Source organism: Pseudorca crassidens, chromosome X (assembly GCF_039906515.1).
Source record: "Pseudorca crassidens isolate mPseCra1 chromosome X, mPseCra1.hap1, whole genome shotgun sequence".
NCBI classification, from domain to species: Eukaryota; Metazoa; Chordata; class Mammalia; order Artiodactyla; family Delphinidae; genus Pseudorca; species Pseudorca crassidens.
The window spans coordinates 133,841,967-133,902,914 of record NC_090317.1 but is presented as its reverse complement, the minus strand read 5'-3'; the positions used below and the strand labels follow the sequence as shown (position 1 = coordinate 133,902,914).

General features: G+C 54.9%; 2 protein-coding genes and 2 long non-coding RNA genes across 4 annotated transcripts; all 4 read right to left on the bottom strand.

Moving 5' to 3' along the window:
- Positions 1-1,319: 1,319 nt before the first annotated feature.
- LOC137217399 (probable bifunctional dTTP/UTP pyrophosphatase/methyltransferase protein) lies at positions 1,320-27,992 on the bottom strand. Its single transcript, XM_067724185.1, has 13 exons — positions 27,792-27,992; positions 26,123-26,254; positions 24,887-24,934; positions 22,733-22,797; positions 21,959-22,020; positions 20,394-20,502; positions 18,124-18,511; positions 15,046-15,208; positions 10,937-11,124; positions 9,176-9,293; positions 8,239-8,382; positions 5,263-5,385; positions 1,320-1,615 (listed from the first exon to the last, which is right to left on the bottom strand). The coding sequence occupies exons 1-13, from the start codon at positions 27,882-27,884 to the stop codon at positions 1,413-1,415; spliced, it is 1,836 nt and encodes a 611-aa protein (XP_067580286.1). The 5' UTR covers positions 27,885-27,992; the 3' UTR covers positions 1,320-1,412.
- On the bottom strand, positions 11,764-14,993 carry LOC137217401 (uncharacterized). The gene is made up of 2 exons (XR_010940088.1): positions 14,189-14,993; positions 11,764-14,081 (listed from the first exon to the last, which is right to left on the bottom strand). It is a non-coding gene; the product is annotated as an uncharacterized lncRNA (long non-coding RNA).
- On the bottom strand, positions 15,246-17,469 carry LOC137217400 (uncharacterized). Its single transcript, XR_010940087.1, has 2 exons — positions 15,707-17,469; positions 15,246-15,415 (listed from the first exon to the last, which is right to left on the bottom strand). It is a non-coding gene; the product is annotated as an uncharacterized lncRNA (long non-coding RNA).
- Positions 27,993-33,682: 5,690 nt separating the features above from the next.
- On the bottom strand, positions 33,683-35,095 carry LOC137217038 (P2Y purinoceptor 8-like). The gene has a single exon (XM_067723258.1). The coding sequence runs from the start codon at positions 35,072-35,074 to the stop codon at positions 34,013-34,015; it is 1,062 nt and encodes a 353-aa protein (XP_067579359.1). The 5' UTR covers positions 35,075-35,095; the 3' UTR covers positions 33,683-34,012.
- Between the last annotated feature and the right edge of the window lie 25,853 nt (positions 35,096-60,948).

Sequence of the window (60,948 nt, the reverse complement as noted above, 5' to 3'; positions counted from 1 at the left end):
TGCAGTTTCACTGAGGCTGCAGGTCCACCCCGGGGCCAGACGGATGGAGGGGCCGTGGCCCCTCTCCTTTGTCCCTCTCACTCAGGAGAGCTGCCGGCGCTCCATCGGGATGGCACAGCTCCCTTTATAGCCAGTGTCTCATTTCCTCCCTCCTCTGTCTGTGTCTCACATGGAGACACAATCTGTGATTTTTTAAAACTTGGAGTCCGTCCAAAATTACATACTAGTGTGTGTGTATATATTATACGTTACAAATATATACTTATCCATTTATATATGACATACATAGTTTATATGCTCTAAATATATAAAATATATTCTTTTTATAAGGGATTTTTAAAAAATTATTTATTTTTGGCTGTTGGGTCTCCGTTGCTGAGCGCAGGCTTTCTGTAGTTGCGGCGAGCGGGGGCTACTCTTCATTGCGGTGCACAGGCTTCTCACTGCGGTGGCTTCTCTTGTTGTGGAGCACAGGCTCTAGGTGCATGGGCTTCAGTACTTGTGGCACACGGGCTCAGTGGTTGTGGCTCACAGGCTCAGTGGTTGTGGCTCACGGGCTCTAGAGCGCAGGCTCAGTATCTGCGGCCTACGGGCTTAGTTGCTCCATGGCATGTGGGATCTTCCCGGACCAGGGCTCGAACCCGTGTCCCCTGTGTTGGCAGGCGGATTCTTAACCACTGCGCCACCAGGGAAGCCCCTAAAATATATCCTTACACCTAGAAAATTATACATACGTCTCTCTTCTTGGAAGTTATGTATCTAAGAGTCTGTGGTGGTTTTAGCTGGAAAGCACAGGTGAATGTCAACACTCACAGGGGGCCTGTTTGAAAGGACCCCATCTGACATTCGGGGCATTTTTTCCTAACAATAATGGTGTACACGTAACAGACAACGTATACATTGCTATGCAGTCACCACTGTACTCGCCTAGTCATTAAGAGAAGAGACACAGCCTCACCCAGGTACCTGGAGAACGTTTGCAGTAAACAAGCATCTTGACCCCATAAACCTCCCACCGCGTGAGCTCCTGTACGCGGTTTCACCATGGACGGGGGCAGAGGTAGGTTCCGCCGCCCTGAAGGTAAGAGAAGGTGCACGCGGCCGGGAGGGCAGAGGACAAATGCACTGAAAATAGGAGTGAAACACTGGGAAGTAGGGTCTAGGTCCGCCAAGATCTAGTCACCAGCTAAGAGGGAGCGAGGGAGATGCTGACATCACCTGGGGACCTGGCCTGGCCTGCGCATCCCTCGCCGGCCCCGGGGTCCCCCCGCCCACGCATCCCACCACCCGGGCGCGTCACAGATGCGCGGAGACAGCCGTGCTTTCCGCCTCCTTTAATGTGTCCGGTGACACCTGCTCTCCAGGAACCCTTCACTTCCGGGTGCTGGGCCCCGCCGGGTTCCCGGTGACCCTCAGGGCGCAGCTCGGGTGCCCAGGACCACGCACAGCAGGTCCCCCGCGCGCGCCACCCGCACGTCCTGGAAGCCGTGTCGCTGCAGAAGGCGCCGGTGCTCGTCGGGGCTCCGGGGCTGCCCGGCGCTCAGGGTCCGCAGCCGGGGGCTCTGCGACGCCCCCTCCTCCTCTGCCGCCGCTTCAGCCACCAGGAGGCCACCGCCTGGGGAGCCAGAGACACAGAGACAGAGAGAGACGGGGTGGGGAAAGAGTCTCAGGACCCAGGCTGCGGGTGCCCCGAGCTCCCCACTGAAGGGATTCGCTGCAGGAAGACACGGACGGCAGGGATTCTGAATGTAGGGACACAGCTGCAGCCTCCCTGATGCCATAATGAACCGCACCAGGACTTCCCTGGCAGCAGTGTCCCTGGCGGACCTGCGTGGCACAGGGATAGCACCGGCCACGACGGTGCCAGGAGCACGGTTTGTTTTTTTCTGACGTTTAATTGGTTCAGCGAGATTATCTTTTTTTTTTTTTTTTGAATTGATTTGCAACGTTGTGTTAGTTTTAGGTGTACAGACAAGTGATTCCGTTATACATTATGTATATAAATATATATTCTTTATATTCTCTTCAATTATAGGTTATTCCAACGTACTGGAGCAGAGTTCCCTGTGCTGTACAGTAGGTCCTTGTTGGTTCTCTGTTTCATATAGACTGGTGTTTATATGTGGACCTGCACTGTTGGTGGGAACAACCTACATGAGAGCCTTGAGAAGTAGAAAGTGCATGTGTGCGTGTGTACACACACCTGTATCTGTCCAGCTCTCTGTGTATGTATTTTCAGAAGTGCTTGTGAAGAAGGGGGAACCAAGCCGGGAGAAGACAAGCCTTGGGACAGAAAGCAGAGGGGCAGGAGGTAGCTCGCGCTTGCTTCTTCCTTTTGTTTGGGTTACGGGGGAGACCCCGAGAAGAGACACAAAGCAGGTGGTGGCACACGAGCCCCAGCTCTGCCTGCCGGTGACGGTAACTGGGAGAATTTTGGTGCAAAATCTCATTGGGGTTCTAGGCATTTAAGTAAACGTGAAGTTAGCAAAACTGGGGTCATAGCCCCACACTATTAGGCATAACGTCAGCTGCAAGGGTGTATGGCGCAGCACAGGGGGCAGAGTCCATATTTTATAGTAACTATAAATGGACTGTAACCTTTGACCATGGCGAATTACTATACTGTACACCTGTAGCGTGTAACATTGGCAGCAGCTATACTTCAATAAAAAGAATTGGGATCGGGCTTCCCTGGTGGCGCAGTGGTTGAGAGTCCGCCTGCCGATGCAGGGGACGCGGCTTCGTGCCCCGGTCCGGGAGGATCCCACGTGCCGCGGAGCGGCTGGGCCCGTGAGCCATGGCCGCTGAGCCTGCGCGTCCGGAGCCTGTGCTCCGCAACGGGAGAGGCCACAGCAGTGAGAGGCCCGCGTACCGCAAAAAAAAAAAAAAAAAAAAAAAAAGAAGCGGGATCATATGGTGCGCTCGTTCTGTCAGTTTTTATGTTTTTCAGACTCGTGGATACACGGGTTTATTAACTCAGCGGCTCCAAAAGCCCTATATTGAGGGTTTGTTTTTTTTTTTTTTTGGCCTTGCCGTGCAGCTGGCAGGATCTTAGTTCCCTGACCAGCGGTTGAACCCGCGCCCTCGGCACTGAAAGCGCAGACTCCTAACCACTAGACCGCCAGGGAATTCCCAGGAGGTCACGCTCAGTTCTTATCTGTGACCCCCACTGTCCCCAGGGTGCAGGCAACCTTTGCAATCCCAGCTACGGGGGTGGAGGGAAGGCCTGGTTCCCCGTGCCTGCCAATTTCTGAGCTCTAAGGATTTCCTCCACTGCCAATTTCACGCTGACAGCTTGGTATGAGCTGGCTGGCAGGAGTGCTGAACATTTAACAAGCGGTTCTAGCCAGCAGGTCTAAGCTCCAACACACCCATGCCCACCCCCCCACCCCCGCCCCCCAAAACCCTTCGCAGCATAAAGGCAACTTGGAACTGACTGTCCCCAGGTTCAGTGCCTGTCTCTGAGGCGGGTGAGAATCCAGCTCTCACATCTCCTGGCCCTTCCTCGCCCCCGGGGGCACCCCTGTTTCGTGATTCCTTCCTTCTCAACTGTGTTCCATCCATTATGTGGGGACTCTGTTCTCGGGCTGGGGCACAGCAGGGAGCAAACAGGAACCGGCCCTCCTGGGGCCACATTCTTGGACAGGGTACCCCGAATGTCCGTGTGATGCTCCTGTGACCACACGAAAACCTGCATCTCACAGGCTGCGTGGGTGTCCTGGGGCGGCCGGAACAAACTACTTAAAACCACAGACCTCCATCCTCCCCCAGTCCTGGAGACCAGACGTCTGAGGTCAAGGTGTCCCAGGGCCGCGCTCCCTCCAGAGGCTCCAGGGGAGGGTCCTTCCCGCCTCTTCCAGCTTCTGGGGGCTCCAGGCGTCCCTGGGCTTGTGGCCGCGTCCCTCCCGTCTCTGCCTCTGTCTTCCTGGGGCTTCTCCTCTGTGTCTGTGTCTCTCCTCTTCTGTCTCTTGGAAGGACCCTGTCATTGGATTTAGGGCCACCCTCATCCAGGAGGACCTCATGTCAGACCCTTCACTTCATCACATCAGCAAAGACCCTGCTTCCAAGTAATATTCTAGGTGGACGTGAATTTGGGGGGGGACCCTCTTCATTGTGCTACAGGGACCAACAAGAATGCCTTAACTACACTGTTGTTTGGGGGACTAAAACTGGCTCATTTAAAAAATTTACTTAGCCTTCCACGCTTTTATTAATATTTTCCTAGGCATTTCCCTGGCGGTCCAGTGGTTAGGACTCCACGCTTCCAATGCAGGGGGTGCGGGTTTGATCCCTGGATGGGGAGCTAGGATCCCGCATGCCGCGTGATGCAGCCAAAAAGTGTATATAAAATTAAATAAAATAAAAGAGGGGATATATGTATACATACAACTGATTCACTTTGCTATACAGCAGAAACTAACAAAGCATTGTAAAGCAACTACAGTCTAAAAAAAGAATAAATAAATCTAACTAAAAAAAAAAAAGAAACGGCCCTTTGGGTACCCCGGATGGAGATGCTCGTCACAGCTTGCAGGGCTCAGACCCCAGGGGAGGGGCTGCAGTCGTACTGAACCGCACGGGTCCTGGGAACAGGTCACGGCTATAGGAGACGGGGCCCGAGGACGGCTGCCACGTGGTTACTTCCTGTAGACACCGCCTGCATGGACTCGACCCTCGCTCTGGTTTTTGTCCCAAATAAAAGATCGGGAATGGGGGTCGTTTTCCTGGGAGTTGAAGATGACCCCGGATTGTTGAATATTTTGTTTCATAACCGCACAGAAGAGGCAGTGGAGGTGCCCCGGGAGACGCCAGGGTCGCAGGATGTGGAAAGAGAGCTCGTCTTGCGCCGCTGGACGTGGGGACCCAGGGAGGGGCCCGGGCGGCTTGCTGCCCTCGACTCCACGAGCCCGATGACCCACGTTGGCCCCGAGCGCCGTGGGGAGAGGCTGGGTACCACAGAGCAGCCCGGAAAATCATCATCATCGGAGGAGGGAGACCCTGAGCCCGGTGGGGCCTGGGGAGGGACACGGCTAGGGTGGGGGGGGGGGTGTCCATGAGCCCAAGCCCCAGACGCTGGCACCATAAAGTTCCGAAACGCATCACTGACACCCGAGAATCGGGTACGTCCTCAGGGAGCCGGTAAACTGAGCACCAGACGGCGGGCTGGAGGACGGGGAGCTTCCTCTATAAAATGTACGCTTTTTTTAACATTGGAAACTGTCTTTACGTGTTGAAAAAGGCAAGTACACGATGTGGTCTCACCTGGTTTGCAGCTGCTTGAGATCCGGCTCAGTAGCTTGTGGAGTTTGTCATCCGGCCAGTCCTGCAGGATTCTGGAAAGGACGTACAGCTCTGCTTCCGGGAGGCTGTCTTTGAAAAAGTCACCTGGTTTAAAAACAAATGGCATTGAACCGTTAGGGCCACAGGAACTGGTCCTGCACCCGACAGAAAGGAGTTGCACCACGTTCTACAAGGGATGAAACCGAAAGAGACGCTGCCTGCAGTGGGGAGATCTGTGTTCTCCAAAGAAGAGACGTTCAAGGGCTGACCTGGGGACGGGCCCTCTGGAAATAGGGTCTTTGCAGATGAAATGAAGGGAAGGGTCTGAGATGAGGTCCTCCTGGATGAGGGTGGGCCTACATCCAATGTCCTTCTAAGACACAGAAGAGGAGAGTCACAGACACAGAGGAGAAGCCCCGTGAAGACGGAGGCAGAGACGGGAACTAGGCAGCCACAAGCCCAGGGACGCCTGGAGCCCCCAGAAGCTGGAAGAGGCGGGAAGGACCCTCCCCTGGAGCCTCTGGAGGGAGCGTGGCCCTGGGACACCTCGACCTCAGACGTCTGGTCTCCAGAACTGAAGGAGGATGGATTCGGGTCATTTTAAGCCCCCAGTTTGGGGTCATTTGTCCCTGCCATCTACCAAATGTGTATCTGTAACTGTGGACACAGCACCTTTGCTATTTGTGACTCCTAACCCTGCCTCGTTCCACAAAGGGTTAGATGCAGCTCACATTTACACACACAAAACAAAACAAGAAAGAAAGCAAACACTTCGAATTGGCATGAGGGGAGAGTAAACACGGGGGTGCAGACAAGTCTACACGGGGCGGCCCCAGACAGCTGCACAGAGGTGGGCAATATGCACTTCCTTTTCTTTTGCTTTCGTGGTTCCCCTTCCTATACGTGGTGAAGCAGCAGCACAGCTCCCATCGTGCTGCTCCTGGATCTGAAGCTCTAGGGTGTGTCTCTGTCAGCTCAGGCAGAAGCAACAAAGTCCCACCGACAGGGGCTTCAACGACACACGCTGGTTTCTCATGGTCTGGAGGCTGGACATCCGAGATCAAGGTGTTGGCAGGGTCAGTTCCTGCGGAGGACCCTCTGCTGGGCTTGTAGGTAGTGGCCTACTCGCTGTGTCCTCACAGTGGGGAGAGATGGATGATAGATACATACATACATACATACATAGAAAGAACAGGTAAGTGATAGGTGAATGGATGGACGGAGAGATGGATGATAAACAATAGAGAGGTAGACAGATGATAGATGTGTGATTGATATAAAGACAGAGGGGTAGACAAATGATTGATAGATTGATGAATATTGAACAGATACAGATAATAGATAAAGGACGGACACACAGATGGTACGCAGATTGATAATAGGTACGATGGATGGAGAGATAGACACAGACATGTGACAGATAGATGATAGATATGATGGACACGCACATGATATAGACAGATAATAGACACTAGAGAAACAGGACAGGACAGACATGATAGGTGGATGGATGCATAGAGGATAAATAATAGATGATACATAGATAAATGATAGATGAGTGATATAAAGACAGATAAAAGATAGACATGACAGACGGATAGATAGCTACATTGATAGTCACATAGATGATAGATGAATAAATGGATGAATGGATGGAGAGACAGCTAGATGGTAGATATAATGCACGGACAGACAGACAGATGATAGATGGATGGATAGATAGATATGGATGGACAGATAGATACACTGATAGATGACTAAGTGGATGGATGGATAGATGATAGATAAATAAACGATATACAGATAGATGATGGATGGACAGATGACAGACAAACGCTACATACATAGATAGATAGATGATGGATAAACGATAGATAGATAGATGTTCCTGGTGTCCCTTCTAAGGACGCAGTCTTGCGGGATTAGGACTCCACCCTTGTGACCTCCTTCACCTTAATTACCTTCAGATAAGAGTCATGCTGGGGGTGGGGCTTCAACATAGGCACTTGGGGACACAATTCAGTCCACAGCAGGGTGACTGGCTCTTTTTTTTTTAAGTAGGAAAGTATCAGGTGGTCGTGGGGCACAGGCCCGTCTAGCACATCCACCCTCAGGCCGGCCGCAGTGTGGATGAGTAACCAGATGCCAAGAGTTTCCTTTCAATCCGGCCCCGCCGGGAAGTCCTTCCTCACATCCACCCCAAGGCCCTCCTGCTGTAGCCCCCGTGTCACTTCCCTGTGAGGCCTGGGTCGCTGGTCGACATCTGCAGACGCTGATCTTGGCCCGTGCCCATCCCCACCTGCCCTCCCGCCCGGCTACTCCCCTCGCTGAGAACTTCAAACTCCTGTTCTCGGGGTTTGCAGATGCGCCCCTGTGTGCAGATGTGCAAACACGCACCAAGATACACGTACACACACAGACACATACGCATATACAAACACATCGACACACAGATACATACATGTATAGAGACAGACACACAGAGACACTGAGACACACACAGACACACAGACACACCAGTATATATACACACACAGACACAGAAACACACAGAAACATGGATATAAGACACATACAGACACACAGAGAATACACACAGATATACAGATACACAGATACAAACATATTCAGACACAGGAACATGGATACAGACACACAAAGACAGAGCTACACACAGACACACAGATACATACATATACATGTACATAGACACAGAAACACACAGAAATGTGCATATATACACATACATACACACAGACACAGATACATACCCACAAACCCAGAAACACACAAACAGAAATGTACACACTCAGACATACAGAAACACAGAGGAAGATGGATACACACACACACACACACACACACGTATACCGACACACACACACACACCCGCTCTGCATACGAGATAAATAAGGTCACCCAAATGCTGACGCCCGGCGGACACGAAGCCACGCTAACCTGGCACAAAGTGGATCCGCTCTGTCTGTCGTCCGCCACGCTGAAAGCCCCCAGAGAGCTCAGTGACCTCTGGGAGGTCAAACACCGTCACCTGCAGACGCGGGTACTCCTGGGCGAGCTCGCGGGCCAGGATGCCCGTGCAGCCTGCGGGAAGCAAAGGCAGACTCTGGACCCTCCTGGCATGTGTGAAGCCCTTGGAGTGTCTCCAGAGTTCAGCTCTGGCAAAACCAAAACGATGCTCTCAGATGCGGCCTGAGCTTGTGCCCTGAAATGAGGTCAGCCAGTGGGGAGATCACTGGTGTCTCAAAGTCAGGGCCTCGTGGGCGGGTGCTGGCCCAGAGCAGGTGAGTGGGGTGGGCACAGACTCGTGGGGAATCCTGGCAGCAAAGCTCTAGGGAGCCGTACTCTTCCCTGCCCCTTTCTGCTGCGGGAATGCCGACGCAATGGCTGGTGCCACAGCAGCCACTCTGGACCACCAGGAGGACAGGAGAGCAGAGGGTGGGGAAACGCAAGCTGGCAGCTCAGGAGCCCTCCTGGACACCAATCCCACTACACCCCTTGGGCAGGGCAACTACTCCTCCTCCGTCCACTGTCCTGGGGAAAGGATTGGTTGCGATGGGGTGGAGGGTGTGTGTGGCATAATTAGACCTGACGCAATGGCAGCAGACGGGCTCCACAGGCCCTCCCCTACTTGGCAGCCACCAGGAAGGGTCCCATAACCTCTACGGGGGTCCTGGGCCATCCCCGGGACCTCCCAGCACTTGGGAATATCAGCTCAAGCCCCCGCACCCACCCTGGATATATTTAGGTCCTCAGATGGTTTGTAGAGATAAACCCATTCTGCAAGTCTCATTAGCAGGTAAGGTGTCCTAGATTTAATACAAAAGAAAAGCACGTAGCCCTCTGCACCCGACTCCTGGGGGGGGGGTGAGTGTACCTCCCAGGTCGCAGGCAGAGGCGAATCGGGACAGGTCGAAGGCCGTGGCCACGTGGTGGGCGGTCAGTTTGCTGAGGCTGTGCTTGGCCCTCATGAACTGCAGCGTCAGCTCCCTGCTCTGGTGGTGGAAGCAGGTCTGAGGAGACCCACCCGGAGCGCAGGCCGTCCTGCACCCGGGATGAGGTTCCACCCTGCATTCGTGTGGGTGGGGAGCTCAGCAGGGATCATGGAGAGGGGTCTGGGGTAGAGGAGGGTGGGAGGGGCCTGGGTAGAGCAGGGTGGGAGGGGTCTGGGTAGAGGAGGGTGGGAGGGGCCTGGGGTAGAGCAGGGTGGGAGGGGTCTGGGATAGAGGAGGGTGGGAGGGGCCTGGGTAGAGCAGGGTGGGAGGGGTCTGGGTAGAGGAGGGTGGGAGGGGCCTGGGTAGAGCAGGGTGGGAGGGGTCTGGGTAGAGGAGGGTGGGAGGGGTCTGGGGTAGAGCAGGGTGGGAGGGGTCTGGGTAGAGCAGGGTGGGAGGGGTCCGGGATAGAGGAGGGTGGGAGGGGCCTGGGGTAGAGGAGGGGTGGTTTGGGTCTGGGGTAGAGGGGGGTGGGAGGGGTCCGGGGTAGAGGAGGGTGGGAGGGGCCTGGGGTAGAGGAGGGCGGGGAGGGTCCGGCGTAGAGGAGACGAGGGCGAGAGGGGTCTGGGTAGAGCAGGGTGGGAGGGGCCTGGGTAGAGGAGGGTGGGAGGGGGCACTGGGTCTGAACTGTGTCCACCTAGGCGGTGAGGCTGGAGCGTTGCCAGGAGGGCAGCTCCACTGCACCCTGACACTCTCTGGGTCTGATTTCCAGTTTGCAGGGGGTCTCCTCCTGGGAGACTGCCGACTCCCCACTCGGGTCTCACTGGACCAAACCAGGAGGACTTAGGGGGTAACGACCCCCTGCCCCCTCAGCTGTCACCTCACTGAGGATGATCTGATCTGACCGTTTACAGAGACCAGGGCTCCCCGCCCAGCTCCCCGATGGGGTCCACGTGTGCTCGGGCCCCACCCGGGTGGGAGGGAATGAGTCCCTGGGGCAGAGAAGGAGGCCGGCAGGACAGCGTGCAGGGGACCCGCCTGGGCCTGACACTCTTAGGGCTCCTGAGGGTGGTCAGGAGGCGAGGGATGGGCAGGGAGTCAGCTGAAATCCCAAGGGGCGGGGGGTGCAGACCGGGGCCCGAGGGGGCCGGACTCGTTGCCTGAGGCCACGATGGTGCTGCTGCCATTTCACCCAGATTTCGGGCCTGGGGACCTCAGCATCTCCCAGGACACTGTCCTCTATGACCCCTCGAGGCCCTCCAAGACCACCCAAGATCTTCCAAGACCCCCCGAGACCCTCCAAGACCCTCCGAGACCCCCCAGACCACCCAAGACCCTCAGATTATCACCCAAGACCCTCCAAGACCCTCTGAGACTCCTTCCCTCCCACACAACGGTGAACAGGGGTCGTGGGTGCCAGGGGGCGGGGGAAGGGCTGGGAAGCCCTTTGCACACCCTGCGCTGAGCTAAGAACCAGGAGTCTGTGCAATGCAACTCCACGTAGGAAACACGGTGCCTTGAGTCAAGGCAGCCCCTTCTTAGAAAAGCCCTCTTTTCAGGAGCTGTGACCAGCCAGCCGCACCCTCCCTGCCACGGCGGCCTCCCGCAGGGATTCCCACGTCGGCCAGAATCTGAGATGTTTCCGCGCCCACTGGTCCTTTCGCAGCACAGACGGGGCGTGAAAAGGAACACGGGGGTTACAGTACCTGGGACAGGTGTTCCTCCTCCATCGCCCCCAGAGCCCCGCGGGTCTGGTCTGCCCCCTCCCGCACGGCCAGGCCCAGGCGTGTGAAGACGCCCCAGACGTGGGCGTCATGGTACTCGGCCACGCCCTGGAGAGAGTGTTCGCCGTCTGACACTAGGTGCAGGGTCGCCACCTCCGTGTTGCTGTAACCTGAAAGGACGGGGCGTCGTGTGACGGCTCAGCTGACCGCGGGGCGAGCCACCGCCCAGCGTCATCGGGATGTCTATCTGACTAAGTGCCAAGCGCACGGACGCCCAGAGGCGGCCCAGAGAACGACGCAAGGGTGTTGCTCTTCCTCGAGGTGACCCTCCAAGCCCCTGGGATGGTCACTTGGCCGGGCTACAGTCCCCAGTGAGACGTCCCCGTCGGGGAGAGGGCGCGGTTTGGTCATGTGCTTCGCACCTGCACGTCAGCAGACTTCGGGTAAAGGAGGTGACCCTATGTAACGTGGGTGGGTCTCATCCCATCAGCTGACGGCCTTGAGAGCAGAGAAGCACCGAGCGGCCAGCCGCAGGGGTTCAGACGCGCCGGAGCCCAAAGGCACGGACCCATCTGTCCATATCCCGCGGGGTCTGCCTCTCCGGAGCCCTGAGGGGTACGGGGCGGCCCGCTCTCTTCCCACTTCCTGGCGGGCTGTCCATCCGGCCCGGCCCCCAAGGGCCCTTCCGGGACACCCCTACCTGCAGAATTGGAGGCTGCAGGCAGAGGGGACGGTGGCTGAGACCCCCTGTACCTCCACAGCCCCACGTAACACCGTCTGTCGTCGGACGGACAGAACAGCATGGTGTCTACGGTTTTCCTTTTCTGAACTTTTAAAAAGTTTATTGAAAATAACTGTCCATTTGACATTTTCTTTTTTAATTAATTAATTAATTATATTTACGTTTGGCTGCGTTGGGTCTTCGTTGCTGCACGCAGGCTTTCTCTAGTTGTGGCGAGCGGGGGCTGCTCTTCATTGTGGTGCGCAGGCTTCTCATTGCGGTGGCTTCTCTTGTTGCGGAGCACGGGCTCTAGGCGCACGGGCTTCAGTAGTTGTGGCTCGCGGGCTCTAGAGCGCAGGCTCAGTAGCTGTGGCACATGGGCTTAGTTGCTCCGCGGCATGTGGGATCTTCCCGGACCAGGGCTCGAACCCGTGTCCCCTGCATCGGCAGGCGGATTCTTAACCACTGCGCCACCAGGGAAGCCCCATTTGGCACTTTACATGTTGTCTTTGTTTGTTTGTTTTAGAAACTGGATTTTTACTGCTGCTTAATTTTCTTTTTTTCCTTTTTGTGGCGGTACCACACGGCACGCGGGATCTTAGTTAGCGGTGGAACCCAGGCCCCCTGCAGTGGAAGCGTGGAGCCTTAACCACTGAACCGCCAGGGAAGTCCTCACACGTTTTTTTTTAAAGACTATTATCTTTAATTATATAAATATATATTTAAAAAAAACTTTTTATTTTATATTGGAGTATAGTTGGTGAGCGATGTTGTGTTGGTTTGAGGTGCACTCAGAGTGATTCAGTTGCACGTAGACACGTATCTGTGCTTTTTCAAATTCTTTTCCCATTTAGGTTGTCACAGACGCTGAGCAGTGTTCCCTAATGACCGAGAGCTCTGAGTTCTGAGGCCTGGGGTCCTCTGACGGGCAGCACCCACCCCGCCCGCCCCACCCCAGGCCCCGTGCAGAGGCACAGGAGTGGCTGGCAGGGCTCAGCTGAGGACCCTGCAGGGCGTCTGCCAGGTAGCAGGGACTGGAAGTCCGGACCTTGGACCCTTTCTCCACATTTGGTCATTATTTTCAGTTGAGGAGAGGGGATTCCCTGGTGGCACAGAGGTTAAGAATCTGCCTGCCAATGCAGAGGACACGGGTTCAAGCCCTGGTCTGGGAAGATCCCACATGCCGCAGAGCAACTAAGCCCGTGCGCCACAACTGCTGAGCCCACGTGCCACAATTACTGAGCCTGTGCTCTAGAGCCCGCGAGCCACTACTGAGCCCGTGAACCACAACTACTGAAGCCCGTGCGCCTAGAGCCTGTGCTCCACACCAAGAGAAGCCACCGCAATGAGAAGCCCGCGCACCACAATGAAGAGCAGCCCCCGCTCGCCACAACTAGAGAAAGCCCGCATGCAGCAACAAAGACCCAACGCAGCCAAACGTAATAAATAAATATATATTTTTAAAAATGGAGGAGAACATTACTAAGATGCTCTGGCTGGGGGGATGTTCGGCATCCTGCGACCCAAATCTTTAGCGTGTACTTGTCCGCCTCTCGTATGAGGGGTGGCTCTGGGGGGCTTCCGCCAGCACCCTGCTTCCCTGCTCACCACAGAAGGGATGCTGTGTCTCCTGCTCTGGGGTCTTCTGAGCCCCTGCCTCTCTCCATCTGCTCAAGGACCATCCGTAGCACCCTCTGCTCTGAGAACACCCTCGAGAGCTCTGTGCACCCAGCAAACCCACACTGTCACCCTTCATCCGTCCAATTACCACATATGCCGTCTACTTCGTTTACCTGTCTTTCTATCTATGTATCTACCTATCCATCCATTACCTACCAGTCACCTACATGTATCTCTCTCATCTAGTAATCATCTGTCTTCAACATCACCTATCCGTCCATCTGCCACCCACCTATTCATTTATCATCTATCACCTGTGCATGTATACATGATCTATATACTGATCATTTATCTTTTTATCATCTCTCTGTTCATCTATCATTTATCCATCCACCCATCGATTATCTATTCACCCATCCCTCCATCTATCATGTATTTTCTATCATCTATCTCTATCATCTATCTCTCATTGATCTATGCATCCATCATATCTATTCTGTTATCTATCTAATCCATCATATCTATTCTGTTATCTTTCTATCATCTACCTGTTCATCCATCTACTTATCTATTTACATACCTAAGTATCCACCTATCAAACTATCTATCTACCTACGCATCTATGACCTATCAATCATCTACATGTATCTCTCCCACCTATTAATCATCTATATCCATCATCATGTATCCATCTATGTATCTATTTATTTACTTATCATCTAGCATTTGTGTATGTATCTATGTATCTATATCTATTATCTATCTTTTTATCATCTGTCTATTCATCTATTATTTATCCATCCACCCATCTATTTATCTATCATTTGTCTATCCACCCATCTATTATCTATCATCTCTATTATCAATTTATATCTATTGATCTATCAATCTACTACCTATTTATCCACCCACCCATCCATCCATCATCTATTTATCTATCATCTATCCATCTACTTATCCTATTATCTACCCATCCATCCATTTATTTATCCATCCACCTGTCATCTATTTATGTATCACCTATCAACCTAGCTATCTTTCTATCCTCTACCTCTTCATCCATCTATCTGCTTATCTATCTACATACCTATGTACCCACCTATCAACCAAACAATCATCTATCCGTCATTTATCCACCCACCCATCTATTACCTCCTTGTCCATTCACCCATCCACGTATCATCTGTTCATCTATCATCTAGCTATCCATCCACGTACCTATCTATCATCTCTATTATCAATCGATATCTATCTATCCATCCATCCACCTCATCTGTCTGCCTATCTAAACAAATAAGTAAGAATAAACTGCTATCTATGCTGTGCACACATGCAAACCCTATGGGCTGCTTCTCTCGAGAACCCTGGCTGATACAGGCCCTCTGAGCCCATAAAGAAGCCTGTCTCCTAACACACCACACAAGCACACGCACACACGCACACGCGCGCACACCACACACGCACACGCACGCACGCGCACACACATGCGCACACGCACGCGCACACCACACACGCACACGCGCGCGCACACACGCACATGCGCGCGCGCACACATGCACACGCACGCACACACGCGCGCGCGCGCGTTTCCTCCTTCCATCCATCCTCCGCTCCTGACCCTCTGGGGCATTCTTGGGGCACAGGGATGACGCATGGTCTGTCCTCCCTGCCTCGGCTCAGAAGCCACTGCCACCTGGTGACTTGGTCTCGCAGGCACAGTTGCTAGAAAGACACCCAGGAAGCCCCTCACCTCTGCGCGTCTTCTCCAGTAAACCCAGGGCCGCGCACACATCCAGCAGCTGCTCAGTCCTCCCCGCGCAGGTGCGGAGTTTGCGGGCGACATCCACGGCCTGCAGGGGGCCTTGGTCTTTTAACACATCGAACAGTTTGAGCTTGCAAGCCGTGAACAGAACCTGTCCGTGAAGAACAGTTACAGTTAGACGTACAACGTGACTTATCAATTGCTCTTTATTCCCAGGGATTCCAAAGAGGGACGGCAGGATGGTCAAAAACATCGAGCTCATCAAGGGAAACTTCTGCAGAGGCGAGTGGGTTTAGGCTCCAGGTTGTACAAGGTTTGCTCCAGGTAAGACCAAGTCGATGAACACCAAGCAGAGAAACTGTCTCAGCGGAGAAAGACCAAAGCGCTGCTGTCAGGGGCTGTGTGGTGTCCCCCCAAGGTTCCTATGTCGATGCCCCAAGTCCCAGGACCTCAGGATGAGACCACGTGGAGACGGGGCCTCTGCGCAGGGCACGGACGCTCCACGCTGCTCAGGACACACCCTCACGTGACACCGTAAACCTCCCTGGAGCTCTCACCTCGTCGTAACGCGAACACCTCCAGGGACGAGTAAAGGGGCACTTCGGGAAAGGGCCCTACCTGAGCTGCGTCCAGAACTACCATGACTGACCTTGGGCGGGGGTGGGTGACACTTGCTCCAAGACCCGCAGCAGACCCCGGCTTGGTCAGCCATTGGGAGACCTTTGTAAGGAGACCCGTGTCACACGAGGGTGGATGGACAGATGGGGAGGTATGTAGATAGGTGACAGATACAGACAGGTGATAGATAGGTAAATGGGTGGATGGAGGGATAGACAGGTAGGCAGGTGATAATAATAGACATGTAGATGATATATACAGATAGCCAGAGATGATAAATAAATGGGTGGATACATAGATAGGAATAAAAATAGACACAGAAGATAGATACAGATAGACGTGACAGATAAGCAGGTGGATAGACAGATGACAGATAAATAGATAAACAGAGATAGAGACACAGACGATAGATACAGATAGACATGACAGATAAGCAGGTGGATAGACAGATGACAGATAAATAGATAAACAGATAGAGACACAGACGATAGATACAGATAGATGTGACAGATAAGCAGGTGGAGAGACAGGTGACAGATAAATAGATAAACAGATAGAGACAGACAAATGATAGGAAAATGGATGGATGAACAATGGAGAGAAGACAGATGATAACAGATATAGAGAGACAATAGATATAAATTATACACAGATAAGTAGAGGGATGGATAGACAGATGATAGTTATATAGATAGATAACCACAGGTATGCATACATTGATGATGTAGATAGATAAATATAGATAACAGATAGAAACAGATAGGTAAATGATAGATTAATGGTGGATACAGAGAAGACAGATAATGATATATATATATAATGATGTGTATAGATAGATGATAGATATAAACACAGATACATAGCTGGAGAGATGATTGATAGATTGGTGGAGAGATAAATGATAGGTAGGGAGACAGATGTATGAATGGATGGACAGAAGGTAGACAGATGATAGTAACAACAGACACAGGTAAACAATAGACATACATAGACGACGGATATAGATTACACCTAGATCAGAGGGTGGAGGGACAGATGACAGGTACACAGACAGACGATAATGACAGTATATATAGCCTGATGATATAGACGACAGACAAATGAAATGGATAGACGGATGGATGGACAGATGCTAGAGCGACAGACCGTGGAAGCACAGCACAGCTCCACCGAGCGCCAGCCTGACGGGCTGCAGCAGCGCTGTCTGCACCAGCATCTCCAGGTGGATCAGAGAATCTGACCTATAACGCAGCATAACCACCTTCTGTCCTAGGCACACAGGTCCCCTCTCCTGAGGAGGAGGTGACAGGAAGGTGGCCGGGGTGGAGGGGGGGAAGGTCAGGCCCCCAGTCCTTCCCCAGCCAGTGTCCTGTCTCTCCACGAGCCACTGAGGCTACCCCTGAGGGGCCCTAGCGCGAGCAAGGCCGCCCCCTGCTCCAACCCCCAGGAGCCCAGAGCTGCAGGAGAGGGTCTGGTGGGGAAGGGGGTGGGCCGGGCAACGTGTCACAGCTGGGCGGGTGCACAAGTGCGTCCGCAAGAGCCAGAGAGGTGGTGGAGGCCAGCTGGATGGGCCGCTGCCCAGCCCACTTCCCATCGGGCCCCGGGCCTGGGGCTTCCCTGAAGCACCTGCACACAGCTGCCTTGCACGTGGGCACAGGGCAACCTGTGGTCAAAGGTACCTGGTGGTTCCAGGAAGCATCGAGCTGGCCCAGCACTGCCCCCTCCCCTGCCCAGGACACCCTCTGGCTGGGACGGCTGCCCAGGATCCCGAGGCCACAGGACGATGAGGACACACACACTGACCTGGCCTGCCCTGCAGGCAGCTGGTGTCCTGGGGGCCACCATCCACCTGCTGCCCGGCCAGCAGGGCTGCAGGGTCCCAGAGGCGGCCGCACGGCCGGCATTCCAGCCCCACCTCCCTGGACTGGGGACATAATGTGGCCCCTCGCTGGGGTCACGTGAGGCCTGCTTACCTTCAAACACCCGCACAGACCCCGCCCTGCCCCCTCCAGGCACAGACCACAGTTATGGGCTCAACGGTGGCCCCAAAAGGATATGTGCATGCCCTGACCCCCAAAATATGGGAATGAGGCCTTATGTGGAAACAGGGTCTCTGCAGATGTGAGGAAGTGAAAGGTCTGAGATGAGGTCCTCCTGGAGGAGGGTGGCCCTACATCCAATGGCAGACACAGAAGGGGAGAGACACAGACACAGAGGAGAAGCCCCAGGAAGACAGAGGCAGAGACGGGAGGGACGCGGCCACAAGCCCAGGGACGCCTGGAGCCCCCAGAAGCTGGAAGAGGAGGGAAGGACCCTCCCCTGGAGCCTCTGGAGGGAGCGCAGCCCTGGGACACCTTGAGCTGTGGTCCCCGGCATGGGCGAGGATGGATGCCTGCGGTTTTGGGCTCCCCTGTGTTGGGGTCATGTGGTCATGAACCACACAAGTACCTTGGATGCTTTGAAGCCGTCCATCAGCTCCAGGAGGCCTGTGGGGAACGGGGGCCGGCTGTCCGCCCCGTAAAGGGCTGCATCCAGCGCGCGCGGAACCTGTGACCGGTCTCCATCCGCCTGCTCGCCACCACGGCCGCCCTTGGCGCTCTGACCTGGGTCTGAGCCACCTGCCTCCGAGTCACTCAGGTTCTCGAAGGTGTCGACGGCGGGGATGGAGTCGCGCCTGACCCGCCGCAGGTCCTCGGGGCGGGGCGGGTAGTACAGCCGTGCCAGCTCCTTGCAGAAGTGGTTCAGGGGGAAGCCCACGACGTTGAGGAAGTCCCCATGCACGTACTCCACCAGCATCCCACCCAGCGCCTGGATCCCGTAGCCGCCAGCCTTGTCCCTGGGGCAGGGAACCACAGCGGGGAGGGAAGGAAGGTAGAGAAGATGGCAGCGACGTTGACCTTCCTGGGGTCAGCAGACCTGCAGCCAGGACCCCTGCAGGGGAACCCACCAACCTTGGACCCGGGTGGCTGTGCACTGGGGCGTCCGGGCCCAGATCCCAGTGACCCCTCGGTCCCGCCCCTGGGACGTGACGAGGGGCACCTGGCGGCCACTCAGGAAGCTGCCCCCCACCCCAGGCCTGGCGCATGGCCACCAGCAGGCTCTCTGAGGGGAGGGGGATTGCTGTCAAGGACCCAGGCCCCCGGCCGTACTCTCCTGCCACCTGCATCCCCGTCCCTCGGATGTCCATTCATGTGGGTCCTCGGCCCAGGTCTTCCCCGGGCGCCACTGCTGAGACCTCCTTACGGGGGAAGAGGGGCCCGTGAAGCCCCTCCCTCCGCCCTGACTCCCCCGCCTCTCCCGCTGTGCCAGGCACGGGTCCATAAAGCGACAGGGGCAGTGATCTGGGCGCCCCCCCGGCAGTGAACCCACCCCCACGGTCCTCAGGCCTGCGCTCACCCCCCAACCCTCGCCCGGGCCCTTTCCTGGGGGAGAGGGGACGGGGGAGCTGGCATGCCCTCTGGTTCGGCCTCTTGGTCCCGCTGCAGCTGCAGCGGTGAACGGCCTGACCCTGCCTCTCGTTTTGGTGTGTTGTCCTGATCAGACACCCCGATACCCAGCAGCTCCGCTCTTGACAGCCGTCACCACCCAGAGCCCGGCGCCCTGCGGACTCCTAACCCACAACGCGACGGTGTCAGGAGGTGGGACCTCGGGGAGGTGATGAGGTCATGAGAGTGCAGTGCCCGTGGATGGGATTAGTGTCCTCCTAAAAGAGACCCCAGGGAGCTCCCTGGCCCCTTCCTCCAGGCGAGGACACAGCGAGGAGTCACCATCTATGAACCAGGAAGCAGCCTCACCAGACGCTAAATCTGGCCCCGCCAGGATCTCAGACCTGCAGCCTCCAGGACGGTGAGAAATAAGTCTCTTGTTTACAAGCTCCCTGCCTGTAGCGCTTTCTTAGGACCGCAAGCAGACTAGGATGCCCCACATCTGAGGCTCCTGTGAGGACTCATCACAGAAGATGGTGAGAACAGGGCTGGGCGCACAGCACTCCCTTACTACCCTGCAAAGGGGGCTCCCACGCCCGCCAGAAGGACAGGCCGGTCGGGGAGTTCCTTTGCTGGGGCTGCTTCCACAAGATCAATACCCCAGGGAGACTCTTCTCCCCTGCCTTTACCTTGAGCAGGCCTGAGACCGGCTTTAACCAGCAGAACACACGCTCGGACCCTCGGTTTCAGGAGCCCAGGGCTTCTGCGCTCACCTCCCCACGGCTGTCGGTGCCCGGCCCCTCGCAAGCACCCTGAGTGAGCCGCTTCCTGAAGATACATGGGGAGGCTGGTCCCCGGGGCACCGTCAGACCCGTGGCGAGGCCACCAGCCACCAGCTGGCGCCGAGCCCAGCCCCGGCGGGGGTGGGGAGTGAAGCCAGCGAGGCTGCAGGACGAGCTGAGCCTCCGTGACCTTGAGAAGACAGCTGCCCGGACCCGGCGCGCTTTGGGGCGGTCAGTGACATTGGGGTCATGGTGACCTCTGCCCTCCAGGGACCAGCCCCGGCTGCCCAACCATCATGGGAGCGGGCGTGGCGCCCTGGGAGGGCCGGCTGCGCTGTAGGAGCATCCACGGGACGGGGACCCCTAGGAAGGCATGCTTCCAGCACCTTCCAGGCACCGGGGCACTGGGCTCGTCAGGAGCCCTGGCCCCCAACACAGGCTGAGCCGCGCGCCCAGTGTATCCGCCGCCCACAGTGGGGACTCGGCACCGCAGCTCCCAATAGAGACTCACATGGGCTCTCCGCTGTTGATGTACTCCCACAGCAGCTCCTCTGACAGCTCTGAGAACTTCACCGTGGTCTCCTCGTAGAACTCCGAGACCTCCGTGTCCAGCCGGCCGTCTGCAAGGAAGGACCCCGCAGTGAGGGTATGTGGCCGGCGCCAGGCCCCCGCGCCCCCAGGTTCTAGCCGCTGCCTTTGGGGGAAGTTGGCCTGAGCTTTGCGTGGGATTCACACACGGTCGTTAACGGTTCCTTTTAGGCAAGGGCAAAGAGAAAGAATAAAACAGAAAAGAGGGCAACAGAATTGGCAAAAGCAGGAGAAAAAGCTGCAGCCTGCAGAGCCGGATGACACGGGCCTCTGGTGTCTGTGCTAAGTCGTGGGCAGAGTTACCACAGGGTGATGCTGCAGTCTACACGAGGCTTTCGGCTCTGGGGCTGCAAAAGCCCCAGGCACACAGTACAGTGGCTGTGCATGGCAGCCAGTTGTGAGGGCTCTCCACACCAGCCGTCCTGGCGTGAACGGTGCCCCCCAAACGTCACACCCTCTGAAAACCTCAGAACCGGACCTTATTAGGAAACAGGGTCTCTGCAGATGTGATGGAACAAAGGGTCTGAGATGAGGTCCTCCTGGAGGAGGGTGGCCCTATATCCAATGACAGCGTCCTTCTAAGAGACAGAAGAGGAGAGACACAGACACAGAGAAGAAGACCCGTGAAGACGGAGGCAGAGATGGGAGGGAGGCGGCCACGAGTCCAGGGATGCCTGGAGCCCCCAGAAGCTGGAAGAGGCAGGAAGGACCCTCCCCTGGAGCCTCTGGAGGGAGCGCGGCCCTGGGACACCTTGACCTCAGGCGTCTGGTGTCCAGGATGGGGGAGGATGGATGCCTGTGGTCTCAAGCCCCAGGTAAAGGAACCACACTGTCCAGCAAGTGCTTTCTCCCCAAAGAGCACAGGTTAAAGTCCAGGACAGACCAAGACGGTAAGAGTAACCCAATCACTAATTAGCAGACAGGTGCGTGGTCACCCACCTGTGGGATGTGCTCGGGGAGCCCAAGAGCTCAAAGTCAGCCTCAGGGTCCTTCCTGGACCTAAAATATCTTTTAAGCAGCTTTAAAAATTGTGCATTAAAAAAAAAAAAAAAAAAGCCCGTTGGGACTTCGCTGGCGGTCCAGTGGTTAGGACTCTGCGCCTCCACTGCAGTGGGTACGGGTTTGATCCCCGGTCGGAGAACTAAGACCCCACAAGCCACAGGGCTCGGCCAAAACACACACAGAGAAAACCCTCGCCAACAGGGGACGAACTCCTCCACCTTCCAGACCAAAAACCTCAGAGAAAGCGTCTGGGCCGGTCGCATGGGACGGGCTTTTAGGACGGCCCCCGCCCCCCAGCACCGTCTCCATCGGGCGCTCAGGGTGCACCCCAGGATTTCCCCGTGGGACCCTGACGTTCCCAGGCAGGACGGGAAGGCAGGGTCACGGGGAGCAAAGACAGAGCCGCCCCCGCGGACCCCAGGCTCTCTTCACGACGCCCGACTCCGGGGGTGGGGGTGGGGACGGGGACGGAAGTGGCCGTGGTACCTTTGCTGCAGCAGTGGACGATGGCCACGCCCGTGAACACACTGTGCTCCTTCCCGTTCAGCCTGCAAGACACGACGGGGCCCAGCAGGCGACCGTGTGGGGTGTCCGAGACAGGGCCATCCCTGCCACCACCGGGCGCGAGCCCCTGGTCCACCTGCCGGCCCTGGCCACGCGGCCTCCAGGGAAACCTTCCCGCAGCAAGCGCGCAGGTCCAGGCGAGAGGGCGCTCGGTGCCCTCGGAGTGGGGGCTGGGGGATGGCCGGGCCGTCTCACGGGATGCGAGGACGGAGCACCTGGGCCACGCCGGGAGGACCCGGGTCCTGGCAGCTCTCAGTGGCTCTTTCTCGGGTCCCTTCACTCTCTTGGGCGCAGACACGCGGGGGTGCTGAGCCAGGAAGACACCCTGAAGGTGGGCAGTGGTGTGGCCCCCGCTCCCGCCCGGGGGCAGGGTTCCGGGACGCTGAGAGGGACAGGGCCTGCTTCCCATGGCGGGAGCTCGGGGGCACTGGGCTCCAGGGGGAGTCAGGATGAGGAAAGTGAGGAGGGGCAGACACGGGGCTCCCGGACGAGCCCGTTAGGGCGAAGCCAGCGCAGCGGACGTTCGAGGCACCGGCCCATCCTCGGACCTGGACCTGGAGGGGCTGCCGGTGGGAGACGGGGGAGGTGATGCACGGACACCCACAGCCCACCCCGAGGAAGCCCGGCCCCTCCACCGGGCCCAGGCTCTGTCGGATGCAGGGCTACTTCCCCGTAGGACGGCCAAGGCCCACCCACCTTGACAGCATGCGGTAGGCGTCCTGCTTGTCCACAGGCTTCTCCAAGATCATCGCTCCCACCGCCTGCAAGAGAAACGGGAGGGAAAGCGTCCTTTTCCGCTCCCTGGGCTGGTCTGTGCAAGCGGCACTGTCCACTGTTTAGATTCACATATATTTTTTTTTTAAAGCAGGAGAGATGTGTATAACATGAATTTCACCATTTTGAACTCAAGTGTGTGGTACATTTCCAGGGCTGGGCGAGGACCACTGTTGAGTTCCAGAACTTTTTCATCATCTGGAACACTCGATCCCCGTGAGCTGTCACTCCCCACCTCCCTCCCCAGCCCCTGACACCCCAACCCGCTCTCTGTCTCTGGGGATTTGCCTGTTCTGGACGTTTCCTATCAATGGCATCACACACTGTGTGTCCTTCTGTGTCTGCTTCTCTCACTGAGCATCGTGTGTTCAAGGTCCATCCACGCTGTAGCCTGTGTCAGGGCTTCACTCCTTTTCACGGCTGAGTCATATTCTACTGTGTGGATGGACCCCATCCGTCCATCAAAGGGGGGATGTCTGGGCTGTTCACACCTTTTGGCTGTTGCGAATAATGCTATGAACATTCACGTACAAATATTTGTCTGGACACCTGTTTTCAATTCTTTGGGGCATGTACCTAAGCGTAGATGTCTTAGCTGGGGCTGCCCGAGAGCAGTACAGACGGGGCAGCTTAAACAGCAGACATTATTTCTCCTAGTCCTGGAGGCTGGAATCTGAGATCCAGGTGTCAGCAGGGCTGGTTCCTCTTGAGGCCTCTCTCCTGGGCGTGTAGACGTCAGTCTCCTCCCTGTGTCCTCAAAGGGTCATCCCTCTGTGTGTGTCTGTGTCCTGATCTCCCCTTCTTATAAGGACCCCAGTCCTGTGGGATCAGAACCCACCCTAGTGACCTCATTTTACCTTCATCCCCTCTTTAAAGACCCCATCTCCAAATCCAGTCATGTTCTGAGGTCCTGGGCACTAGGACTTCAATATAGGAATCGGGTTGGGGGACACAGTTCAGCCCATAACACAACTGCTGGGTCATATTGTAATTCTTCGACTAACATTTTGAAGAACCTGCACCGTTCACTCTTTTACTTCCATGCAGCCTTAACGATGAACCAGAAACGATGTCTGATTCTCACCTGCACACAGGTAGGTCCCATCCACCTGGGCTGCACAGAAACAAATGCCACGTTGAGGGCAAGGCAGACCCTGGGATCACCCCATCTGGCATTTTCCAACCCTGGACTCTTTACAGTTGATTTGCAATATTGTGTAAGTTTCAGGTATACAGCAAAGGGGTTCAGTCATACGTACACATATATATATATATATGTACATACATGTATTTCAGATCCGTTTCCATTACAGGTTGCTACAAGATATTGAGTACAGTTCCCTGCTCTACACAGTAACTCCAGACTCTTTCAAACAGGTGGTCCCTCGCCTGGAGACCTCATTGGTCTGGGCCAATGAGGCCCTGGAAATGTACCACACACTTGAGTTCAAAATGGTGAAATTCATGTTATACACATCTCTCCTGCTTTAAAAAAAAAATATATGTGAATCTAAACAGCATCCCTGGGAGATGCCTGTCATCAGGCCAGCGAGGGTCCCAGACGGAGGGCTGTCACCAGCATGGCAGAGCTACTGTACCAATCACTGTGACCTCCCACCAAAAAGTCCAACCCTCAGTGGCCAAAACCCCTATCTTAGCGAGAACCATTTCCCTCCAAAACATATGCCGGGGTCCTGGTGCCCGGCCCTGTGAACAGGACATTATTTGGTAATAGGGTCTTTACAGATGTAAGAAAATTTAAGATGAGGTCGTACTGCAGTAGGTGGGCCCTAATCCATGATGACTGGTGTCCTTATAAGAAGAAGGAAACTGGGACACAGAGGAGAAGGCACGTGAAGACGGAGGCAGAGATGGGAGGGATGCGGCCACAAGCCCAGGGACACCTGGGATTTCAGGCAAACCACCAGAAGCCGGTGGGGAGGGGGGGAGAGAGAGAGAGAGAGGCCTGGGACGGATCCTCCCTTAGGTCTTCCAGAAAGAACCAGCCTTGCCGAGGCCTTGATTTCGGTTACCAAGGACATGCCCGCCACACGGAGAGCCAGAAAGCAGACTCACCACGATGGTGTCTGCTCCGATGACAACGTCAGGGGCCCGCAGGTCCTTCTGCAAGAAATCCAGACTCAGCTTTAGAAAGGAGGACTCTGCACGTCTTACACGTTGTCATGCCATGACGCACATGACACGGCGTCGCTGCTTACTTGCGAATCCAGTCTCACTTTGGAAAGCAAGATTTCAGTGTCCTCGACACAACAAGCAAGGAAGACGTGACCCCAAGACACTCACTGGAAACCTGCACACAACCTTCTGCTCTGGCTGCACTTAAATTCTAACCTTTCCACGGCCGGAAATCAGTCCATCAATGTTCATTTATTTATACCAATACTTCTTACAGCATTAACTTGAATATATGGGTCCTATATGTTAACTGCGATTAGGTATTATTATAACACATAGTAACAGGTAAGCTACTCTGCTTCTGTATCATAAATGACACTATTATATTAATTAGTATATTAGATAGTAACACACAGCAATAGAGAAGCTACATTAATTCCATATCATAAATGATACCATTACATTAATTACAAGAGTATATTATATAATAAAACCTAGTAATAGATAAGGTACATTAATTCTATAGTTAGTTCTATATCGTAAGTCATACTGTTATGTTAATTGCAACGATATATTCTATAGTAACACTCATAGTAATGCAGAGGCTGTATTGTTTCTATATCATAAATGACGTTGTTATATTAAATACCATAGTATATTATATGGTAACAGTAATAGATAAGCTACATTGTTTCTATATCGTAAATGATGCTGACGTACTAAATACCATAGTATATTATATAGGAACAGCAGTAGATAAGCTAGGTTATTTCTGTACCATAAATGATGCTGTTATATTAAACATCACAATATATTATACAGTAACACTTAGTAACAGATAAACTACATTAATTCTATATCATAAACGATGCTATTATATTAGTTACAATAGCATATGACATGGTAACACCTAGTAATAGATCAGGTAGATCAATTCTTTATCGTAAATGATACTATGATGGGAATTGCAATAGTATGTTACATCCTAGCAAAGTAGGAGGTAAGCTATGTTCTCTAAGTGATACTATCACATAAATTAACAGCAGCGCACAACACGAGGACCCTCAGCCGCAGAGACGCTAGACTAACGGCACTTATTGATAACACGTATGTTTAAAACCTGAAGATGCCCTCCTAGCAGGAGACCCAGGAAGAAGCAGAAGCAGGAGCCCTCGCCTGGTGCATCCTGCCGGCCACCTCCAGGGCCTTCTGCTTGGCTGTTTCCACCGCGTATGCGTACGGAGTAGCGAATGAGGCCTTATGCAGCTTCTCCTTGAACCTGGAAGGGACCACCTCGAACCTGAGGCCCTGCAACAGGACAGAAGGGGTCAGGAGGGTTTATGGGAGGAACCTGAGGATGCTGACGGATGTGCAGGCTCTGCAGGAACTGGCCTTTCCCCGCGCAGCCCACCTTCCCTGACTATCTGGTCTAGACACTGGGTGCTGACCCAGCGCCAGCCCCCGGCCGCAGGGGGTGCGGGACTTGCAGAGGACCCGGGGGCGCTGGCGGGAAGACCTCTGCACATGCAGAGGCCAGCAGGGCTGTATTGATTGCGATGCTGGGGCCCGCAGCCCCGAGGGGTCAAAGGGCTCCCAGAGAGTCCCAAAGGCTTTGCCTCCACAGAGGTCAAACTACTGAAATGACACCGCCTGCAGGAAATGCCACAAAAATGCCACTAACGAGGGCTGCGCGAGGGTGAACATGGCTGCTTTAACTTGGTCCCCTAACACGTGTGACCAGGCAGCCCTTGTGGAAGACAGGTCATGGACACAGCGACATCCAGAGTGGGATGGGGGACAGGACTGCGGGTCTTACCCACAGAGGATAAAACTCCCATCCCCACGGGGAACCCCGTGGAGCACCCAGCTGGCTCTTACCTTCCCTGCATCCCAGCGCTCTCCCCTCCATCACGGGCCTCCCGCACCCCCAGGTCCCCCTGGACCACACTGTGAGCCCCCCTTGGCTCTGTACAACCCCAGCCGGCACCCCTCACTCTGCACCTACCGCTCCTCTCCCCGCCCATGTCCTGCCAGGGCCCCCTCCACTCCCCTCTCCCCTACCCTCCCACGCCACACAGCACAGCACCCGCCCGTCCTCCCCCGGAGGTACAGGCAGCACCCCTTACCCGGCACCTACCCCTACCCCAGCCCACTCCCCCCCCCCAGGCAGGGCCTCCCCACCAAGACCAAGCCTCCGCTGGAGCCTCTGTCCGCTCCCTCCCGGCTCCTGGACAGACACGGCTCAGGCCCACAGACCTGGCCTTGGCCTGAAGGCCCACAGACCCCGGCCGGCAGGGCACCAGGTCTCCAGGCCCTGGCTGGAAGACGCTGGCCCCCAGACCAGGTAGACTCCTCCTTCCCCCCGGCCCACAGGCCTGGACCACGGTCACTAGGGTCCTGCCCCCTGGTTCCCTCAAGGCCCCAGCCTTGCAGAGACCCCAGACCCCCAGTCACTAGGCCCCAGCCCTGCAGACTCTGGACCTCAGACCCTGTCATGAGGCCCCAGCATGAAGCCCCGGCCTGCACACACCCCCACACACTAGGCCCCCCCAGTCACTAGGCCCCGGCCCTGCAGACCAACCGACCCCCGTGCCTCCGCCCCCCACTAAGCCCAGGTCACTAGGACCCTCGGTCACCTGTCTCCAGCCACTAGACCCTGCCCCCCCCATCACTGGACACTCCCAGTTACTAGGCCCCGGCCCTGCAGACACCATCCCGCCCCCAGCTAAGTCCTGGTCACTAGCCCCCGGGCCACTAGGCCCCTGGTGACTAGGCCCGGGTCACTAGGCCCGCCCCAGACCCCGGCCCTGCAGACCCCGGCCCAGGCCAGGCGCAGGCCGCTCACCGCGTTGCTGAGGATCTCCTGGCGGCGCGGGGAGGCGCTGGCCAACACCACGCGCTTGTGCTGCAGCTTCCCGATCACCGGGCACAGCACCATGGTGCCGCCGCGACCCGACCCAAGCTCGACTCCGCGCCTAGAACCGCACGCCCCAGGCCGCGCACCCAGCGACAGGCGCCTACCACCGCGGCCCAGGCCCCGCCCCGGCTCCGCCCCAACCAAGCCCCGCCCCGGCCACTGGAGCTCCGCCCAGGCCTCACCCCCCCCCCCCCCGCCCCGCCACGAAGCCCCACCCAGGGCCCGCCCCCCCCCACCACCACGGAGGAAGAGGCTCCGGACCGCTTCCGTGCCGGCCCCGAACGAAGCCCCGCCCCACCCACGAAGCCCCGCCCCCACGCTTGCCCCGTCCCCGCCCTGCGGCCGGCGACGCGAGCTGGGGGCGGGCTGGGGGCCTGGGGCGAGGGCGGTCGCCAGGTCCTCAGAACCCGGAGACCAAGGGGCACCTTGGGAGCACTAAGAGGGCGATGGGGGAAAATAAAGGAGTGTCCGTGTGAATCGGTGGAGGCGTCCCCGCGGGTCCTGTGGGGGACGGAGATGAGGGGTCCCCGGGGCGCGGTGGGGGGCGGAGATGGGGTCGACGGGGCGCAGTGGGCGTGCGGCACTTCTCAGCCTCAGCGCTAGTGCTGTTTGGGGGCAGGTCATTCATTTTTGTGGGGCAGCCCTGGGCGATTGCAGGGTATTTAGCAGTATGTCTGGTTTCTGTCCACTAGATGGCAGTAGCTGCCCTCCAAGTTGGGGACAACCGACCGTCTGCGCATGTCCTAGCCACTGGGGGACCGAATCGCCCCTCGTTGTGTGCCAGGGCTATAGATAGATAGATGATACATAGATAGAGTAGTTAGATAGATAGATAGATAGATAGATAGATAGATAGATAGATAGATAGATAGATAGATAGATAGATAGATAGATGATGGATAGATGGATGGATGGCCACAGATACATACATCGTAGATAGATAAATAGATGTTAGATAAATGCTAGATGGATAAATGCTAGAGATAGATTATTTATTAATATAGAGACAAATAGATATGACGGATGGATGGGTGGATGGATGGATACGTAGATAGATACACAGATAATTAATAGATAGATGACAGAGTCATTCTAGTCAGAATTCTCAGCCTCACACTACTGACATTGGGGGCTGGTGACTCTCTGATACGGGGCGTCCTATGCACTGTGGGCTGTGGAGCAGCATCCCTGGTGTCCCCCCACCAGGTGCCAGGAGCACCCCTCGCCACCACGGTGACAACCAAAATGACCCCTGACTAATACATCGCACATATATATAAACTAATACATACCTATGTGTACGTAGATGTACATGTGCCTGTATATATATATGGTATATCATGGTATGTGGTATATATCAACATGACATCCTAATGTATGTTTTTTTTTTAATTTTATTTATTTATTTGGCTGTGTTGGGTCTTCGTTTCCATGCGAGGGCTTTCTCTAGTTGCGGCGAGCGGGGGCCACTCTTCATCGCGGTGCACGGGCCTCTCACTGCTGTGGCCTCTCCCGTTGCGGAGCACAGGCTCCAGACGCACAGGCTCAGTAGTTCTGGCTCACAGGCCTAGTTGCTCCACGGCATGTGGGATCCTCCCAGACCAGGGCTCGAACCCGCCTCCCCTGCATTGGCAGGCAGATTCTCAACCACTGCGCCACCAGGGAAGCCCCCTAATGTATGTTTTGATAGCATCGTAATGTCCTATTTTTTCCCCCTTAACCTTCTGTGCTGGCTGATCCAGGACAAGGCATCAGATGGTCGTGCAAACCAGGTCCCTGTGCACCAAGCCCCCCAGGTCCCCACCCTAACACCCTCTTGGTTAACCCATCAGAGGCTGACCACCCACCAGGAAGCCCCTCCACAGTGAGTTCTGATTCACCGTGTGGACTCACCCTGCCCCAAACTTTACCCATTTGGGGGGAGTCATTTCCTGATTGGTTGAACTTTACGTTTCCCTCCAATGTCTGGAGTTAGAAATCATTCTTCTTTTTCTTCTTCTTCTTTCTAATTCTAGGCATTTCAAGGAAATGTACAAGTTCAACCAGTCAGGAAGCATCTTTATCACTGAGTCATCTTTCCCCCCGACAGTGACAATGAATATTTAGCTCGAAAGGTCAGGGTGGAGGCATAAATACTTGTTTTCAAATTGCACAGCAGAAAAGGTGTCAAACTGCTCGCCCTCCAGCCGAGCTTGAGGCCCCCTTACTGGTTCTCCTCTGTCGATGCTGGTGTCACTGAGTTTTATCTGGATGAAGACATCAGAGAAGGTATTGCAAAGGCAAACTGGAAAAACATTTAATGAAGGATCACTGTCCGATGGGGTCAATCCCCCCCGAACCTCCAGAACCAGCCCCGAAGGCTCCCGTTCAGTTCACTGCACAAGCCGAACATCTTGCTTACAAAAATAGACGGTTTATTCTGAGGAAGTTCGAGGTGTACAGGGCGCTTGTCAGTATAGTACTGAGGTTCCTCAGCCACCTCCCCCATCCTTCCCCGTCACGTTAACCCCCAACATCCCCGCCATAACGAAGAACCGACACTGGTCCGTTTCCGAGGAGGGATCAGGGTTGGAATCTCGCCCGTGTTCCCCGTGCTCTTCTGGGATCCAGTCTGCGATCCTCTCATTTTCCTTAGATGTTCCAGCTTCCATCTTTCTCAGGACTGTGGACAAGGAGGGGAGCAGGCTGACGGATGTCTTGATGGTTTTGACTTACGCTGTAGGAAGGTCTTGGTGACAGACAAAATCAACAAGGTGACGAGGAAGGCAAGAAAGGAACGGTGGTTGGCACGGGACACACTGTAAACTAGGGATTTAGCCAGGGATGTCCGGCAGGGGTTACCAGCCAAAGCTGGGTCCCCACGGGTGTGGGATGGGACTCTGAGGCAGGTGCTGGGTTCGACTCCCTGCTGGCTAACTCACCAGCTCCGGGCCACCGTTGTGGCCTTTATCGGTGAGTCCCACAGCAGTAATCTCATCCCACTTAGGAACCCGCCCTGCACGTTTATTTACATCCACTCCTACCCTAGAGGTATTTTAACAACACTAAGGAATCTCATTGGCATTACAGAACCGTATAGGTTTCCAAAGACAGATCAGACGCTGGAAGAAAAAATAAATCAACGTCTCCGTGCGAGAGTTTCCAACAAACCACCTGTTTTGAGCATGGATATTTTAAAACAGGCTCAAGTAAAGAGACTGACATAATGAAACCCCGTGTTCCCTTCACCCAGGCTCAAGCATTATGAGCTATCGGCATTCTGGCAGCTTTCGTTCATCCAGTCCCCAAATACGCGGCACAAATGCACACACGCGCGTGCACACACAGAGACGTGGGTGCATGCACGTGTACACGTGTGTGTGAAGTGTGCATATATGGGTGTGCACGCAGGTGTATATATGCATGCTTGTATCTGCTGTCATATTTTAGAGCAAGCATCAACCATCGTAGCACTCTGCCCAGGACCATTTTCATTTACACCTTCAGCATTTTAGGATCTCCTTCAACAAAGCCAAAGCCCCATCATCCCCCCCAACCAATCCTGGGTTCCACCCGTGCCCCGTTCGTGTTCTGCTGGCCCGGTTCACGCCAGGAGCCCAGAACACCATGATTCTGCCATCCTTGAAATTCCAGGGAGCCTGGTGGGAGGGTCATGGGACGGCTCGGCCGTGAGATGGGAGGGTCTTGGTCAGGCAGGGGTCTCAGGAGTCCGAGGGAGAAACCTGTCCGCCCAGCACACGGGGAGAAGTCAGGGATATGGGTCTCTGCGTTTTTCCTCCCACACCCTCCCAAGAGCTGAATCACAGAATCACATCTTGTTTTTTGCTCATGTCTATGTACATGCGAATGTGTTATCCTCTTACGGGAGGCTTAAGAGGGCAACAGATTGAAGGAGTGTGTGGGGAGAACACACACACACACATACACCATTATTAAAAGGCCGAAAGAGGGGCAAATCCCGCCCTGGGATTTCAGGTGATCTGATGGACCTCTCGGACAGGCTGACGGTCACCTGAAGTTCTGGATGGAAATTCCCAGCAGTTCAAAAGACCCTGTCGGACCTCCTGAACTTCGGTGGAACTGGGGGCCCCTAGAAGGCAGAAGTCATGGGGGCGTCGACAGCCCTGGATGGCGGAGTGGCCGCCAACCAAATAAGGGCTCGCACAGCCCTCTGTGACCCAAAGGCTGGAGGGACGTGACAGCCACTGGGGGAGGGTATTACTACCTAGACTGGCTTCCTCTGAATTCAAACTGTGACGCCTAATCACAAAGCAGCAGAAGAACGTCCTGTGAGGGTGGTTTGAGGTTTTTCACACTTTTGTAGCATCAGACGCTGGAGGCCCACGCCCAGACGTGGGTGCCACTGTCTCTCCGGCTCAGGGTTTCCGCCCCCAGACTGTTGCTCCCTTGACCTGCCTTTCTAGGGTTCGCCTTTGGGACAGTGGGGAAGAGTGGGGGGACAGCACGCCATGCACGGACCATCCAGGTCCCGGACACGTGCCCTTTTCTCGTCCCTTGCACCCATGGGCTCAAGTCCTTCCCCAGGGGCACGTCCGGCTGTCCCTCTGAGGCTCCCGAGGGTGGCTCGCAGCTCCCTGTAAACACAGACGCTGGCTCGGACACCGTCCTCTGTGGAGATGCCCCAGCTGCGTGGCCTGGGGCGGAGGATGGTGAAGGGGCCCTCCAGCCTGCACCTCCAAGCCGAGGGACTGGATTCCACAAAGCAGGTCCCACCCTGGGAGCCAGCACCAGGCATGGGCCCTCCTGCAGCCACCCAAGCAGAAGCCAGAGGCTCAGCCTCAGAATTTCAGAGTGTGTGCGTCTCCTGGGGCAGCCGTGACAAGTTCCCGTAAACTGCAGGCTAAAACCCCGGACAGACTGCACCCTCCCCCAGCCCGGAGACCAGACGGCTGAGGTCAGGGCGTCCCAGGGCCGCGCCCCCTCCAGAGGCTCCAGGGGAGGGTCCTTCCTGCCTCTTCCAGCTTCTGGGGGCTCTGGGCTTCCCTGGGCTTGTGGCCGCGTCCCTCCCGTCTCTGCCTCTGTCTTCCCGGTTCTTCTCCTGTGTGTCTGGGTCTCTCCTCTTCTGCCCCTTAGAAGGACCCTGTCATTGGATGTAGGGCCACCCTGATCCCATAGGTCACACTTTGCGGTTCCTAGCGGACATGGACTTTGGCGAGACACCGTTCACCCCAGCGTGCATATGTCTGCTTCTCTTCCAATGTGACCAGGTGCTTCCAGAACATCAGCTCACAACCCCCATCCGCATCTCTGACCCACGGAGGGGACGTCACCTGCCCCACAGCCAAGCCACCCTGGAGGTCCCTGAGCCCCCGCCTGCCAGCCCCTCCAAGGTCTCACCTTATAGGCTGCAGGGCTGTTTTCCTTTCCCAAGAGGGCCCTGAGCTCAGTCCTGTGCATCTCCTCGTGATGTGCAAAGCACCCCAAAGTTTGTTCTTTCAGGCAAATCCCGGCCTCCCGGGAACCTGCTGGTTTAGCATCCTGGGCAGTCCGGGGACTGGGCCCCTTATCTTCCCAAAGCAGCCCAGGTAGTGGGGCTGGCACAGGTGTGTCCCAGGTGCTGAGCAGACCTGCTACAGGCTCGTGTGGTCAGTGCTCTCCCCTGGTCCTCCAAGGATCCCACGGGTCAGGCCAGGAGCCTCTCCAGACCCCCAGGACGACTTGCCGTGGCCCGGGGTTCTCAGCTCGGAGGCGGAGCCAGAGAACGGGCCGGAGGGGCCCCCTGAGGCAAGTTGAACCCCGAGGCGGGTCAGGGAGGTGCAGCTGTAGCTGCGAACACTCAGAAACTTGTCATCCGCCCAGAGACCCTCGGTCCACACCTCCGGGACGGACGACCTTCCGGTCTGGGGGCTGTGGCTTGGGAATATTTAAGGAGAACCTGATCCCTGCCGGGGAGCCCCCGTGTTTGCTTGGCTCCGGGGGGTGGGGGGAACCAGGTGATGTCGGGGGAACCAGGTGATGTCGCAGGGACCCATGGGCCCCGAGAGCACGGGGCCCGAGGTGGCCTGTCCACGGGCACGCGGCCAAATCCCAGTGCCCGGAGGGACCGCGGGTGGATTGTCGCAGGGCGGGGGAAGGACCGCGCCGCCCTCTCCCGGCTGCCCCGCCCCCACCCCCGAGGGGCGCCCGGCTCAGAAGACGCTCTCCTGCCGCTTGACGCTGGGCCGGCCGGCGGCGTCCAGACCCTCCACGGAGCGCACGGACAGCGTGCGTCCGGAGGCGAGGCTCTCGAGGTGCCCCTCGGGGCTGCCGGTGGGCAGGGGCCTGTAGCCCAAGTAGTGCCGCATGTGGAGCTGGAACTCGCGGGACGCGAAGTAGTAGACGAAGGGGTCCAGGCAGTTGTTGAGGCAGCTGAGGCAGAGCGTGAGCTTGTACACGTGGTAGTAGCTGCGGCCGAAGAAGAGCCGACTGACCACGTGCACCAGCAGCACGAAGTTGTTGGGCGCGAAGCAGGTGACGAAGGCCAGAAGCACCACGGCCGCCAGGCACACGGCGCGGGACCTCCGGGCCTCCCCGTGGCGGTCGGCCGAGCGCAGCAGCGTGAGGATGGTGGCCGTGTAGCAGGCCACGGTGACCACGAAGGGAACGAGGAAGAGCACGACGAACAGGGTGAGGAGGAACACCGCCCACATGGCCACGCTGGGCAGCATGCTGGACTTGAGCACGTCGAAGCACGTGACGATGCCCAGCACCTCCACGGCGTAGGTGAGGTCCGTGCGGGCCAGCGGCGACAGGGCGGCCAGCAGGAGAAGCCACGTGCCGGCGCAGGCAGCCACGGCGTAGCGGCGGCAGCGCCAGCGGGCGGAGGCCAGCGGGTACACGACGCCCAGGAAGCGGTCCACGCTGATGCAGGTCATGGTGAGGATGGAGGAGTACATGTTCGCGTAGAAGGCCACGGTCACCACGTTGCACAGCAGCTCGCCGAACACCCAGTGGTTGCCGTTGCAGTGGTAGTAGATCTGGAAGGGCAGCACGCAGGCCAGCATCAGGTCCGTGACGCTCAGGTTGATCATGAAAATGACCGAGGGTGTCTTGGGTCCGATGTGGCGGCACAGCACCCACAGGGAGAACAAGTTGCCAGGGATACTTATCAGGGCCACCAGTGAGTACACCACCGGCAGGACCACCGCGATGGCCGGGTCCCGCAGCATCAGGAGGGTGGCGTTGTCCGGACGCGTCACGTTCATGTCCATCCTGGAGCCGGGGGTCGGGGGGCCGATCTGGAAGAGAAAAGGGGCGCCAGGGGTGAGAGGGGCAGACAACGGGGTCTGCCCGCACAGGGACGGAGAGATGGGAGGGTCCCCGGCGCCCGAGGGGCGGGGAGCTCCCGGTTCCTCCTCTGCTGGCCCTCCCTCCCTTCTGGTCCCTCTTCCCACCCTCCACCTGTATCCCAGACCCAATAGATGCTAAATCCTCAAGGGCTGCATCACCCACAAAAGCTACAAGGAACCATATGAAAACACCCACCACCGGCTGCCAGGCTCCTGACCCAGCATGGGGGTCACAAACCTGCCCCTCCATCCTGCACCGGGTGGTGGGGGGGAAAGAGACCCCACACCAGGACGTGGAGACCCCGTGTCCTGTCCCTGCAGGCAGCAGGTGTGGGCTCAAGTCTGCTGGGGCCAGAGGACACAGGACTCTTCCTGTAACTGCCCACAGCCCAGCTGCACCTGGGTCACTGCACTCCTGCCCCTCCCCTGGCAACTTGCTTCCTTCCTGTGACTTGGAAGCATGGGGAGCGTGCTGTGAGGCACGGTGCGGAGGCTTCAATACTGGGGCCATGAGGATGCAGGGCGGTGAGGCCGAGGTACAAGGTTACAAAGTTACCAAGGGAATGACTCTGTTTCCAACCTGCAAAGTAGCTTCCCTCGGATGCTCTGAGCCCCGATTTCTTCACTGGCACACAGTGAAGTCAGGGTCCCCCCACCCCAGGGCTGTGCTGGGTATCGCAGGCTGCCCTCCCCGACCACACAGGTGTGCTGTGCTGCTGGCGTCGTGGTCCCAGCAGGATAGTAACTGTCACCCTGCGCCTGGCCTCCTGCCTTTGGCCCATAACCGCTCATCACCCCAACACTGCAGCCCCACTCCCTTCCAAGTTCGGGACCCCAATCCCAGAACACTCGTTGTGGCTGCTCCTTTGGGGCGGGGGTGGTGGTGGATGTTGGGGCCCCTGAGACATCATCCCCACGTCTTCCCTCCCTCCCTCCCTCCCCGGTGATGTCACAATAATCCTCTTATTGTGACATCACCGGTAGCACCAGCAGGACATGAAGATAGAAAAGGGGCTTGGAGGTGTGCTGGTGACACGTTCCCGAACTGCAAAGGGGAGTGGATCCCCTGCCCGGCTCCAGCCCTGATGGGGGGTCCTGGGGGTTCCCCCCGCCAGACCACACAGAGCATCCTCTGCTCCTCCCCAATGATCCCACAGAGGAGCCTCCCCCGGGCTGCTCCCAGCCGAGGGATCCGGGGACCACGGTTGAAGGGAGCGGTGTCTGTCTTGCAAGCACCTGCTTCCAGGTGCCACGTCCCCGCCATCCCCGCCGGATGTGGTTTTGGAACCCCAGCGGCCTCCTTGCCTCCTGGGAAGTGCACAGCAATACAGGAGCCCATGGAGAGGCCCAGGTACCTCGTGCGGCTGGCAGCCCATTCCCTGCAAACCATGGGGAAGACGGAACGGCTGTCGGGCGGGTGTGTGGCATCTTTGTTCTTGTCTTGACCCCCCCCCCCGTGAGCTCCCAGGGCTTTTCCCAAGCATAGGACGGGCTCTTTGTGGGCAAAGGAGGATGCGATCAGAATATGTGTCACAGGAGTGGGGGAAACTGCCCATCAGGTCACGGTCTTAGGAGCAGACGCTGAGGTTTCCCGGAGAAGAAGGAATTCTGAGTCCAGACAGCAGGGTCAGCTGGTGCCTGGGTCTCTAGCCCCGCCCCCTGCCCTGCGGATTGCAGACTCACCAGCCCCACAATCAGTGTGAGCCAATTCCTTGAGATAAATATCTTTCTGTATATATTGTATTCTACATTTGTAGGTACGTATATGTGCAAATATAGGCTTGTGTGTGTGTATACACGTGTACACTTATGTGTATATATATCCTCTTGCATATAGTTGTATGTATGGGTGTGTATATACGTGTGTGTGTATATACACACGTATCTGGTCGCATATATATCATATTGCATGTATACACACGTGTATATACACGTACACACCCTACTGCCTGCATACAGTGGGTTGGCCAAAAAGTCCGTTCGGGTTTCTCTGTACGGTCTTATGGGAAAACCGAAACAAACTTTTTGGCCAACCCAATATGTGTGTGTGTGTGTGTGTGTGTGTGTGTGTGTATACACACACAGAGATATATCCTATGGCATATCCATGCATGTGTGTGTATATATATACACATGTATATACAATTGCACGCATGTGCATGTGTATTCAATTGCACAAGTATGTGTATACAATTTATGTGTATATATGTAGACATAAATATGTATATAACTGCAATAGGGTATATATGCCATAGGTTATACGTGTGTGTGTATATGCACATCATAGGATGTCTATGTATAGATATACATACACATCTGTGCAGTAGTACATGTGTACACATACATGCAATTGAATATACACGTGTATAGATACATACTTCTATAGCTCTCCATCCTTTGGTTTCTGTTCCTCCGGAGAGCCCTGATGATACAGAGCCAATGGTCCTGAGGGCCCTCCTGGGGCTGGGGGACCATGACGAGATGCTCGTTACTGTTATGTTGACCCTCCTGTTAAGAGACAGTGGGTTTGCATTTCCAGACCCTTCCATAGAGCGCTCGGGATAACAGAGGTGGGAGGTCCCTGCCCACGGCGGCACCTCCCACCAGGTCCTCACGCCGCGCTTTCTCAGAAACGTTAAATCCAAAACCAGCTGGGAACAAGTGGCTGGGTCTCCTGCCCACGTTCATGGCGTGAAAGCCCCTGTTTTTTGCCTGGAGCCGCTGGGGAGCACCAAGCCTGCCCTTCAGAGCTCACGGAGCAGAGTCTGGAGCCAGAGCCCCAGAGCCCGGCCGGGCAGCCATGCCGATGCCAGGTCCCAACACGCCGGGTCCTTCCTGCAAATATGGGCATAACTGAGGTGTGGGCAGGTGCCCTGGATGCCCTCCGGAGCCAGTGGGCTCTGAGCTGCTGGCACCTGAGCCTCGCACTCCTGAACTTCTGTTTTTCCCGCTGATCTGCCCCCCGCCCCGTGACAGAGAAGTCCACCCAGCTGTCCGCACACCCCACTCCTGACTGCCGGCCCCTCAGACCCGCAGAGAGGGAGGGCCCGGGCCTGGGCCCGGCGGGGACAAGGGATCCCTGGGGCTGCCTACACCCCGCCTTCTGGGCACAGCGGGTCCCCGTTTCACTTTCTTTCTAATTTCTTATGTAAATGCAAACCAAAGGCGGCGCACTGTTCACTTCTGCTGGTTTTCAAAGTCTGGGTGACGGCTTTGCTGCCCTATCGACCTGGAGGACACCGGAGTTCTCTTTCTTCGAATGCCGGACAAAAGAGCTTTAACACTTAAAAGTAGGAAAAACAGCAACAAAAACACCCCAACAAAACACACAAACAAACACAAAAGGAAGAAAGAGAAGCGTGGTGTGTGCGTTTTCTCACTTTCAAAGATGGCACTCAAGTTGGGCCACCTGACCTGGAGTCCACGGGGTGGGGACAGCTGGTGGGGGTCAAGGACGTGGCTTAAGGATGCTGTAAGGGACCGTTAGGTGTGCTGTTGTGCTGAGGATCTGCCCAGGATGCCATGTTCCTGTAAGGGGCCGTCTGCAAGCCAGGAAGAGGTCCTCACCACAACGTGACCCCGTTGGCACCTTGATCCCAGACATCCGGCCTCCGGGACTAGGAGAAGTAAATGTCTGTTGTTTAAGCTGCCCCGTCTGCAATATTCTGTGATAGCTGCCCGAACTGACCCAGACAGACATTATACTGATGGCCTCAGCCCGTGGCTGCATGCGAGCTGTGGTGGTGACACGGCGGTGGCCACAGGTGTGTATTCCCTGCACCGCACCTCACAGGACCCCGCATCTGGCTCTTAGGTCTCCCTGATGGGTTCACCTGGGTTTTGACTCGCTCCACTTGAATCCAGAGTTTCCTTCTGGCTGGGGTCACCTGGAGAAGCCCTTTGCCCCCGAGGGTTTGGGACTCGGAAACCGGAGCTGCAAGCTTGTGCAAACAGCACGTCGTGTAAAAGTTGGCCGGGTCTTAGCCAGCCTGGGGGTCTTTCCCTGGAGCCCAGCGTACACCCCACGAGAGGAAACTCTGCCATCGGCTTGGGGTTTCGAGGTCTGTGTTTCTCACCGTACCTCTTACTTCTCTTCTCGAGATCCCGCCGGGGATGACCACGTTGCTATTTTGCCGTTGGCCGAGGCTGTCCCTTCTGCATTTGACCGCGAGTGTGTACGATGCCGGGGCTCCTGAAATCAGGGCGTGGGGCTCAGCCGGGCACAGGACCCTAAGACACCCACGGCTCCCATCCGCACTGCAGTTTGACTTGTCCCGACATGGTCACAGGGGCGTCCATCCCTGGATGTCTGTTAGCGGGAAACGTGGTCCTTGAGCCACCGGCGAGGCCAGGACCCAGCCTTCGACTCTGATCTGATTGCAACTCCCCTTTCAAGCCTTCCTGCCCTGGTCTTTCTTCCTCTGCAGGAGCCGTGCCACCTGTGGTGCGTGTGTGCACAACGAGCTTCCGCAAACCCACTTAAAAATGGCCGGGGTTTCGCTTTGAGTGGGAAGCGCTCTGCTCTGCTGGCTCGCGGCCAGGTGCCATCCTATGGTCATTGCGGGGGGTGGGTACGGGCCCCTCCTCACAGCCACCCACCTCCATCCATCCTCGGCTTCAGGAGGAAAAGGGAGCCGTACTTCTTGGGATCCCCGTGGGTGCTGCAGCGGGACCCATGGAAGGGAGAGATGCCGATAATTTACAGAAGACCGGGGGGGGGGGGGCGGGGGTGGTGACCTGGGAGGCTGCTGTGTGTCCCCGGGGGGATGGGGGGGGTGGTCTGAGAAGATCGACGAGGGACAGAGCTTCAGACAGAGAACCCATCCCCCTCGAGTGGAATTCCGAGGGCGGGGCGGCATTTGGGAGGCCTTTTTCCATTTCTGCTCAAACAGTTATGAATGCCACCCCCACCCCCCAGGGGTTTTGATCTGTCCTAACCTCCAGGTGGGAGCTTCAAAAGAGTGTGAATTTGCATAACACGCGGCTGCCCTGCATGGGTTGCAGAAAACCCATGTGGATGTCAGGAGGCTCCGGCCACCCTCTGCAGCCCTGTAGCTGCTGCCTTCCCCCCGCCGTGGGCCCCCCCGTGCTTTCACCTGTACCATCTCAGGGGAGGGCAGGCAGCCCCCTTGGGGCTCCGGAAGCCCAGCCTGCCGCCGGCTGCAGAGATCACGGCTGATTAATAAAGAAATCACCTCTAACAGATGCCGGCTTCTCTGAAACCCACGGCGTTTGTGGTTTGGACCTGGAGGAGGTCTGGGCGGTGACAGGATGGAAATTTTGTGAAACGAGCAACGAACAGCCACTGGTGGCCGCCAGACGCTCCCCAGGCGCTGGGCGAGCAGAGGTGGCTCTTGCAAAAGGCACCGGACACAGGGCTGCCCGAAGCAGGCGGCCTGGAGGCGGCGGGTGGGAAGTTCTGGCTTGTTCTCTGCAGGAAACCGCAGGCTGTTCTGAGACACAGACTCAGCTGCGTCTCAGGTGTCCAGGGCTCCCGTGCATCCCCCTGCAGGCCCCCCGCCCCCCGTCTTGGTCTCTTTTTTCTTAATAGTCTTATTGAGCTGTAAGTTATAGATCATCAAGTTCCCCCATTTACAATGGGCACTTCAGGGCTTCCCTGGTGGCGCAGTGGTTAAGAACCCGCCTGCCAACGCAGGGAACATGGGTTCGAGCCGCGGTCCGGGAAGATCCCACATGCTGCAGGGCAACTAAGCCCGTGCGCCACAACTACCGAGCCTGCGCTCTAGAGCCCGCGAGCCACAACTACTGAGCCCGCGCGCCTAGAGCCCGTGCTCCGCAACAAGAGAAGCCACCGCAATGAGAAGCCCGCGCACTGCAACAAAGAGTAGCCCCTGCTCGCCACAACTAGAGAAAGCCTGTGCGCAAAACAACGAAGACCCAACACAGCCAAAAATAAGTAAATAAAATAAAATTTTTTAAAAAATGCACACTGCAGCAGTTTTTCATAGATTTGCAGATGTGCACCCACCCCCATCACGTGATCCCAGAGCATTTTCATTGTCTCGAAAAGAAACCTTGCACACCACGGCCATCACCCCACACTCCCCTGCCCCAGCGCACATGGATACAGGTTTACAAATTAAGTTCAAATTCACGTGTCGCACGAGTGACCACGTTTAAAGTGGACCGTTTGGTGGCACGGAGCACATTCACATGGTTTTGGGACCATCGCCTCTATCTGTTTCTAGAAAGTGTTTATTATCCCGAAAGGAGACCCCATCTCCATTAAGAGTCTCTCCCTATCTCCCTCCCCCAGCCCTTAATCTGCCTTCTGTGTCTGTGGATTTGCCTGTTCTGGACGTTTCCTATCAACGGAATCACACACTGTGTGTCTTTCTGTGTCTGCTTCTCTCACTGAGCATCGTGTGTTCAAGGTCCATCCACATGGTAGCCTGTGTCAGAGCTTCACTCCTTTTCATGGCTGAGTCATATTCTACTGTGTGGATGGACCCCGTGCTGTGTATCCATCAATCCACCCGTCCATCCATCCATCCATGGACACTTGGGTTTCCACTTTTTGTTTGTTGTGAACCAAACTGCTTATCAGTCACCTGGGACCACTCCCGACGTGAAGTTTGGAGATGCTGAGTACAGTGGTCCTTCCATCTCTGTTGAGGTAGGTCTTACTCAGGTGGGGAGGTGAAAAGCACCCCTGAGTCAAAGGGATGAGTGCCGTTTGGGGACCGCCCCCCCATATCCTTTCAACCATCACAGCCAGTGTTTCCCGAGTGCGGGGGCTAAACTCACAGTGGCGGGGACTGGAGGGTCTGGACCCTGGGAAGCCGCGACCCGGCCCTGTGCAGCGTGGACTAGGCTTCCTTCTGGGTTTCTTGGGGTTGTGGTGCTCTGCTACGGGAGCCTCAGCCCCGAAGCGTTCAGGGGCCACGGCTTCAGAGAGCTGGTGATGTCGGAGCCTCCAAGTGGATGGCGCCTCGTGGTACGTAGAATATTCACTCCTGAGATGCACATGGGCTGAGCAGCCCTGCCCGGCTGATCGCTGCAGGGACCACTGGTTCCTCTCGTACCCGGGACAGCTCCCGCCCCACAGATTTTGTTCAACAGACTCAGGATGACGGAGCCACGCTGCACTAACAGCTGAGCGATGTGGGAAGTGCTGGGAAAACGAGTGGCGTGGGGTCTCCCCACCCAAACACTCAAGTGTCCTCCTGTGTCACATCGGGGATAGAGACTCATCCTCTGAGGGTTGCCAGGGTACCAAGTGACCCAGGGATGGTGAAGCATGTCATAAACTGGGGTGTGCCCATAAATATTAACTAGGTCAGTAACTGGGGGTGTCCTGGGTTGTCCTAACAAATGCCCGCAAGCTGGGGGCTTTGCAATAACAGGCATCCGTCCCCCCCAGTCCTGGACACCAGACGTCTGAGCTCAAGGTGCCCCAGGGCCGCGCTCCCTCCAGAGGCTCCAGGGGAGGCTCCTTCCCGCCTCTTCCAGCTTCTGGGGGCTCCAGGCGTCCCTGGGCTTGTGGCCGCATCCCTCCCGTCTCTGCCTCTGTCTTCATGGGGCTTCTGCTCTGTGTCTGTGTCTCTCACCTTCTGTCTCTTAGAAGGACCCTGTCATTGGACGTAGGGCCACCCTCCTCCAGGAGGACCTCATCTCAGACCCTTCACTTCATCACATCTGCAAAGACCCTGTTTCCAAATAATACCCCTTCCCGAGGTTCTGGGTGGTCGTGAATCTTGGGGGACACCATTCAATTCACCACACCCTCCCACTGGGCAAGAGCCCGATAAACAGCTCAGCTCATAACAGGGGAGTTTCTCCTGGAATTTGATCATGACATTTGATGCACTTGTCTTTCCAGAATCCTTACATAGGTGCCAATAATCAGTACTAATCAGTAGGCTTTTAAAGAATAGCTCAGGGTCACTGACTGCCTGACACACTTGTGGAAGGACCCTGTCGTGGGATGCAGGGCCACCCCAGTTCCAGGAGAACCTCATTGCAGATCCTTCATTTCATCACATCTGCAAAGACCCTGTTTCCAAACAAATCACACTCATAGGCTCTGGAGGCCAGGACGTGGAGATGTTTTTTGCAGACCCCCACTCAGCCAACTTCAGGCATCAAGGAGATTATGTCTAAGAGCTCTTTGACCTCAGTGCATCCCAGGGTGAGGGTTCCAGTTTTAGCCACATCCCCTCCAGCACCAAGGCTGAGGCCTTGGTTTTTGGAGAGAAGACCCCCTCCGCCCACCCCGGGCACCCATGCTGCAGAGGTGGAGGGAACACAAGGCTGGTCTGGAATCTAACCATCACGCCCAGGAAGTCTGGCCGTTCCCTCAAGGGTCGGGACGCCAGGAGGCTGTGCGCCCTCACCACCAGCCTCGTGTGGAAGACCCCCTTCTTGCCAGCGACCCCAGGACCTGGCTGATGCTTCTGGAGCTGCCCGGCAGAGGAAGCTGCATTGGGTTTTCTGGTCGACCATGGGCAACTCACAGAAGACATAGGAAACTCTGTGGTTGTTGCGGGTGAACTCCGTCTCCCCCCAAGTTCATAGGTTGAAGTCCTAACTCCCTGTAGGTCAGCATGTGACTTTAGTTCCAAGGAGGGTCTTTGCAGATGTAATTAGTTAGATTTAGCTGAGATCTCACTGGAGCAGGGTGGGACCTGAGTCCACTATGACCGGTGTCCTTAAGGGGACATTTGGACACAAACACACAGAAGGAGGGAGACAGCCAGGTGGGAATGGATGCAGAGACGGAGGTGATGTTTCTGTAATCCAAAAAATGCCAAGGGTGGCCAGGAAGCACCAGAAGTTGGGAGAGAGGCGTGGAATAGAGCCTCTCCGACAGCTTCCAGGAGGAGCCAACCCTGCAGACGCCTTGACTTCAGACTTCAGGTCTCCGGAAAGGAGAGACGCTGAATCTGTGTTGTTGAAGCCCCCCAGCAGCCCCAGGAGAAAAATGCACAAGGGAAAAGAGAAAGGATTGAGCTGACAGACTTCAGAAAGCCAAAGCAATGATCCTGCAAAATAGAAGAGAGGGAGGGATCTCGAAGACACAGCCGACAGCCTCAGGGGTGACATCGCTAGCGGGGAGGAGGGATAGAAATAGCGAAAGATGTAAAAACTTCATGGCAAGCAACATCAACATATATTGATGTGACCTCTCCCCCTTTTTTGGCCAACACTCTCAGGGGGAGGGCATATAAATGAGCTTTGCTGAAGCCCAGGATGAATGGAAGCTCCAGCCAGCGTGGAGCTGCGCCCGAGGACTAAAGAAATACTCCAGGCTCTCCCGGTCAGGTCTCCTGCCCACAGTGGGTGAGCTTCCCCCCAGCACCCCTTATTCCAGAGACCCACAGGGCTGGGGGACACCCCCCAGGACCCAGACACAGCATCCCGTCCAGCCCTGGTGGGGACAGGGGTACAGGTGTATGTTTGTAGGCAGAGTCACACTGGCTTCAAGGAGAATTCAGCTTTGGGCCAACTTACTGGCATGGCCAGTAAGACATGGTCCCGTGGTCCCCATTCACACACTGAAACTTGTTGGAGCAAGAGTCTTGGTTGACAGGTCATCTCGATATATGAGGGGTCCTGAGGGGGGCAGAGATAGTGGACGGACCCCAGGGGTTCTCACCCAGTCAACATTGTCATCCCCGCCAGGGGACACGCAGCAATGTCTGAGGACATTTCTGGTTGTCACAGCTGAGAGAGGGGGAGCTCCTGGCACCTGGCGGGTGGAAACCAGGGATGCTGCTTCACACCCCACAATGCCCAGGACGCCCCACATCAGAGAGTCATCCAGCCCCGATGTCAGTAGTGCTGAGGCTGAGAAACGCTGACTTGCATGAGAGACTCTCTATCCATCTACCTACGTACCTATGTATCTATATATCTACGTATCTATCTGTCTATTTACCTATCATTTATCTATGATCCCTCCAGCTATCCATCTATCATCTAAGTATCTATCAACCTATCATCTCTCTCCTATCTATCTATCCATCCCTTCATTTATCACCTGTCTACTATATCTATCTATCTATCATCTATTTATCCATCTATCTGCTTATCTATCATGTATCTATCATTTATCTATCTATCTATGAATCATGTATCTCATCTATCTATGATCTCTCTCTATATATATATCTCTACCTCTCTATCTTTGGGGGAGAGAAACCCCAAGAACTAGAGAGACTGCAGAGAAATTATAGGCCAAGAGAGAAGCTTGACCAGAGAGGGCAGGAGCTGGAGAAGCAGAGGGGCAGGGAGGAGGTTGAGGACAAGATGCCTTTGAGGTACATACCAGAAGCCTCCCACCCTGCACCTTCCCCCGTACAGGGCTCCCTTTGCATTCCTGTTGGTCCTTCCCCACTGGACCCCAACTCATCCCAACAAGACCAGGGTCAAAGCTGTCTCTTCTATGCAGCTTCCTGAGTTCCCACAGCCCAAGAAGGGGCAGAGGTGGGCTCTACTGAGCTTCCAGGCTCCAAAGAGGCACAACATTGCTTAAGCGTTTAGACATTCCAATTATAGAGCAGCACATATTTGCTCCGGGTCAAGGAATAAAAAGAAACAGCAGTATTTGTGTCTGACCTCATGCTTTTCCCCTGCAGGACAAGGCCCCTCCCTGCTCCCCCCGCCCAGAGGTGACCACTGGGGTATGTTTGCTGTGTCGCATCCTTGCAGACACGTCTCGGTGTACATGACACACACACACGTGTATGTGCATGCACCCACACAGGTAGGAGTTTTCACCTGCATGCTGTACATATCACCTGTCCCAATGTTCCCACTTCGAACTTACATAGAGTTCCTCTCTGCCATTTTCCACGCTGGAATGCTCTGTGGGTATTTCACCCTGCTCCCCAGGCTGTGGGCGTTCGGAGGGATTCCCTGAACTTCAGCCTGTGCTGACTCACACCTCTGCAAGCATTTCTGTGCGAGCATGTGATAACGTCTTCTAAGAGAGATTCCTAGGAGTAGTGCTGCTGAAACAAAGGGTGTGCACTTTTTAAATTGCATGCATGTGTTGGAAAGGAAGAAAGATCTAAAACCTACCCTCTAAGCTTCCTCCTTAGAAAACGAGAACAAGAAGAGTCTTTTAAATCCCAAGCGAGCAGAAGAAAAGACATAATAAAAGCGAGAGCAGAAATCAATGCAATTGAAAACAAAATCAACGGAGGAGAAAAAAAGAAATCAAAAGCTGGTTCTTTGAAGAGATCAATAAAATCGATAAACCTCTAGTCAGGCTGACTAAGGAAAAAAGGGAGAAGACACAAATTACAAATATCAGAAATCAACGAGGGGACATCACTACCGATCCCACGGACGTTAAAAGGAGGTTCAAGGGATAACATGAACAATTCTATGCCCACAGATTTGATTACCTAGATGACATGGACCACTTCCTCGACGTAATATGCCAGAAGGCACCCGGAGAAATAGGCCATTTGAATAGGTCTATATCTATGAGAGAAATTGAATCCATAATTAATTAATAACCTTCCAAAGCAGGAAGCACCAGGTCCAGATGGGCTCGTGATGAATTCTACCAAAGCCTGAAGGAAGGAATGCTACCAGTTCTCTACAGTGTCTTCCAGAAGATTGAAGCAGAAAGGCCATCACCAAATACCCTTCCCACACACGGTGCCAATTTGAATTTGCAGAAAATAGAACAAGGGCAGGGGGTGGAGGTGGGGAACTCATTCCTCAAGTTGTCACCGAAAATCTGTCAGCGGCCTGTCTCATCTTTTCCATCTGATGGGTGATAAGTGGCATCTGACTGAAGTTTCAAGTCACACCTTCATAACGGCCACAGAGGTTGAGTGCCTCTCTCATGCTCTCACACTGGCGTTTCCTTTTCGGAAACCAAGACTGACCCGCCATTGGGCCACTCAGAACTCTGTCTTGTTAGCATGATAGTAGCAGCTGTTGATATGTGATGGGAATTCTGGTTGGTTTGTTTGTTGGCTGTGCCGCGAGGCATGTGGGATCTTAGCTCCCTGACCAGCGATCGAACCTGAGCACCCTTTACTGAGGGCGCAGAGTCTTGACCACTGGACCGCCAGGGAAGCCCAATGTTTGTTATTTTCTGTGCCCCAGGCTGTATTGTCACTATTCCTCGTGTGCCGTCACACACAGGGATTGTCAGTACGTCTGCTCTTTGCAGAGGCTCTGTGTCTGCCGAGCAAATGCATGATGGGATCCAAGAAAACACAACGCAAAATCCCAAACTCTTGTAAAGCAATTGTATCTGAGACGCCGCTGGGCTCACTCACCCACCCGAACCTGACTGTCTCCCCAGCTGGGGCTGTAAGCCTTGCCTTAAGGGGCTTGTTTGGGGCACCGCAGAGACACCTGCCATCCTAACACCGCGTTACAAGAGGTGGATTTAGACCAAATGATTCTGGAGTCTATAGGGAGAGGCAAAAAACCCAGAATAGGCAACACACGATGGAAGGAGAAGAACAAAATTGAACGACTGACACTGCCTGACTTCAAAACTTACTCTAACGCTACAGGAAGCAAGATGGGGGGAGAGGGAAGCGGGGAGGGGCAATACAGGGATGGGGGAGCAAAAGGTACAAACTACGATGTATAAAATAAGCTGTGGTGGCGACATCCCTGGTGGCGCAGTGGATAAGACCCTGAACTCCCAATGCAGGGGACCCGGGTTCGATCCCTGGTCCGGGAACTAGATCCCACATGCATGCCTCAGCTAAAGATCCCACACACCGCAGCGAAGGTGCCGCAACTATATAAATAAATAAATAGAAAAAGACAAAAAAAAAAAAAAAAGATAAGCTATGGTGGGTTTTCCTGCAGCAGAGAGAAGTAAAGTTTCTCTAAGCCCTTAAAAAAGTTAAAAAAAATAAAATAAGTTGCAAGGATATACTGTACAGCACAGGGGATATAGCCAATATTTTATAATAACTATAAACGGAGTATAGCCTTTAAAAATTGTGAAGCACTAGATTGTACACCTGTAACATATAATATTGTACATCAGCTATACTTCAATTAAAAAAAGAGAATCATGACCTTTTAGGAATATTCTAGGTAATTTTTTTGTTTAAGGCAGTGTGGTGTTGGTGAAAGAATAGAGAAATTTATCAGTGGAACACAATAGAGAGTCCAGAAGTAGACACCATAAATATGGTCAACTGATCTTTGACAAAAAAGCAAAGGCAATACAATGGAGTGAAGAGAGCCTCTTCAAAAGATGGTGTTGGAACAACTCACATCCACATGGAAAAAAAAAAAAAAAGGAATCTAGACACAGACCTTGCTCACTTCACAGTAATTAACTCAAAATGGACCAGAGACCTACATGTAGAACACAAAACTATAACACTTCTACAACGTAATGCAGGAGGAAACCTACATGATCTTGGGCATGGCAATCTGAATATCTGATTGCATATTTCAATCAGATATTTTTAGATACAACACCAAAGGCACAATCCATGAAAGAAATCACGGATAAGCTGGACTTTGTCAAAATTTAAAAAAAAGTCTGCTCTGCAAATGACCCTGTAAATAGAATAAGAAGACAAGCCATAGACTGGGAGAACATATTTGCAAAAGACACATCTGAAAAAAAAAAAAAGACTGGAATCCACAATATACAAAGAGCTCTTAAAAATCAACAATAAGAAAAACAAAGAACCCAATATAAAAACGGGCCAAAGACTCCACTTCATCTGAGACTATGTACAGATGGCAACGAGGCACAGGAAAGGACGCTCCCCGTTGGTAGCCTCTCAGGGAATTGTAAATTACCACCACGAGATCGAGATACCATCTGGCAGCTATCAGAATGACTAAGATCTGCAAACACCACCACCACACGCCAGTGAGGATCTGAAATGGGAACTCTCTTCCACGCTGGGCGTTATAAGAGGGTGCTTGCATCCTCTGTGGCCGTCTGCTCACTTGGAGGCGGGAACCACACTTTCCTGAGTGGGACCTGATGCCTTCAAGCTTCCACACCCTCCAGATTCCCCGTCTTTGTAGCCACAAGACTCCCATTACCGCTGTTTCGCCCCTAAAGGGATGCTAGGTTCTGCCAGCTTCAAAGTGAGGACGGAGCAGCAGAGACGAGGCAGCTGTGGGCGACGGAGGACAGATAGGGCATCTGTCCCTCTGTGCTCTCGGCAGAACCCTCAGACCGCAGGGCGAGGACGCTCCCCGCTAAGCGCAAACACACAAGCGGAGCTCTTATCTCCGTCCCTCCGTTTATTTTCCCTTTGATTACACAATCTGCACACAGTCCATCACAGGTGATTTGCATGCCGCTGGCCGTCTACACACAGGTGATTTTCATCCACCTCCTGCACGCTCCAGTGTTCTTGGCCTCCTGTGTCTCGCTCTCCGAGCTCTGGGCGACACCAAAGTAGCCAGAGACCACGTTCTGCCCAAAGCAAGAAGCCTCTGCTTTCCTTTTGCATGACAATGGGGTTTTTGGTTTGTTTTGTTTCCATTTTCAAGCTGCGCCTCTCCGCCGTCTGGGCTGAGTCACACCTGCACAATTAGCCTACGTCTGTGAGGCAGGAAGCAACCTGACGCGGATGCATTAATTAAGCGGTAATGAACGTGAAGTGACGATGTAAAGAAGAGAAAAGAGCCGGCCTGGGGGGTGTTGGCTGGGGCCCTGCTGGGAAATAGGAGTTTGCAAGTGGCACGTATTGTGAGATTCAAAAGCGCTTCTTTCGTGGGTGAACCGGAACGCCAGCTGTGTGAACAATGTGGACAGACTTGCTTAACAGATCAGTAGAGACAGAGGGTCAGAGAGATAGAGACAGACCTACAGAGAGAGAGGTGTACACCCTTGATTTACTAATAGCTCTCCTCTATTTAAAGGTGGTCACTCAAATGCCTTCTCTAGGTTACTGGCTAGCCATACAACCGTTTAATCATTCGCGGTGATTCCTTTCATCCAACTGCTATCAATGTGACCTGCCCAGGTGCCAGGGAGAAAACCATCTAAGGAACCTTTGAGAAGGGACCAAGGTACCGCTGTCATCTCGCTCCTGCCTGAACCCCAAGAGGGGCTCCATCCTTGGTGTCTCGATTCAGACCCCTGGTGACCAGAACCCCGAGGTGTGACATATACTTTTTCCTGCTCTGGAGATGCCGTGGAAACGTCTCTCTTGGTAAAGTGGAAAAGCTCCCCTAAAATGGCGATAAGCACAGACACCGATGCATGTCAGGGCGACTTTTTAGGAAGTGCTTTGTGCCCCCCTGCAAAAGGGATATTTTAAATGAAGTCACCATAATAAGCCCTCTTGGACAGTCAGCTGCATCACACATGAAACTTCACAGACACGCCTCCCACTTGGGTTCTCTGCCCCCAAGCCCCCAGGCACAGGTGGAGAAGGTCAGAGATGGGGGTCTTCCGGGCTGAGCAGACCACACACCAAAACCTACGAGGGTACCCGGCGAATCAGAGACGGCCTGGAGAGAGGGTCTCCAAGGAAGAAGCCCATCCTCCAGAGAGGGTCCAAGATGACCCATGGGGGCCTGAGAAGAACATTTCAGGGCTTGCAAACTGAATTCTGGTTTTCATCTGGAACATAAGAAAGACGTTGCACTTTGCTAAGCATTAGTAGAAGGATTGACCACCCGTGTGTGTCTGGTTCATAAACGAAATGAACGCACATGTTTTGAGATGCACGGTCACACATTGACCCACCCCTCCCCCCGCAAGGGTTAGGTCTGGAAATGAGTAAACGGAAAACCAGGTCGGGCTTGGAAGCTGTTTACTGGGGAAGAGATGAGGTCAGTGGGGTACCACCTTTCCATAGGAGAGCTGAGTCACCAACCCCAGAAGGAGATGCAGGGCCCGAGGGTGACAACTCAGGCTCAGGAAAGGGCTAATTCCAGGCTGAGTCACGGGTGCAGGGAGTGGCAGTGCCCACGAGCCTGGGATTCCTTGCTGGGCCGGACAGTTAAAGATAGATACATCAGTGGTGCAGGCAGGGGCTCTGGTTTATAGTAGACAGTGCGAGCTGGCGACTGGATCCCCAGTGTCCATGGAGAGAGTGGAAACTTGTCAATATGTGTCCGTGTCCTGGGGCCACCAGAATAAAACACTCCAAACGGGGGACTTAACGCCTCCATCCTCCCCCACCCTGGAGACCACACCTCTGAGGTCAAGGTGCCCCAGGGCCGCGCTGCCTCCAGAGGCTCCAGGGGAGGGTCCTTCCCGCCTCTTCCAGCTTCTGGGGGCTCCAGGCGTCCCTGGGCTCGTGGCCGCGTCCCTCCCGCCTCTGCCTCCGTCTTCCCGGGGCTTCTCCTCTGTGTCTGTGTCTCTCCCCTTCTGTGTCTGCCATTGGATGTAGGGCCACCCTCCTCCAGGAGGCCACCTCATCTCAGACCCTTCACTGCATCACATCTGCAGAGACCCTGTTTCCAAGTAAGGTCCTGTTTGGAGGCTGTGGGCAGATGTGAATTTGGGGGGACATGTCTCAACCCAAGAAACGGGTGGTGATAAGGCAAAGGACCGTTCTGAGATTGATGGGGTCACCCACACACATAGATTTATGTGGTCCTTCCTGGGACAAACTACTTAATACATCGATTATTATGGTCAGCATTTCAATACAAGTCTGGGGTCTGAGAGCCAGGCTAGAGTGAGGGGTGGCCCAACAGTTCCTAGTGTGAAGGGTGGCCCCAGATGAGGTGGGAAGCCGGGGGACTTGGACCGAGGATAGAGTTCATCCTGTCCCCTTCAACTCCTCACTGTTTACAAATCGCCTCGTAAAAACAGTCTGGTGTTTCCTCAATTAGTTAAATGTACAGTTACCATGTGATCGAGCGCTTATCCTCCTAGGTAGAAGCTCAAGAGAAATAAAAGCATATGTCCACGTGGAAACATGTACACACATGTTCGTAGCCATAGTATTGACAACGAAGGGTGGAAACAGCCCAAGTGTCCATGGGTGGATGGATGGGTGAGTGGATGGGTGGATGGATGGGTGAGTGGATGGGTGGATGGATGGATGGATGGGTGGATAGATGGATGGGTGGATGGATGGGTGGATGGGTGGATGGATGGGTGGATGGATGGGTGGGTGGATGGATGGATGGGTGGGTGGATGGGTGGATGGATGGATAGATGGATGGGTGGATGGATGGGTGGATGGGTGGATGGATGGGTGGATGGGTGGATGGATGGGTGGGTGGATGGATGGGTGGGTGGGTGCATACACAGCATGGGTTCCATCCACATGATGGGATATGACTCAGCCACGAAAAGGAGCAAAGCTCTGACCCAGGCTACAGCGTGGATGGACCTTGAACACACGATGCTCGGTGAGAGAAGCAGACGCAGGAGGACACATATTTTATTATTCCATTTATGTGAAATGTCCAGTATCATCAAATCCACAGAGACAAAAAACAGATTTTTGGTTGCCAGAGTCCGCAGGGAGTTGGGAATGAGGACTGATTACTCAGTGCGGACAGGGCCTCCTTTTGGGGGGATGAGAATTTTCTGGAACTGGACAGAGGTGATGGTTGCACAATATTGTGGATGTGCTAAGTGCCCCTGTATTATTGACTTTAAAAGGGTTAATTGTATGTTGTGTGAATTATAGCTCAATTTTTAAAAATGCCTCATAAATCGCAGGGAGAAGCCTGAGGACGCCTCTGCTGTGCTTCCCTGTGTGTAGTTGGCCCTTTGCCCCGTGAACTCCTAGTTCTGAGGCTTTCGTCCCTGTACCCCAGCGTCCTCACCCCTCGGGTCACTGCCAGCGTATCTGGAGTTGACCGCCCACGTCTTCAGCTCTGTGGTCCCCACGGCTGAGTGAATCCCAGCCACGACCTGAACAGGAGGAAGGGGTGGCCTGAACATCTTCGCTGATTACGCAAAGCTTCGTCCTGGAAGCCACCGTGGATGGACCGAGGTTCCCAGGGGCTGCCATTGTTCTCATTTCCTTCTGTACCAAGGCCACAGACAGCATCCTTCCTGGCCCTGCACCCGGGGGGTGACGTGGAAGGCTCGGGCCACCGTTCCCTGAGCCCTCGGGCTGCGTCTCCCGCTCCTTGGAAAGAATCATCCTGCACGTGTGCAAACGTGTCCTCCTAGACCCTTCCTCGGAGACAAGCCCCTACTGGTTTCCGTTTACAAATGGGGAAACCGACGCACAGAGGGATGAAGGGCCTTGCGTGGGACATGGACAGCTCTGTCCTGAGTTTAAGTCGGACACAAGGACGTTCCTGATAAATGAAGAGTGAGGGAATAGATGACACGAGGACGGTCTCCATAAATGCAGAGTGAATGGACAGATGGAGGCGTGATGGACAAACAGAAGGAAGGGGGTGGCGTAGAAGGTGACCAGCCCTAGGCCTGTGACTTCGGACAAGTTAACCAGCCACCCCTCCTGTCCCCCCACTGCAGTGAACCTGGTGTCCAGAACCCCCCTCACGTCCCCCCCTGCAGTGAACCTGGTGTCCAGAACACCCCTCATCTCCCCCCGCCCGCCCCGCAGTGAAACTGGTGTCCAGAACCCCCCTCACGTCCCCCTGCTGCAGCGGATGGGTGTCCAGAGCCCCCCATGTCACTCCCCCCTGCAGTGGACCTGGTGTCCAGAACCCCCCTCATGTCCCCCCCGCAGTGAACCTGGTGTCCAGAACCCCGCTCACATCCCCCTGCTGCAGCGGAGGGGTGTCCAGAGCCCCCCATGTCACTCCCCCCTGCAGTGGACCTGGCGTCCAGAACCCCCCTCACGTCCCCCCCTGCAGTGAACCTGGTGTCCAGAACCCCGCTCACATCCCCCTGCTGCAGCGGAGGGGTGTCCAGAGCCCCCCATGTCACTCCCCCCTGCAGTGGACCTGGTGTCCAGAACCCCCCTCATGTCCCCCCGCCCCCCCGCAGTGAACCTGGTGTCCAGAACCCCCCTCACGTCCCCCCTGCAGTGAACCTGGTGTCCAGAACCCCCCTCACATCCCCCTGCTGCAGCGGAGGGGTGTCCAGAGCCCCCCATGTCACTCCCCCCTGCAGTGGACCTGGCGTCCAGAACCCCCCTCACGTCCCCCCCTGCAGTGAACCTGGTGTCCAGAACCCCCCCCCCAGCATCCCCCTGCTGCAGGGGACCTGGTGTCTACTATTCCTTCTTCCCCTGGAACCTGTCCCACTCCGAGCCCCTGGTCCGAGGGACTGTCAATCACACAAGAGTGAGAAGTGGCTGAAGCCTGGTACATCACGGATCTCCCTCACTCTGTCCTTAGGCATCAGTCCAGGGCTGGTCATCCGACCCTGGCAGGGCCAGTCAGAACCCTCTAGAGGTGCTGGGAGAGAGAGGCTGTCTCCTTTCCCTGTGAGTTCTGCTCCGTAAAGATGGGGGTTTGGGGCTGCCGGGACCCTCTTTCCCTCCATGGAGTGACTGGCCTTTCCTCCAGGGCCACTAACGCCTGCCAGGGAGACAGAGGATGGCGGAGCTGAAATCTGGGACAAGAGAGAAAACGGGAGCGGACAACCACTTGAGCCCCTGGATCCAGCCATGCCTGAAGCTGCCCTGACACTCCTAATTATCCAATTCGACAATTTCCACGTTGGCCTCGGCTAGCATGAGCCAAGTTTCTATTGTTTGCCACCAAGAGGGACGACTCACCCACCAGGAAGCAGCGCGTCCCCACTCGGGACGGAATTCCAGAGGAGGGCGCCCACGGAGCCCCCACCTCGTGCCTCAGCCAACGCTTGGACATTCCACGGTAGCCACGTGCGTGCAGCCACCGGCACCCGCCTCTGCGGCTCTCTGGATCTGAGTCTTGGACAAGTTCCTTATTAACGCAGACCCTCAGTTTCCATATCAACAGAAATGACAAGAATAGCACCTTAGGATGTGGAAGAATGGGGGTTTTCCATGGAAGTCTCAACCATTGCCAGCACCGCCACCCTAGTCTCATGACTCCCCTGCAGCCTCTGTCCTCTCTCGGCAAACCCCACAAATACTTTTAGGACTTTGGGGTGCCCGGGTTAAAATAACACAGCCCTAAAGTGAGCTGATGTGACGTGAGCCCTTGGCCCGCAATTAAATGGCACCGTTAAAATGGAGACACGCGTCCCCCTGCCTCCCGGCTCACCCCTGGGGGACGCTGTACTGTCTTCCCCCCACCCCCACACCTTGTCCCGTGACTTACGGTGGCTGCTGGGAGGGTGGCGGTGTTGGGTGAGCAGGCCCCTTGCAGCTTGTCTGAGCCGGGTGCTGGGGACCCTCGCTCCGGGGCACGGGAGGTTGCCCCTTCGGAGAAAGGTCCACACGGAACAAGACAGCTCCCCACTCTGCTGGTGACCCTCCTGTCTGTCCCCCAACCAGCCCTGCAACAGACACAGTCCCCAACCCTCCAGGGACGCAGCAGACTGCCTCTAACGGTAACTTGTCATCTGCAGATGTAATTAAGTGCACAAAGGTTACGAAACTCGGAGCCCGAGGGCAGAGCCGCCGTGGATGGAAAAGGTTCCTCTTTTTCACGGTGGGGTCCCTGGGGTTGGTGGTGGAATGGGTCACTAGACTGGATTTTACATATTTTTATAATATGTCTTTTTAGAAAAACAAGTTTTAAAAAAGTCTCACCCAAATAGATTCAGGAATCACTTCCTAAGAGCTGTTAGTTTATGTGGAGAGACTGTAATGAGTTGAAGTGTGGCGTCCTTTCAATATATTTAATATTAGTTTATTTTTCAAAAACTGCTAATATTAACTATTTAAAAGCCTACTCATTGCACTGGGATAAGAGGGCTCCTGGTTGTCAAGCAGTGGGATATATTCTCTGAGGTTCCCCCTGCCATGGACTAAATTGTATTCCCCCCAAAAATTCGTATCTTGGCATCCTGACCACCAGGACCTCAAGATGTGACTGTATTTGGACACGGGGTCTTTAAAGAGGGGATGAAGGTACAATGAGGTCATTAGGGTGGGTCCTGATCCCATAGCACTGGTGTCCTTATAAGAAGAGGAGATCAGGACATAGACACACACAGAGGGACGACCCTCTGAGGACACAGGGAGAAGGCGGCCGTCTACACACCCAGGGGAGAGGCCTCAGGAGGGACCAGCCCTGCCCACACTTGGATCGCGGACGTGGAGCCTCCAGGACTGAACGAATAAATGTTTATTGTTTGAGCCGCCCTGTCTGCTTCATTACAGAAGTCACCAGACGTTCTACAGCTGGGACTAGTTCCTACTCAGCCTTGAGTCTACAATCACTGTGTCTTTCTTCTCTGCTTCCTGTTCTAACCTGTTATTTCTCAGCAAGAGTGACCAGTCCCACGGAGGAGAGACCGACACCGTTGTCTGCTAGAGGACGCCTTCTGTCCGGAGCCACCCTCGCTGGCCTCCTAATGAAATGTGGTCTGCGCGTGGCTTCCAGGAGGACCTCCTTGTATCCACGGCCCCTGTCAGCTGGAGCCTTCTCCGGAGCAGACGGACATGGACCACTGTGTAGAGTTCTCTCTCCCGTCAGCTACTGAAGCCGGGCACCCCAGGGGACAGAGACCATGGAGAACAGTACGTGGACAGCCCTTGGCCTCAGGCCACCCAGGATTTCCGTATCTGTGCTCTGGACCCCACAGACATAACGATCATCTCCACACAGCCCCCAAACAGAACATCTCCTGAGTCTGCAGGAAACCTCACACGTTTCAAAGGATGAGACACATTCAGGATACACTCTCTGACCTTCATGGAATTAGGCTGGAAACCCGTGAGCTAAAAGATGACTGAAGATTCTTCGACTGCTGGACATTTCTGAATAACCCAAGGGCCAAAGAAGGAATCATGATGAAAACAGAAGCGATTTTTCATGAATGGTATAGGTCAGCCCCCTGCGCCCAGTACCAAAACATACCCTCAGGCTCTGGGGATTATGGGACGTGGACGCCTCCGGCGAAGGAGGCGCGGTATGGTCGGGGCATCTTGCCTGGAGAAGGGGCTGTGATCAGGGATGCCCCCCAAGGCTAGCAGCCTGCATCTCCTGGGTTGCCATCGCTTTTGAGAGTCCACGGTGAAGACCAAGAGGAGAGAGTGTCCGGCGGGCCCAGGAGAGCAGCAGGCGGCCGTGGAAGTGGCCGGCACAGGATGAGGGTCTTGTGGGTGGGGAAGGATGGGGGTGGGGCCGCATGACAGAGTTTAGGGAAGTTGGAAGCCAACGCTGGTGCCCCTGTTGGCCGTGGGAACCACGGACATTTCCCATGGCCATGGGTGGAGTCCAGCCTCCCTGCTTCCCTAAAGTTTGTAGGACCAGCAATGGGGTTGACCGTCCTGCCCGGGAGCCCAGGGACAGCCGGGATGCGCAGGGCACGCGTGTCACCCAGGGATTACTCAGAGGTTGAGAACTTTGACACGGGTTCATCCTGGAGGGACCCTTGGGGCGTCTCCACGTCTTAGCTGCTGTGAGTCCTACCACTGTGAAGATGGGGGTGCCGATCTCTCTCTGAGGTTCTGATCTCAATTATTTGGGATATAGAGCCAGACCTGGGATGGCTGGACTACACAGTAGCTCTATTTTTAATTGTTTGATGAACGGATATACACAGAATGGGGTCCTTGTATACTGTGGAATATTATACAGCGTGAAAAAGGAAGGAGATTCTGACACAGGCTACGAGGATGAACCTTGAGGACCTGACACTCAGCGAGATAAAGTCACAAAAACACAAATACTCTGTGATTCCACTTATTAGGAGCTCCCTGGAGCCGTCAGATTCATAGAGACAGACAGTAGGATGGTGGGGGCCAGGGCCTGGGGGAGGGGGATGGAGAGTCAGTGTTTAATGGGGACAGAGTCTCGGTTTGGGAAGATGAACAAGTTTTAGCGACCTGCTGTACAGCACTGGGCCCATGGATGACGATACTGTATTATGCACTTAAGAATCTGTTATGAGGGTAGATGTTAAGTGTTCTTTCCACAGAAACAAAATAAAATAAGATCAAATAAAGCAAGGTAAAATTTAAAATTTTAAAGTAAAGTACAGCGTGGAGGGGGCGGGATAAATTAGGAGTTTGGGATTAGCAGATACACACTCCTCTATACATTGTAAAATAGATAAACTACAAGACCCTGCACAGGGAACTATATTCAATATCTTGTAATGACGTATCATGGAAAAGAATATGAAAAAAGAAAAAAAAGTAAACTAAAATAAGATACAATAAAAAAGAAGATAAACTAAAATGGAGCTTTTCAGATTTGGTGAGGGAAGAGAAAGGGAATTTCTGCACTGATTCCCGTGTAAGCCCTCGGTCAGCGGTGCACAGCCTGGAAACAGGATGCAGCTGCCCGAGCACATGTGGGCCTTGCCTGGTCAGGGGCGGCCGAGGCTGGGACATGACCCCGGGTTGTCTCGGTGGCCCCGTGTCAGCACAGAGTCCTTCTAAGGGTGATGGGGAGGCAGGAGGGAGACACCCTAAATGCTGTGGGTGCTGCTGTATGTTCAGGAGTTTCCGGATCCAACCAGGCTCAGAGGCAGCATTTGGGGTCATGACGGCATCCGCAGAAGGCGGCTGGGGGTCTGAGGGTCAGCCCCTCCCCAGCCTTCCCCGACCGCCCCAGAAGGTCCATTGCTCCCCGTGTGCCCGGCGAGGACACTCTGCGTGTGTCTGTGTCTCTGGCCCCGCCGAGCTCCCTCAGCCAGGATGCAGGGTTTGCAGGGGCTTCCAGGGAGGAGCGACTTTTAGGACTAACCCGGGAGAGTCCCCAGTGTCAGGAGGGTGAGCTGCAGCCGGTCCACCCTCTGGGTGGCAGCCACGGGCGTGTGGGCCCAAAGTGGCCCCCGTCTGCAGCCCGGGCTGTTCTGTCCTGTTGAGGTGGGGATTTTTTTTTCCATTATTACTTTTTGATTGGACTGTAGTTGATTTCCAATGCTGTGCCCACGTCTGCTGTATAGGAAAGTGACCCCGCTGTACACATATATACGTATATATGTCTGCATATACGTTTTCTTTTTCATATTCTTTTCCGTGATGGTTTATCTAAGGAGATGGGATACAGTTCCCTGGGCTCTACAGGAGGGCCTTGGGGATCCATCCCATATACGACAGTTTGCACCTGCTAACCCCAAACTCCCAGGCCTTCCCTCCACCGCCCCCCGCTCTTGTTTATCGAGGTGGGGATTTTTAACCCTGACCTTTTCCCGTGACCACGGGGCAACATGGCAGGGTGTGGGACTGTCCTCCAGTGTCTGGGTCTGGCCCAGGCTTGTCTGTGTTGGGAGGTGACTCCTACTAGAGCAAAATGTCTGACCCCGGAGCCGTTGGTAGCGCTGCTGGCCGGGAGCCGCAGGCCTTCGCGTGTCTGTGAGTTTCCGTTCAGCTTTCACTTTTGGATTTGGAAGTAAAGCCATTTCCAGACGTGTGATGGGTGGAACTATGTCCCCATGTGTACCTTGCAAAGAGAATGGGTTTATTTACCCTGCTTCTAAGCCCCTCTCCCTCGGTCCCTCCCTGCTGGTAACATGGAGCTTGTGTTGGTGACAGCCGGCCGGGGACGAGCCCCGCTGGGGACACAGTTCCTCTTTCTTGTCACTCTCAGTGGGCCCTGCCCCCTTCCCCTGCAGACATCCTGCTGGGGCCCCTGTGCCAGCTGCCATGCCCACCCCCAAGGCCCCTCCGGGGGGTCCCCGCTGTGGGACAGCCCTGTCCTCAGCTGGCCCCTCAGCAGTGAGGCTGGATCAGTAGCCTCCACCCAGCAAAGCGGGGTTCATAGCCTCCAGTGGTGGGGTGAGCTGAGTGGTGACCCCCCAAACGTGTCCACATCTTGACCCCTGGAACCTGGGAACGGGACCTTATTTGGAAACAGGGCCTTTCCAGATGTGATGCAGTGAAGGGTCTGAGATGAGGTCCTCCTGGAGGAGGGTGGCCCTACATCCAATGACAGGATCCTTCTAAGAGACAGGAGAGGAGAGACACAGACACAGAGGAGAAGCCCCGGGAAGACAGAGGCAGAGGCGGGAGGGACGCGGCCACGAGCCCAGGGACGCCTGGAGCCCCCAGAAGCTGGAAGAGGCGGGAAGGACCCTTCCCTGGAGCCTCTGGAGGGAGCGCGGCCCTGGGACACCTTGACCTCAGACATCTGGTCTCCAGGATGGGGGAGGATGCATTTCTGCGGTTTTAAGCCCCCAGTCTGTGGTCCTTTTTATGGCCCCCAGGGAAGTAGCACGAACAACGTTCTCTGCGCATGCTAAAAGAATTTCAGTGTCGACAGCTAACATTTTAAGTTTTAAAGGATGCAAACAATTTCTGACAAATCATGAACCATGCTATTTCAAAATACAACTGCTGGGTGACAATTGTGAGGGTATGCAGTGGATTCTAACTGTATCGGTGCTATATACTCCATCATCCATTGAAATAGCCCATGGAGAAACTCTATTTAAAGATTGGGGCATTTCACAGTATTCCTTTCTTTCTTCTTTAAAATTTTTTTTTTTTCAAAAATTCACATCTTTCCTTTTGTGAAATTGTCTTTTCATTTCTACCATTTTTAGAGTCTAATTTTAGTATTGTCGAAATCTATGTCGGAAAATCTTTTGTATATCACCCCATCCAACTCACGGCAACAAAAATAGGTGTAAGCGTTGGCACATCAACACGGGTTTCACTTCCTGTACCATCAGGGCCTACGTGCTAAAAGGTCTCTTCCGAGCGAGTGGTCCTCGGCTGAAAAGTGATCAGAGCAACAGAAGTGTATCATGGACCTTGATGCACAATAATTAAACAATAAAGTTAGAAAAGAATGTATGGGATTTTACTTCCTGAATGAGGTGCATTACAGTCAAGATCTTCCTACACACTGAACGAAAAGGA

Bases quoted from the DNA above. Each gene is read 5' to 3' on its own strand.
- LOC137217038 (XM_067723258.1), bottom strand. From the start codon at position 35,074: ATGGACATGAACGTGACGCGTCCGGACAACGCCACCCTCCTGATGCTG.
- LOC137217399 (XM_067724185.1), bottom strand. From the start codon at position 27,884: ATGGTGCTGTGCCCGGTGATCGGGAAGCTGCAGCACAAGCGCGTGGTG. The intron at 15,209-18,123 runs GTACTTGTGTGG...CTTCACGGACAG, and splicing joins ACGGCTTCAAAGCATCCAAG to GTTCTGTTCACGGCTTGCAA. The intron at 5,386-8,238 runs GTTAGCGTGGCT...TTTTTAAACCAG, and splicing joins GCGGATCCACTTTGTGCCAG to GTGACTTTTTCAAAGACAGC.